Here is a 72,089-nt window from a genome sequence, read left to right as displayed (position 1 = left end):
AGTGGCGTGTTAGACAATCCGAAGGGTTTTGCAAGGTACCCGTAATGCCCCATATGGGTATTAAAAGCCGCCTTACACTCGTCTCCTTCCCAAATCCATGCAAGGTTGTAAGCCGCTCTCAAATCAATTTTTGAGAAAATCACTGCTTCTCATAGCTGATCGAATAAAACAGAGATGAGGGGTAAAGGATGAGAATTCTTAATCGTGATCTTATTCAAGGGTCTATAATTTATACAGGGACATAAATATCCATTCCTTTTGGCGACAAAGAAGAAACCTGCTGCTACTGGAGACCTAGAAGGGTGGATAAATCCCTTGGCTAAACTTTCCTGGATGTACTAGTCCATGGCTTGGGAGCCAGGAATGGATAAGGCATACAACCTTCCATTGGGTAATTTTGCATCTGGTGTGAGATTAATCTGGTAAGCAAACTCATGATGCAGCAGAATGGTGTCAGCCTCTTTTTTTAGAAAACACATCTTAGAAGGCATGATACAGTTCAGGGAGATTTTTGAGAGAGTCCTGGACTGAATGAATAGGAAGAGTGAGATAACTAGATTCACATTCCAACGAATGATCTCCCCAGATTTCCAGCCCACCACAAGGTTGTTTTCTCAACCAAGGCAAACTGAGAACTCTGGGTTCAAGAGGACAACGAATAATAAATAAAAAAATTCTCAGAATGAAGAATGCCAACAGAAAGAAGCAGAGGCGGGGTTCGAACAGAGATTTGCCCATGGGCTAAAGAGTTGCTGTCAAGTCCACACACAGAAACGGACTCTTCTACAGGTACTGCAGGTATATTTAAAGATGAGGCAAACAGGGTGTACAAAAAATTCTCTGCCATCCCACAGTTCAAAAAAGCTATAACTGAAACCTTCTTGTCCTCAAAGGTAAGTGCAACAGGGATTAGGATGGAATTTGAGGGTGTAATGGTATAAATACCAAAATTGAATCCCTCTAACCTCACTCAGGCTCTGTCTTTTACGTGTATTTTGGGGCAAACACCAACAAAATGGCCCTGTTCCCCACAATACATACAAACACCCTTGGACCATCTCCGTCTCTCAACAGGGGTTAACCGAGTACCACGAAGCTGCATGGGTTCGGATTGATCCTCCAGATCATCTGGACTGGAAGTGCAGGCAGGAAGCTCACCAAATTCCTTCTCATGTTTCCCTTCCAAGAAACAATGGTCAACCCGAATGGCCAGCTTCATAAGGGCATCTAAAGACTTGGCAGGTGAATACTGCACAAGTCTTTAATCTGCTCAGATAGACCGATGCGGAACTGGCATCTTCTGAATTCTGTGCAATATGATTCTGCAGTTCCACGGCCCTATCTTAGGGAGTAAAGATGAGCCTCGGCCGAGGCTGCTCGATCTGGGTCATCATATAAAAGACCCATAGCTGAAAAGAAAGTCAACTGAAGAAAGCACCTCAGACCCTGCAAGCAGAGTAAAGAGACCACAATCTTGACTTGCTGACTTTCTGTACCAGAAGATTCTGGTCTAAGACTGAAATACAACTTACAACTCTCACGGAAATTAAAGAATTGTTCTCTGTCTCCTGAAAACCAGTCAGGTAAATTAACTTTTGGCTCATCACACCAATGAGAGGCATACCTCTGTTTGATAGTCTGTTCTTGAGATGTCACCTTGACAGAAAGCTCCTGGAATTTCTGTGTAAGTGCCTGGATCTAATTTGACAAGACCTGAGCCAGATTCTGTGAAGAGGCATCCATCTTGACTCCACCAATGCTATCTGTTAAACCCTCCTCCTAAATCCTTTTTGGGCTGGTCATAAATGTTATGACTGTTGAATCTTCTTTCCAAGAAGAATGGGCTTGCATCAGATCTTCTGGGCAGTGACCCTTGTACACCTAAGGTTGAGAACTCACCAGCAAGAACTCACCAGTAGAGAGTCTGGCCAGGCCCAGGTACTTTTCAGGGGGCATGGCCTAATCATGTGGGGTGTTGCCCTGTACCCTTAGAAAAAAATACAAAAAAAGTAATATTTTCAGTGCCTCCTTGGTCACACTGCAGCCCAGCACACAGCAACAAATGCTGGGCTGAGGAGAAGAGCTGAAGCTGCTGCTGCCAGGTAAGGGGGGTGGGGAGACTTGGGCCTCCACTGGGACCATCCATCAGTGCTGGGGCAGGGTAAATAGTATGGCACTGAGAAAAAATACATGCATAATTAGTACAATATATAAACATGAAGGTGTGCCAGTAATAGTTAAAAGTACAATTTAAAAGGACTCACAGAGTTCCGTATAATTAAGAAAGGTCACTGACTGGTCACATCCATTTCTAAAATGTCACATGAGTCACCATGTTTACTTGTTTGCATACAATACACATTAGGGTTCTATAATTTATAACAATAGGTGAGAACAATGGGGCAGATGTATTTACCTGGAGAAGGCATAAGGAACTGATAAACGAATGATAAATGCAAGGTGATAAACACACCAGCCAATCAGCTCCCATATGTAAATTAACAGTTAGGAGCTGATTGGCTGGTGCATTATCACCTTGTACTTAACACTGCTTTATCACTGGTTTATCACTTCCTTATGCCTTCTGCAGGTTAATACATCTACCCCAATGCTTGCCAAAGCAGAAAGGTATATAAAGATTCTATTTATCCTTTGTTGAAACATTGGTGTATGTATTATTCTAACATCTATGTGTAATCCAATAGACCCCTAAGCACTGGAGATCAAGTGTGTCTTAATACAATCGCAAATGATTGTTTAGCATTCAGATCACAAGTTACTAACTGGTCACGTATGTTATCAAATTGTTATGAGTCACTATTTATTGATTGTTCAAACATCAATGCATGTCCAGTTCAAATATCAATGCATATGAAGGGACCACTATGGATTGAGGTTCAAATGTTTCTTGTTTATAATCATTAAAAAAATGGAAAATGACCATTTGTGCTGATATAAATACTAGAGATGAGCGGGTTCGGTTTCTCTGAATCCGAACCCGCCAGAACTTCATGTTTTTTTTCACGGGTCCGAGCGACTCGGATCTTCCCGCCTTGCTCGGTTAACCCGAGCGCGCCCGAACGTCATCATGACGCTGTCGGATTCTCGCGAGGCTCGGATTCTATCGCGAGACTCGGATTCTATATAAGGAGCCGCGCGTCACCGCCATTTTCACACGTGCATTGAGATTGATAGGGAGAGGACGTGGCTGGCGTCCTCTCCGTTTAGAATTAGAATAGATTAGAGAGACACTTGATTTACTAATTTTGGGGAGCATTAGGAGTACTCAGTAGTGTACAGTGCAGAGTTTTGCTGATAGTGACCAGTGACCACCACTTTTATTTATAATCCGTTCTCTGCCTGAAAAAAGCGATACACAGCACACAGTGACTCAGTCACATACCATATCTGTGTGCACTGCTCAGGCTCAGGCCAGTGTGCTGCATCATCTATATATATTATATATCTGTCTGACTGCTCAGCTCACACAGCTTATAATTGTGGGGGAGACTGGGGAGCACTACTGCAGTGCCAGTTATAGGTTATAGCAGGAGCCAGGAGTACATAATATTATATTAAAATTAAACAGTGCACACTTTTGCTGCAGGAGTGCCACTGCCAGTGTGACTAGTGACCAGTGACCTGACCACCAGTATATAATATTAGTAGTATACTATCTCTTTATCAACCAGTCTATATTAGCAGCAGACACAGTACAGTGCGGTAGTTCACGGCTGTGGCTACCTCTGTGTCGGCACTCGGCAGCCCGTCCATAATTGTATATACCAGTGACCTAACCGTGGTTTTTTTTTCTTTCTTTATACATACATACTAGTTACGAGTATACTATCTCTTTATCAACCAGTCTATATATTAGCAGCAGACACAGTACAGTGCGGTAGTTCACGGCTGTGGCTACCTCTGTGTCGGCACTCGGCAGCCCGTCCATAATTGTATATACCACCTAACCGTGGTTTTTTTTACTTTCTTTATACATACATACTAGTTACGAGTATACTATCTCTTTATCAACCAGTCTATATATTAGCAGCAGACACAGTACAGTGCGGTAGTTCACGGCTGTGGCTACCTCTGTGTCGGCACTCGGCAGCCCGTCCATAATTGTATATACCACCTAACCGTGGTTTTTTTTTCTTTCTTTATACATACATACTAGTTACGAGTATACTATCTCTTTATCAACCAGTCTATATATTAGCAGCAGACACAGTACAGTGCGGTAGTTCACGGCTGTGGCTACCTCTGTGTCGGCACTCGGCAGCCCGTCCATAATTGTATATACCACCTAACCGTGGTTTTTTTTTCTTTCTTTATACATACATACTAGTTACGAGTATACTATCTCTTTATCAACCAGTCTATATATTAGCAGCAGACACAGTACAGTGCGGTAGTTCACGGCTGTGGCTACCTCTGTGTCGGCACTCGGCAGCCCGTCCATAATTGTATATACCACCTAACCGTGGTTTTTTTTTCTTTCTTTATACATACATACTAGTTACGAGTATACTATCTCTTTATCAACCAGTCTATATATTAGCAGCAGACACAGTACAGTGCGGTAGTTCACGGCTGTGGCTACCTCTGTGTCGGCACTCGGCAGCCCGTCCATAATTGTATATACCACCTAACCGTGGTTTTTTTTTCTTTCTTTATACATACATACTAGTTACGAGTATACTATCTCTTTATCAACCAGTCTATATATTAGCAGCAGACACAGTACAGTGCGGTAGTTCACGGCTGTGGCTACCTCTGTGTCGGCACTCGGCAGCCCGTCCATAATTGTATATACCACCTAACCGTGGTTTTTTTTTCTTTCTTTATACATACATACTAGTTACGAGTATACTATCTCTTTATCAACCAGTCTATATATTAGCAGCAGACACAGTACAGTGCGGTAGTTCACGGCTGTGGCTACCTCTGTGTCGGCACTCGGCAGCCCGTCCATAATTGTATATACCACCTAACCGTGGTTTTTTTTTCTTTCTTTATACATACATACTAGTTACGAGTATACTATCTCTTTATCAACCAGTCTATATATTAGCAGCAGACACAGTACAGTGCGGTAGTTCACGGCTGTGGCTACCTCTGTGTTGGCACTCGGCAGCCCGTCCATAATTGTATATACCACCTAACCGTGGTTTTTTTTTCTTTCTTTATACATACATACTAGTTACGAGTATACTATCTCTTTATCAACCAGTCTATATATTAGCAGCAGACACAGTACAGTGCGGTAGTTCACGGCTGTGGCTACCTCTGTGTCGGCACTCGGCAGCCCGTCCATAATTGTATACTAGTATCCAATCCATCCATCTCCATTGTTTACCTGAGGTGCCTTTTAGTTGTGCCTATTAAAATATGGAGAACAAAAATGTTGAGGTTCCAAAATTAGGGAAAGATCAAGATCCACTTCCACCTCGTGCTGAAGCTGCTGCCACTAGTCATGGCCGAGACGATGAAATGCCAGCAACGTCGTCTGCCAAGGCCGATGCCCAATGGCATAGTACAGAGCATGTCAAAACCAAAACACCAAATATCAGTAAAAAAAGGACTCCAAAACCTAAAATAAAATTGTCGGAGGAGAAGCGTAAACTTGCCAATATGCCATTTACCACACGGAGTGGCAAGGAACGGCTGAGGCCCTGGCCTATGTTCATGGCTAGTGGTTCAGCTTCACATGAGGATGGAAGCACTCAGCCTCTCGCTAGAAAACTGAAAAGACTCAAGCTGGCAAAAGGCAAAGCACCGCAAAGAACTGTGCGTTCTTTGAAATCCCAAATCCACAAGGAGAGTCCAATTGTGTCGGTTGCGATGCCTGACCTTCCCAACACTGGACGTGAAGAGCATGCGCCTTCCACCATTTGCACGCCCCCTGCAAGTGCTGGAAGGAGCACCCGCAGTCCAGTTCCTGATAGTCAGATTGAAGATGTCAGTGTTGAAGTACACCAGGATGAGGAGGATATGGGTGTTGCTGGCGCTGGGGAGGAAATTGACCAGGAGGATTCTGATGGTGAGGTGGTTTGTTTAAGTCAGGCACCCGGGGAGACACCTGTTGTCCGTGGGAGGAATATGGCCGTTGACATGCCAGGTGAAAATACCAAAAAAATCAGCTCTTCGGTGTGGAGGTATTTCACCAGAAATGCGGACAACAGGTGTCAAGCCGTGTGTTCCCTTTGTCAAGCTGTAATAAGTAGGGGTAAGGACGTTAACCACCTCGGAACATCCTCCCTTATACGTCACCTGCAGCGCATTCATAATAAGTCAGTGACAAGTTCAAAAACTTTGGGTGACAGCGGAAGCAGTCCACTGACCAGTAAATCCCTTCCTCTTGTAACCAAGCTCACGCAAACCACCCCACCAACTCCCTCAGTGTCAATTTCCTCCTTCCCCAGGAATGCCAATAGTCCTGCAGGCCATGTCACTGGCAATTCTGACGAGTCCTCTCCTGCCTGGGATTCCTCCGATGCATCCTTGCGTGTAACGCCTACTGCTGCTGGCGCTGCTGTTGTTGCCGCTGGGAGTCGATGGTCATCCCAGAGGGGAAGTCGTAAGCCCACTTGTACTACTTCCAGTAAGCAATTGACTGTTCAACAGTCCTTTGCGAGGAAGATGAAATATCACAGCAGTCATCCTACTGCAAAGCGGATAACTGAGGCCTTGGCATCCTGGGTGGTGAGAAACGTGGTTCCGGTATCCATCATTACTGCAGAGCCAACTAGAGACTTGTTGGAGGTACTGTGTCCCCGGTACCAAATACCATCTAGGTTCCATTTCTCTAGGCAGGCGATACCGAAAATGTACACAGACCTCAGAAAAAGAGTCACCAGTGTCCTAAAAAATGCAGCTGTACCCAATGTCCACTTAACCACGGACATGTGGACAAGTGGAGCAGGGCAGGGTCAGGACTATATGACTGTGACAGCCCACTGGGTAGATGTATGGACTCCCGCCGCAAGAACAGCAGCGGCGGCACCAGTAGCAGCATCTCGCAAACGCCAACTCTTTCCTAGGCAGGCTACGCTTTGTATCACCGCTTTCCAGAATACGCACACAGCTGAAAACCTCTTACGGCAACTGAGGAAGATCATCGCGGAATGGCTTACCCCAATTGGACTCTCCTGTGGATTTGTGGCATCGGACAACGCCAGCAATATTGTGTGTGCATTAAATCTGGGCCAATTCCAGCACGTCCCATGTTTTGCACATACCTTGAATTTGGTGGTGCAGAATTTTTTAAAAAACGACAGGGGCGTGCAAGAGATGCTGTCGGTGGCCAGAAGAATTGCGGGACACTTTCGGCGTACAGGCACCACGTACAGAAGACTGGAGCACCACCAAAAACTACTGAACCTGCCCTGCCATCATCTGAAGCAAGAAGTGGTAACGAGGTGGAATTCAACCCTCTATATGCTTCAGAGGTTGGAGGAGCAGCAAAAGGCCATTCAAGCCTATACAATTGAGCACGATATAGTAGGTGGAATGCACCTGTCTCAAGTGCAGTGGAGAATGATTTCAACGTTGTGCAAGGTTCTGATGCCCTTTGAACTTGCCACACGTGAAGTCAGTTCAGACACTGCCAGCCTGAGTCAGGTCATTCCCTCATCAGGCTTTTGCAGAAGAAGCTGGAGGCATTGAAGAAGGAGCTAAAAGGGAGCGATTCCGCTAGGCATGTGGGACTTGTGGATGCAGCCCTTAATTCGCTTAACAAGGATTCACGGGTGGTCAATCTGTTGAAATCAGAGCACTACATTTTGGCCACCGTGCTCGGTCCTAGATTTAAAGCCTACCTTGGATCTCTCTTTCCGGCAGACACAGGTCTGCTGGGGTTGAAAGACCTGCTGGTGACAAAATTGTCAAGTCAAGCGGAACGCGACCTGTCAACATCTCCTCCTTCACATTCTCCCGCAACTGGGGGTGCGAGGAAAAGGCTCAGAATTCCGAGCCCACCCGCTGGCGGTGATGCAGGGCAGTCTGGAGCGACTGCTGATGCTGACATCTGGTCCGGACTGAAGGACCTGACAACGATTACGGACATGTCGTCTACTGTCACTGCATATGATTCTCTCAACATTGATAGAATGGTGGAGGATTATATGAGTGACCGCATCCAAGTAGGCACGTCACACAGTCCGTACTTATACTGGCAGGAAAAAGAGGCAATTTGGAGGCCCTTGCACAAACTGGCTTTATTCTACCTAAGTTGCCCTCCCACAAGTGTGTACTCCGAAAGAGTGTTTAGTGCCGCCGCTCACCTTGTCAGCAATCGGCGTACGAGGTTACATCCAGAAAATGTGGAGAAGATGATGTTCATTAAAATGAATTATAATCAATTCCTCCGCGGAGACATTGACCAGCAGCAATTGCCTCCACAAAGTACACAGGGAGCTGAGATGGTGGATTCCAGTGGGGACGAATTGATAATCTGTGAGGAGGGGGATGTACACGGTGATATATCGGAGGGTGAAGATGAGGTGGACATCTTGCCTCTGTAGAGCCAGTTTGTGCAAGGAGAGATTAATTGCTTCTTTTTTGGGGGGGGTCCAAACCAACCCGTCATATCAGTCACAGTCGTGTGGCAGACCCTGTCACTGAAATGATGGGTTGGTTAAAGTGTGCATGTCCTGTTTTGTTTATACAACATAAGGGTGGGTGGGAGGGCCCAAGGACAATTCCATCTTGCACCTCTTTTTTCTTTTCTTTTTCTTTGCATCATGTGCTGATTGGGGAGGGTTTTTTGGAAGGGACATCCTGCGTGACACTGCAGTGCCACTCCTAGATAGGCCCGGTGTTTGTGTCGGCCACTAGGGTCGCTAATCTTACTCACACAGTCAGCTACCTCATTGCGCCTCTTTTTTTCTTTGCGTCATGTGCTGTTTGGGGAGGGTTTTTTGGAAGGGACATCCTGCGTGACACTGCAGTGCCACTCCTAGATGGGCCCGGTGTTTGTGTCGGCCACTAGGGTCGCTAATCTTACTCACACAGTCAGCTACCTCATTGCGCCTCTTTTTTTCTTTGCGTCATGTGCTGTTTGGGGAGGTTTTTTGGAAGGGACATCCTGCGTGACACTGCAGTGCCACTCCTAGATGGGCCCGGTGTTTGTGTCGGCCACTAGGGTCGCTAATCTTACTCACACAGTCAGCTACCTCATTGCGCCTCTTTTTTTCTTTGCGTCATGTGCTGTTTGGGGAGGGTTTTTTGGAAGGGACATCCTGCGTGACACTGCAGTGCCACTCCTAGATGTGCCCGGTGTTTGTGTCGGCCACTAGGGTCGCTAATCTTACTCACACAGCTACCTCATTGCGCCTCTTTTTTTCTTTGCGTCATGTGCTGTTTGGGGAGGGTTTTTTGGAAGGGCCATCCTGCGTGACACTGCAGTGCCACTCCTAGATGGGCCCGGTGTTTGTGTCGGCCACTAGGGTCGCTAATCTTACTCACACAGCTACCTTATTGCGCCTCTTTTTTTCTTTGCGTCATGTGCTGTTTGGGGAGGGTTTTTTGGAAGGGACATCCTGCGTGACACTGCAGTGCCACTCCTAGATGGGCCCGGTGTTTGTGTCGGCCACTAGGGTCGCTAATCTTACTCACACAGTCAGCTACCTCATTGCGCCTCTTTTTTTCTTTGCGTCATGTGCTGTTTGGGGAGGGTTTTTTGGAAGGGCCATCCTGCGTGACACTGCAGTGCCACTCCTAGATGGGCCCGGTGTTTGTGTCGGCCACTAGGGTCGCTAATCTTACTCACACAGCTACCTCATTGCGCCTCTTTTTTTCTTTGCGTCATGTGCTGTTTGGGGAGGGTTTTTTGAAAGGGCCATCCTGCGTGACACTGCAGTGCCACTCCTAGATGGGCCCGGTGTTTGTGTCGGCCACTAGGGTCGCTAATCTTACTCACACAGCTACCTCATTGCGCCTCTTTTTTTCTTTGCGTCATGTGCTGTTTGGGGAGGGTTTTTTGGAAGGGACATCCTGCGTGACACTGCAGTGCCACTCCTAGATGGGCCCGGTGTTTGTGTCGGCCACTAGGGTCGCTTATCTTACTCACACAGCGACCTCGGTGCAAATTTTAGGACTAAAAATAATATTGTGAGGTGTGAGGTATTCAGAATAGACTGAAAATGAGTGTAAATTATGGTTTTTGAGGTTAATAATACTTTGGGATCAAAATGACCCCCAAATTCTATGATTTAAGCTGTTTTTTAGTGTTTTTGGAAAAAAACACCCGAATCCAAAACACACCCGAATCCGACAAAAAAAATTCGGTGAGGTTTTGCCAAAACGCGTTCGAACCCAAAACACGGCCGCGGAACCGAACCCAAAACCAAAACACAAAACCCGAAAAATTTCAGGCGCTCATCTCTAATAAATACCAAGTGTATTTTACGACTAAAAGAACACGTACAGTATATATTTTTAAATGATACCTTTATTTTATGTTCTGTATCTTTAAAAATAGTGGTGGTTTAAATACCATAACTCTACAATACCAATAACATTTTTTATTTACAAACACATGTACAAATATATGAATGTGTGGCATTGATATATAAAAAGCTTTAGAATTTTTTTTTTAAGATGTCACATGACATGAAAACATGAAAAAATGTTGGATATTTAAAAATAGATCTCTGACTTACACAATGCAGTTGTGAACCATCCATATTCTCATGTATAGTACATTAATGCTTTGTTGAGAATAAACAATCTTATCCATCTGATGTAGTCACAAAAATAAAGGTGATCTAAACTGGGAGGCTTACCGAACCAATAGGTAACGTGCACAAGTAGAACAGTGCTAATAGTGTCAATGTGCACTTTCCTCACCTGCTGGCTACGCCTCCCGGTAGAGGCACAACTAGAGAGGATGGAACCCGTGTGCAGTCTCAGTGTGTGGGCCCCCTCCATTCCAATAGACGACAGCACGGCTGTGAGCACTCTGAGCACTGAGACTCTACAGTGCATGCGAGGACTCTGAAAAAATGGCCGCAGCACCATTTTTCCAGAGTCCTGTGCATGCGCTGTAGACTCTGGCACTGTACCAGAGTCTCTGGTGCTCAGTGCGCTAGCAGCAGTGGTGCCAGCTACGGGAGAGGAGGAGGCCCGCACTCAGTCAGCGATGGATGCCGGAAAGGTGAGTATAGAAGAAATGGGTGCAGTGTGTGCGGTGTGGGCCCCATCTGGACCTAGGTGCCCATGTGCACCGCACACACTGCACGCATTATAGTTACACCACTGCCTCCCGGCCGCTGTCAATCAAAGCCTGAGCCGCTTGCTTTCTGGCTGTGTGCCAGAGGTGAAATGGTCCATTAGGTCAACATGGGTACGGGGCATTGCGCAGTCCATACCTACCTCATGGGTACCCTGGTCTTGTAAGCACCCACTTGGAATTGAAAAATATTTATTCTTGCTAACTTTACTTTTTATACTGCAATAAGTTTTATTACTTAAATACACTGTGAACAGGTTAATATTGGATACATTGTGAATGATAGTATATTCCCTATGCAAATTTATATGCTGATTTATACTCCTTACTGTATCAGATTTATTTAAATCTAAGTACTTGATATCAATGTGCAGTAGTGGATAATAGGAACACTCTGCATCTCTTATCATAATACACAGTAGGGCTACAATATCCTGCCGGATTATAACATCTCTGTTTAAGCTGAACATGTTACTTTGCATCAGATTTATCTAAATCAAAAACTTGATACCCATTTGCAGAACTCGATAATAGGAATAGTCTGTATCTCTAGTTATAATATACAGGAGAATTACAATAATCTGCCCTATGAACAGCACTTTTGTTCAGGCTGAGCATGTTACTATCAATATTGCATCTGTGCTAAATTGCTGATGAAATGCACTTTTTTATTCATATATTATCCCTGTATGCTATATAGGATATGTGTATAACCTTACAGACCTGTTTTGACAGGCCAGCTTCTATTCATTTTTGAACATATTAGCATCCATTATGCTTATTGATTAACCTGTGTTTGCTTACACTTGTATTAGACCCTTCTGAGTATATTCTCAAAACTATAATGGTGCGCTAACTCACTGTTTGCTATATAGAGCTTTCTCAGCATGATATAGAGGTTATTTGTACAAACTTACACCTGCTTTCTCAGGTCTTTATTTACCCTCACTTATCTCTATTTTTTCAGACTCATATTTGTCCCTTCCCTTATCTATTAATGTGCTCTCTCATCCAAAAATAGTTCTCTTGGAACTAGAGACATGAGGGTTATTAGCTCTCTTGGACAGCAGAAGCACTGTTTCCTTTTCACGGTACAGTACCAGTACTCTCTCATTCAGCAGATTACTACCATACTCCATCAGGTGTGTAGCAAGTGTGGCTCCAGTGGAGTGCGAGCTCCAGGCACAAAAGTTAGAGGGCGCCCGCCACCTCCCCCCTCCCTCTGCTATACTGTAAGCCGCTGTACAGACAACTGCAGAGCAAGAGGAGAAGCAGAGGGGCACACACTGACTTGGAGACTAGGTAGGGATCAGGGCAGCCCAGAGGCGACAGCAGGAGACACAGACAACCAGAACATGCCAGAGCTCTGCTGCCCTCTTTTTATGTCTCATTGTGTGCTTGTACCTGTGCAGCAGGGTTACTTCTGTCCAGCTACATAACTGTCTGCCCCGGCTGCTGCAGCTCCTCTTTCTGCCCTGATTGCTGCAGCACCTCTACTTGTCCCAGCTGCTGCTGCAGCACCTCTCTCTGCATTAGAAGCTGCAGTGTAACATATATAAGCAGCTCTATTGTGGCTCTACTGTGGTGTAATGTGAATAAACGGCTCTACTGTGGTGTAACGTGTATAAATGGCTCTACTGTGGTGTAACGTGTATAAACGGCTCTACTGTGGCGTAACATGTATAAGCGGCTCTGCTGTGTTGTGTAATGTGTATAAGCGGCTCTGCTGTATTGTGTAATGTGTATAAGGGGCACTACTGTGTGGCGTAACGTGTACAAGGGGCTCTCCCGTGTGGCGTAAAGTGTATAAGGGGTACTACTGTGTGGTGTAATGTGAATAACGGACACTGTGAGTTGTAATCTGAATTAGTACTATTTTGTCACCACGCCCCTTCCCGATGAAGCTACACCCCTATATATTTGTTGTTCGCCTTCGGCATGCACTGTCCCTATTTTAAAGACGGGGGATGCCCAAAGGAAACTTTTGCCCTGAGATCCACAAGGTCTAGAACCGGCCCTGTCACCAAATTAGGGTTATTAAATATTTTTTCTTTTCAAATGTGACATTTCAGAACAGGAGAGCGGGCGCCGAAACATACCTTGCTCCGGGCACTATGGCACCTAGCTACACCTCTGTACTCCATAGGATATGCCTAATCTCATCCGATCTTGGAAGCAAATCAATGGTAGGCTTGGTCAGTAGTTGGTTGGGAGACCACCAATGAATACCAGGTGCAGTAAACATATACGCTGAACAGCAGAAGAAAGCTACCCATCTTTGGAGGTCATTCCGAGTTGTTCGCTCGCAAGGCAATTTTAGCAGAGTTGCTCACGCTAAGCCGCCGCCTACTGGGAGTGAATCTTAGCATCTTAAAATTGCGAACGATGTATTCGCAATATTGCGATTACACACCTCGTAGCAGTTTCTGAGTAGCTCCAGACTTACTCGGCATCTGCGATCATTTCACTGCTTGTCGTTCCTGGTTTGACGTCACAAACACACCCAGCGTTCGCCCAGACACTCCTCCGTTTCTCCGGCCACTCCTGCGTTTTTTCCGGAAACGGTAGCGTTTTTTCCCACACGCCCATAAAACGGCCTGTTTCCGCCCAGTAACACCCATTTCCTGTCAATCACATTACGATCACCAGAACGATGAAAAAGCCGTGAGTAAAATTACTAAGTGCATAGCAAATTTACTTGGCGCAGTCGCAGTGCGAACATTGCGCATGCGCATTAAGCGGAAAATCGCTGCGATGCGAAGATTTTTACCGAGCGAACAACTCGGAATGAGGGCCTTTATTCTTAAATATACTCATCATTTTTTCTCCTTTTTCTACACACACAGCAGTTAATCTCTGTGTTCCCGTCAAAATTGGTCAAATACTCTTGTCTGTTGTACTATTGATTGTAAAGGGAATTATTATACAGAATCTAACTGATGTGAGCAGACCTTCCAATAACAGGGACGAAACACATCTGTGATTTCCCTTCTTGCGTCTTCTCCATGGTTGAGGAGATTGAATTTAGCTGCAGTGTAATTTTTACAACCATAGGCTGAGAATGTTTAGGTCAACATTCAGCTGAATAAAATGCCTTATGGTGACACTACTGCCAAACACTGAAGCAGAGGGTGATCAATAACCTATATAGGCAACAACTTATCATTTTTATGCTCTATCATATATAACTAACGCAGTTATAAGGACATTTTAATTAGAGATGAGCGGGTTCGGTTTCTCGGAAACCGACCCCCCCGAACTTCACCCTTTTTACACGGGTCCGAGGCAGGTTCGAACCTTCCCGCCTTGCTCGGCTAACCCGAGCGCGCCCGAACATCATCATCCCGCTGTCGGATTCTCGCGAGATTCGGATTCTATATAAGCAGCCGCGCGTCGCCGCCATTTTCACTCGTGCATTGGAGATGATAGGGAGAGGACGTGGCTGGCGTCCTCTCCGTTTATTGTTGAAGTTGATTGGTTTATTGCTTAATTGTGGGGAGGACTGGGGAGCAGCTGTTAGGAGGAGTACAGTGCAGAGTTTTGCTGATAAGTGACCACCAGTTTTTATCCGTTCTCTGCCTGAAAAAAACGCTCCATACCATATCTGTGCTCAGTGTGTGACATAATATATCTGTGCTGAGTGCTCGCACTGCTTAATTGTGGGGACTGGGGAGCAGCTATAGCAGGAGTACAGTGCAGAGTTTTGCTGACAGTGACCACCAGTATACGTTGTCTGCCTGAAAAACACTCCATATCTGTGCTCAGTGTGCTGCTTTATTGTGGGGACTGGGGACCACCAGTATAATTAATATTATATAGGAGGAGTACAGTGCAGAGTGCACTGCTGTACCTACCTCTGTGTCGTTATCCATTAAGTATACTATCCATCTACATTCTATACCTGTGGTGCATTTTAGTTTTGCAGTTTGCTGACACAGTGTCCACCAGTATACTATATATAGCAGTACAGTAGGCCACTGCTGTACCTACCTCTGTGTCGTCATCCATTAAGTATACTATCCATCTACATTCTATACCTGTGGTGCATTTTAGTTTTGCAGTTTGCTGACACAGTGTCCACCAGTATACTATATATAGCAATACGGTAGGCCACTGCTGTACCTACCTCTGTGTCGTCATCCATTAAGTATACTATCCATCTACATTCTATACCTGTGGTGCATTTTAGTTTTGCAGTTTGCTGACACAGTGACCACCAGTATACTATATATAGCAGTACGGTAGGCCACTGCTGTACCTACCTCTGTGTCGTCATCCATTAAGTATACTATCCATCTACATTCTATACCTGTGGTGCATTTTAGTTTTGCAGTTTGCTGACACAGTGTCCACCAGTATACTATATATAGCAGTACGGTAGGCCACTGCTGCACCTACCTCTGTGTCATCATCCATTAAGTATACTATCCATCTACATTCTATACCTGTGGTGCATTTTAGTTTTGCAGTTTGCTGACACAGTGTCCACCAGTATACTATATATAGCAGTACGGTAGGCCACTGCTGTACCTACCTCTGTGTCGTCATCCATTAAGTATACTATCCATCTACATTCTATACCTGTGGTGCATTTTAGTTTTGCAGTTTGCTGACACAGTGTCCACCAGTATACTATATATAGCAGTATGGTAGGACACTGCTGTACCTTCCTCTGTGTCGTCATCCATTAAGTATACTATTCATCTACATTCTATAGCTGTGGTGCATTTTAGTTTTGCAGTTTGCTGACACAGTGACCACCAGTATACTATATATAGCAGTACGGTAGGCCACTGTTGTACCTACCTCTGTGTCGTCATCCATTAAGTATACTATCCATCTACATTCTATACCTGTGGTGCATTTTAGTTTTGCAGTTTGCTGACACAGTGTCCACCAGTATACTATATATAGCAGTATGGTAGGCCACTGCTGTACCTTCCTCTGTGTCGTCATCCATTAAGTATACTATTCATCTACATTCTATACCTGTGGTGCATTTTAGTTTTGCAGTTTGCTGACACAGTGACCACCAGTATACTATATATAGCAGTACGGATAGGCCACTGCTGTACCAACCTCTGTGTCGTCATCCATTAAGTATACTATCCATCTACATTCTATACCTGTGGTGCATTTTAGTTTTGCAGTTTGCTGACACAGTGACCACCAGTATACTATATATAGCAGTACGGTAGGCCACTGCTGTACCTACCTCTGTGTCGTCATCCATTAAGTATACTATCCATCTACATTCTATACCTGTGGTGCATTTTAGTTTTGCAGTTTGCTGACAGTGTCCACCAGTATACTATATATAGCAGTACGGTAGGCCACTGCTGTACCTACCTCTGTGTCGTCATCCATTAAGTATACTATCCATCTACATTCTATACCTGTGGTGCATTTTAGTTTTGCAGTTTGCTGACACAGTGTCCACCAGTATACTATATATAGCAGTACGGTAGGCCACTGCTGTACCTACCTCTGTGTCGTCATCCATTAAGTATACTATCCATCTACATTCTATACCTGTGGTGCATTTTAGTTTTGCAGTTTGCTGACACAGTGACCACCAGTATACTATATATAGCAGTACGGTAGGCCACTGCTGTACCTACCTCTGTGTCGTCATCCATTAAGTATACTATCCATCTACATTCTATACCTGTGGTGCATTTTAGTTTTGCAGTTTGCTGACAGTGTCCACCAGTATACTATATATAGCAGTACGGTAGGCCACTGCTGTACCTACCTCTGTGTCGTCATCCATTAAGTATACTATCCATCTACATTCTATACCTGTGGTGCATTTTAGTTTTGCAGTTTGCTGACACAGTGACCACCAGTATACTATATATAGCAGTACGGTAGGCCACTGCTGTACCTACCTCTGTGTCGTCAAGTATACTATCCATCCTTACCTGTGGTGCATTTCAGTTCTGCGCAGTAAATATAGTTGTAGGCCATTGCTATTGATACTGGCATATAATTCCACACATTAAAAAATGGAGAACAAAAATGTGGAGGTTAAAATAGGGAAAGATCAAGATCCACTTCCACCTCGTGCTGAAGCTGCTGCCACTAGTCATGGCCGAGACGATGAAATGCCATCAACGTCGTCTGCCAAGGCCGATGCCCAATGTCATAGTAGAGAGCATGTAAAATCCAAAACACAAAAGTTCAGTAAAATGACCCAAAAATCTAAATTAAAAGCGTCTGAGGAGAAGCGTAAATTTGCCAATATGCCATTTACGACACGGAGTGGCAAGGAACGGCTGAGGCCCTGGCCTATGTTCATGGCTAGTGGTTCAGCTTCACATGAGGATGGAAGCACTCATCCTCTCGCTAGAAAAAAGATAAGACTTAAGCTGGCAAAAGCACAGCAAAGAACTGTGCGTTCTTCTAAATCACAAATCCCCAAGGAGAGTCCAATTGTGTCGGTTGCGATGCCTGACCTTCCCAACACTGGACGGGAAGAGGTGGCGCCTTCCACCATTTGCACGCCCCCTGCAAGTGCTGGAAGGAGCACCCGCAATCCAGTTCCTGATAGTCAAATTGAAGATGTCACTGTTGAAGTACACCAGGATGAGGATATGGGTGTTGCTGGCGCTGGGGAGGAAATTGACAAGGAGGATTCTGATGGTGAGGTGGTTTGTTTAAGTTAGGCACCCGGGGAGACACCTGTTGTCCATGGGAGGAATATGGCCATTGACATGCCTGGTCAAAATACAAAAAAAATCAGCTCTTCGGTGTGGAATTATTTCAACACAAATGCGGACAACAGGTGTCAAGCCGTGTGTTGCCTTTATCAAGCTGTAATAAGTAGGGGTAAGGACGTTAACCACCTCGGAACATCCTCCCTTATACGTCACCTGCAACGCATTCATCATAAGTCAGTGACAAGTTCAAAAACTTTGGGTGACAGCGGAAGCAGTCCACTGACCACTAAATCCCTTCCTCTTGTAACCAAGCTCCTGCAAACCACACCACCAACTCCCTCAGTGTCAATTTCCTCCTTACCCAGGAAAGCCAATAGTCCTGCAGGCCATGTCACTGTCAAGTCTGACGAGTCCTCTCCTGCCTGGGATTCCTCCGATGCATCCTTGAGTGTAACGCCTACTGCTGCTGGCGCTGCTGTTGTTACTGCTGGGAGTCGATCGTCATCCAAGAGGGGAAGTCGGAAGACCACTTGTACTACTTCCAGTAAGCAATTGACTGTCCAACAGTCCTTTGCGAGGAAGATGAAATATCACAGCAGTCATCCTGCTGCAAAGCAGATAACTCAGGCCTTGACAGCCTGGGCGGTGAGAAACGTGGTTCCGGTATCCATCGTTAATTCAGAGGCAACTATAGACTTGATTGAGGTACTGTGTCCCCGGTACCAAATACCATCTAGGTTCCATTTCTCTAGGCAGGCGATACCGAAAATGTACACAGACCTCAGAAAAAGACTCACCAGTGTCCTAAAAAATGCAGTTGTACCCAATGTCCACTTAACCACGGACATGTGGACAAGTGGAGCAGGGCAGACTCAGGACTATATGACTGTGACAGCCCACTGGGTAGATGTATTGCCTCCTGCAGCAAGAACAGCAGCGGCGGCACCAGTAGCAGCATCTCGCAAAAGCCAAGTCGTTCCTAGGCAGGCTACGCTTTGTATCATCGCTTTCCATAAGAGGCACACAGCTGACAACCTCTTACGGGAACTGAGGAAGATCATCGCAGAATGGCTTACCCCAATTGGACTCTCCTGGGGATTTGTGACATCGGACAACGCCACCAATATTGTGCGTGCATTACATCTGGGCAAATTCCAGCACGTCCCATGTTTTGCACATACATTGAATTTGGTGGTGCAGAATTATTTAAAAAACGATAGGGGCGTGCAAGAGATGCTGTCGGTGGCCCGAAGAATTGCGGGCCACTTTCGGCATTCAGGCACCGCGTACTGAAGACTGGAGCACCACCAAACATTCCTGAACCTGCCCTGCCATCATCTGAAGCAAGAGGTGGTAACGAGGTGGAATTCAACCCTCTATATGCTTCAGAGGATGGAGGAGCAGCAAAAGGCCATTCAAGCCTATACATCTGCCCACGATATAGGCAAAGGAGGGGGAATGCACCTGACTCAAGCGCAGTGGAGATTGATTTCAACGTTGTGCAAGGTTCTGCAACCCTTTGAACTTGCCACACGTGAAGTCAGTTCAGACACTGCCAGCCTGTGTCAGGTCATTCCCCTCATCAGACTTTTGCAGAAGAAGCTGGAGACATTGAAGGAGGAGCTAAAACAGAGCGATTCCGCTAGGCATGTGGGACTTATGGATGGAGCCCTTAATTCGCTTAACCAGGATTCACGGGTGGTCAATCTGTTGAAATCAGAGCACTACATTTTGGCCACTGTGCTCGATCCTAGATTTAAAACCTACATTGTATCTCTCTTTCCGGCAGACACAAGTCTGCAGAGGTTCAAAGACCTGCTGGTGAGAAAATTGTCTAGTCAAGCGGAACGTGACCCGTCAACATCTCCTCCTTCACATTCTCCCGCAACTGCGGGTGCGAGGAAAAGGCTAAGAATTCCTAGTCCACCCGCTGGCGGTGATGCAGGGCAGTCTGGAGCGAGTGCTGACATCTGGTCCAGACTGAAGGACCTGCCAATGATTACTGACATGTCGTCTACTGTCAGTGCATATGATTCTCTCACCATGGAAAGAATGGTGGAGGATTATATGAGTGACCGCATCCAAGTAGGCACGTCAGACAGTCCGTACGTATACTGGCAGGAAAAAGAGGCAATTTGGAGGCCCTTGCACAAACTGGCTTTATTCTACCTAAGTTGCCCTCCCTCCAGTGTGTACTCCGAAAGAGTGTTTAGTGCAGCCACTCACCTTGTCAGCAATCGGCGTACAAGGTTACTTCCAGAAAATGTGGAGAAGATGATGTTCATCAAAATGAATTATAATCAATTCCTCCGTGGAGACATTCACCAGCAGCAATTGCCTCCAGAAAGTACACGGGGACCTGAGATGGTGGATTCCAGTGGGGACGAATTAATAATCTGTGAGGAGGGGGATGTACACAGTGAAAGGGGTGAGGAATCAGAGGATGATGATGAGGTGGACATCTTGCCTCTGTAGAGCCAGTTTGTGCAAGGAGAGATTGATTGCTTCTTTTTTGGTGGGGGCACAAACCAACCAGTCATTTCAGTCACAGTCGTGTGGCAGACCCTGTCGCTGAAATGATGGGTTCGTTAAAGTGTGCATGTCCTGTTTATACAACATAAGGGTGGGTGGGAGGGCCCAAGGACAATTCCATCTTGCACCTCTTTTTTCTTTCATTTTTCTTTGCATCATGTGCTGTTTGGGGACAATTTTTTGGAAGTGCCATCCTGTCTTGATTGACACTGCAGTGCCACTCCTAGATGGGCCAGGTGTTTGTGTCGGCCACTTGTGTCGCTTAGCTTAGTCAAACAGCCACCTTGGTGCGCCTCTTTTTTTCTTTGCATCATGTGCTGTTTGGGGACAATTTTTTGGAAGTGCCATCCTGTCTTGATTGACACTGCAGTGCCACTCCTAGATGGGCCAGGTGTTTGTGTCGGCCACTTGTGTCGCTTAGCTTAGTCACACAGCGACCTTGGTGCGCCTCTTTTTTTCTTTGCATCATGTGCTGTTTGGGGACATTTTTTTGGAAGTGCCATCCTGTCTTGATTGACACTGCAGTGCCACTCCTAGATGGGCCAGGTGTTTGTGTCGGCCACTTGTGTCGCTTAGCTTAGTCAAACAGCCACCTTGGTGCGCCTCTTTTTTTCTTTGCATCATGTGCTGTTTGGGGACAATTTTTTGGAAGTGCCATCCTGTCTTGATTGACACTGCAGTGCCACTCCTAGATGGGCCAGGTGTTTGTGTCGGACACTTGTGTCGCTAAGCTCAGTCAAACAGCCACCTTGGTGCGCCTCTTTTTTTCTTTGCATAATATGCTGTTTGGGGACAATTTTTGGGAAGTTCCATCCTGCCTGATACTGCAGTGCCACTCCTAGATGGGCTAGGTGTTTGTGTCGGCCACTTGTGTCGCTTAGCTTAGTCACACAGCGACCTTGGTGCGCCTCTTTTTTTCTTTACATCATGTGCTGTTTGGGGACAATTTTTTGGAAGTGCCATCCTGTCTTGATTGACACTGCAGTGCCACTCCTAGATGGGCCAGGTGTTTGTGTCGGCCACTTGTGTCGCTTAGCTTAGTCACACAGCCACCTTGGTGCGCCTCTTTTTTTCTTTGCATCATGTGCTGTTTGGGGACAATTTTTTGGAAGTGCCATCCTGTCTTGATTGACACTGCAGTGCCACTCCTAGATGGGCCAGGTGTTTGTGTCGGCCACTTGTGTCGCTTAGCTTAGTCAAACAGCCACCTTCGTGCGCCTCTTTTTTTCTTTGCATCATGTGCTGTTTGGGGACAATTTTTTGGAAGTGCCATCCTGTCTTGATTGACACTGCAGTGCCACTCCTAGATGGGCCAGGTCTTTGTGTCGGCCACTTGTGTCGCTTAGCTTAGTCACACAGCGACCTTGGTGCGCCTCTTTTTTTCTTTGCATCATGTGCTGTTTGGGGACAATTTTTTGGAAGTGCCATCCTGCCTGACACTGCAGTGCCACTCCTAGATGGGCCAGGTGTTTGTGTCGGCCACTTGTGGCGCTTAGCTTAGCCATCCAGCGACCTCGGTGCAAATTGTAGGACTAAAAATAATATTGTGAGGTGTTCAGAATAGACTGGAAATGAGTGGAAATTATGGTAATTGAGGTTAATAATACTATGGGATCAAAATGACCCCCAAATTCTATGATTTAAGCTGTTTTTTAGGGTTTTTTGAAAAAAACACCCGAATCCAAAACACACCCGAATCCGACTAAAAAATTTCGGTGAGGTTTTGCCAAAACGCGTCCGAATCCAAAACACAGCCGCGGAACCGATCCAAAACCAAAACACAAAACCCGAAAAATGTCCGGTGCACATCACTACTTTTATTAGGATACCCCCATGGGATAAACAAACCTGTCTAAAATGTATCTATGAAACACAGGTTTAACCCATTATATTGAATTTCTCTTGATGATTTTCACTAAGGCTTGAAATCATATAATCTGTATTTACTATGTTCAATCATTCTTTTGTCACATTAATTTTATTCTATATATAATTAAAAGCTAAGTTTTATCGTCGATTCAATTTTATAAGAGTGCCCCAACACTAGTCTTTCTTTTTTTCTTATTTTCATCTGCATTTCCTACTGACTCTGGGAGCACCACCACATTGTGTATATTTCAGTTACTGTCGCTAACAAATATCCTCATTGAGGTCCTGTCGGAACACTAACCTAGTGCAGAACTACCCATCCTTTGTAATAATTGTGTGCCGTTCTTGGAAGTGTCTACTGCACTGCTGTTGGCCGTGCCTCCCACCGCTGAGACCCAGCAGGCATACCTGAACAGTTACTTCCAGCGGGCAATATGATTGCTGACAGCTCCAGGTGGTTCATCTCACAATTGATCAGTTAGTGAGTGCTCCCAGGATGAAAAGTCCTTTTAAAGATGATTGAATGGTTGTCCCCGTAACGCGTTTTGCGCCTTAAGAATTGGCCTTAAATTACAACCAAATCACCTGTTTTCTACTTTTTTCATTAAATTTATTTGTAATTAAATCAAATTCATAATCTTTTTACATTATGTTCCCTTTTTTTTTTAAAATGCACAAATCAGCCATTTTTCACCTTTTTAAAGGTAAAGTAATTTCCTTATGTCCACTTGTCCAGTAAGAGTTTTCTATATGATTCTGCTAACGAAGTTGTCACTTTTTGGGGGTTTAGGAAGGTCTTACCACTTTTTTATGCTATTTGCTTTTTGGACAATATTTGCAAAAGTAGTGTGAATTGGTATTTCTAATTGAACTTGTGAGAATCCGAAGTGTGTGAATTTATTGGCGAAGTGTGAGAGTTTAATGCCTTTTGCAAACTCGCACCTAATTGAAGTCCCCTTTAGCGTTTAACCAACCTCATAAAATACAGGTCTCAGGCAATAAAGTGACATAGAGGAACTGCTGAACCACTACACCAATGCAAATACCCTTCTCCCTAAGGGCCAGATGTACTAAGCCTTGAAAAGTCATACATTTCATGGTGATAAAGTACCAGCCAACCAGCTCCGGACTGCCTTTTTGAAACTGATCCTGTAACATGGCAGTTAGGAGATGATTGGCTGGTACTTTATCACCGTGAACTGTATCACTTTTCAAGTCTTAGTACATCTCCCCCTATTACACTAACCTCTAAACTAACCCTAATACTCTAGCCAAACCGCTATACTGTACCAATCCGAATACCCTATCCCTAATACTTAACCCTACTGTCTAAACTAATCCTAATACCCTAACAGCTATACCAACACTAATTCCCTATCCATAATATTAGGGTTATAGTCAAGGGTTAGGGTATTAGGTATAGGGTATTAGGATTAATGTTTAGTGTACATTCCCCTTGCCAGGTTATTGCTACATTCACAGCCCAGCCAAGTTTGTAGGGCAGCAAAGAGAGCAGGAGGAAGAATGCCAGCTGGGCAGAATGAGACTAACGTGGCACATGGGGGCAGCAAACTGAGCCAGAACACAGGACACCAGTTACACTGCAGACCAGAGGACAACTGGCTGAACATCACCTAAGTGGGCCTTAGCAGACAGTAGAGCTCACAATCGCATTATTTTACGTTCGTGACATATCATATTTTATGACCAATTTTCTTTTCATTTTTCAGGAGGGATAAGAAGATTTGACTTACTCGATAAGAAGACAAATTTACACTGCAAAGCTATATAAGTAACACTAACTACAATTAAATCTTCATAAATAGAGTCCAATAATAATAATAATAATAATAATAATGATAACATGCAAATTGCCTATAAATCTTGCCACCTCTATGCTGGAGCACAAGTAACTAGGACACACTATAGCTTATACTGTAGTAGAATATATTTCATGAATAATATCCAGTGCCTCCCTGTCATGCATTAATATTATTAACACAGTATTAATACAGTATATAAGATCCAACTATGGTACAGTATATACTGTAATTCCCAATGCACCTCTATCTCCATGCCTTTAAGCCCCAGTAGTACCAGCAATATTAACATAGATTAGTAAGTATAATAATAATAATATTATAGGACAGTGGTTTCACCTGCATCTCTCAAGTATCCCCAACTGGCAATGTTTTCTGGATTTCTTTAAACATGTTGAGTCAGTAATTATCCCACCTGTTTCCACAGACAGAAATCCTAAAAAAATGTGACCTGCTGTGGGTACTTGAGAGCTGGAGGTGAGAACTACTGGTACAAAATAATGCCCAGTTGTCACGAACCGGTCAGTCACCACTGTGGGTTCCGGGGTCCATCAGTTGCCAGCGTGGTTGCTTGTGGTGCTGTACGGCCGTGTGGGGATGCAGCGGGGTCAGTGGCAGAGGTGATGCAGGTTCTGGCAGTCGTGAGTTCGGGGACCTAATGGCCGGAGGCGCCTCTGTGTGTCTGCAGTATAGGAGGTGGCCATGTTGGAGACCAAATACAGCACCTGTGAGCACCTGTGGGTAAGTGTTAGCCAATCCCGTGCTTGTGCTGCCTATAAGTAGGCTGGGATTATTTCACTCTTGGCTAGTGCTTTGTTGTAGCTACTCTGCACCCTATACCTGTGGATTTCTGTGTAATTCCAGTGGTCCTGATATCGCCTCTTCTCCCAGAGATCTGCCTGCAGCCTTCACTGCAAGTTATCCACCAGCTCCCTGCTGTGCTGTCAGTCAATCGCTCTCCAAGTGGCAACAAGTGGATTCCCGGAGTCCCGTGAGAGGTTACCCTGTTCGTTCAGTGACTGCCTGCTATAATCACACAGCCTGTGGAAGTTTCTACTTAATCCTGGTCCTCGTTTACTCAGCTCTCAGTTAACCCATTCTTCACCGTTTTCTTCTGCTGCATTTCTGCACAGTGTTTCAAGTATAATCTTCACAACCTGCAAGTACTTCTTTCAGTATTGTATCTACGTTTTTGCATCATTCAAAGACAATTCTTCACAGTTCTCCAGTTCAGCCTTTAAGTGTCAGTAACAACTCTTCACAGTTATTCATCTTTGTCTACAATATCCAGTTAACACTTCTTTTCAGTTTGGCACCAATCATTGCTTCCTATTGGACAATTCTTCAATAATCTTCAGGCACGTTTTATCTTACTCATATGAACATTTCTTCAATGCATCTTTAATACAGATCCTGCTTATCTTTATGCCATTCATTGCAGTACATCAGTTTATATATGGTGTCTAATAATAGTCATTGAACTCCTTACTGGAATTGTAGCTTTCTAACAAATATATGAAACGGAACTTTCTTCGTCCTCCCTGTTTTCACCATACTCCGGCACCAACAATTCGGTTGGTCCAAGGTTAACGGATTCGCAAAATCAGTCAGTCCTGACACCAGTGATCCCATCACTACTACTACTAATATACTGTAGAATAATAGAGTATTATGATAGTATCATACAATATGGAGCAGCGTTTCTCTATCTCCTTGCCCTTTAGTATGCAGTAAGGAAATCACATGTATAAACAATAACATTATTAATAATAAAATAATAATATATAATAATGTCCAGCGCTCCTCACAACTAAAGGCGCTACTGCCACAGTAATGATAGTACTAATACTAACATACAATAATGCAGTGTATAAGAATAATATTTATATAATAACAATAGTCACCTTCCTGTCCTTGAGCCCAACAATAGCTCCTCCTCCATGTGGGTAAGCCTGGCTTCTTTGCCCCCAGCTCTGTCCTCATCTTCCTGCTCTTCATCCAGTACCTCGACTGTCCTCTCCCGGTCACTGTGGGTTGTCTTTTTGTGGTACTGCTCTAGGCCAGAGTTGCGCTGGATGATGAATCTCATCCTGTGCTGGGCTTGGGGTGGGACAACACAATGCACGGGTAGGGGAGCGTTATCTGCAAGACAGGCTAGTCTCACCAGGCACAGGGTCAGATTAAGGGAGGGGCAAATGGGGCAGATGTCCCGGGGCCCCACGCATTATGGGCCCCCACACAGCATATTCTGAAGGAGTCCCCTTTGCCAGCTCATCAGCTGAGGATGTCATAAATGCAGAGTGAGTCTCATGGGATAGAGATGTAAAGCTGGCCATGTTGGTTGGTGGTGCGGTGGCGCACTGTGACTGTACATGCTGCAGCATACAGGTAAAATGCTGTGGTTCAGTGCGTGTGCACACTCATGAATTGCCATCACTAGTACTAGTGGGGGCCTCCACAAATTAATTGCCCCTGAGCCCCCACCAGCCTTAATCAAGCCCTGGTCAGGCATATGGTCTCCGGTCCTGTGCTAAGGAGGAAGAGGTGGATGCAGGCTGGTCAGCTATGATGGTGACTGTAGACAACTAAAAATCAGCCTATGTAATGGAGGTAAGGCTTGAATTTGTGGGGCCATTGGGACTAGCCGGGCGCCTAGGTTGCCTTTTTGGTAAAACCATCCGTGATCCCAGGCACTACACTACAGACACTATATACTAAAGATATGATATTAGGTAACCCCAGGCACTACACCATTGGCATTTGTATAATGGGTGCAGTGTATGTGGTGCACATATGACCCTGGGTCAGGGGGCTCCACACCGCACCCATGTTTCAATACTTACCTTTCTGGAGTTCCCGGGGTGTGCACGCATATATGGGCCCGCTCCTCTCTACAATGCCATAGACTGTGGCATAATGCCAGTCTGATGCACATGCGCAAGTCTCTGGAAACATTAAGCCCGCCATTTTCCGGCGACCAAACACTATTGCACGTGTGCGGCGGCCATTTACAAAGTGATTTTTTTTTTTGCCATGGCTGTAGTGCTGACTCAGAACAATCACAACAGATAGGTCAAAACCAAAATTATCAGTAGATGGGGAGTCCCTTAGATACTGTCAAGTTGGTGGTGCACCCAGAGTCAGTGGGTATATCAAGATTACACAAACGAGAGAGAAAAGAAGACTCCTGTTTGGGTGCACTCTTATAGCAAAAGAAAATGATACAAAATTAGTAGGACATTAAAATTTCACTTTTATTAATTATTCATTAAAATGAAAAGGTCAGGGTGTATCTAAAACAGACAGACAAAACAGATACAAGTATTAAAAAGTACTGTCCATAGGTCATATGTATTTAGGGAGCACAGGACCACCCTGTACAGGTACAGTCTATATGTCATGATCCCTTGGGCCTTTGACTTAATTTAGAAAGAAATAATTAGTCTTTCAAATATAGACCTGCTAATAGGTCAATTGACTTGGACTCTTGGTACTTTTTTGCGATATTGCTAAATTTCATAAAAATATTGGTTCTAAGGAAGCCCTGTTGTTTTAAGGTAATCTTAGTGCATGGTATCTGTGGGATACCATGCTAAACCCAAGAACTGAGAGAGTTAACACCTCTAAGATGGTACCGAGTCAAGTTAAGATGGAAAGATAGGAAAGTGGTGATTCTACTGTCAGCGTTAGGCACAGAGTATTGTATCCAATATAGCTCTACTAAACTTGGTATTCCCAGGTGGTCTCGCATCCAAGTACTAACCAAGCCCAACACTGCTTAGCTTCCAAGATCGGATGGTATTGGGCATATAAAGCGTAGACAAGTACTGATGAGAGTGCACCTATTGAGTAGCATTTTATAGAGAGCTTATTCAGAGAAGAAAAGGGCAGCAAAAGATGGATCTGCTGCTGGCGTTAGACATAGATGCGCAGCATAAACCTGGATCCCTGTCTCACACTCTCTGAATCAACAGTGAGAGTCCATATATAAATACATGAGAGACAGATTAATGTTACATAATAGCAGCATGAAACAAAAATCATGCAGATGTATGGATAAGTGTGTGGTCTCAATTGTATTTGGACTGTTGTTTTATAGTACTTGAAATCAATCTATTGAATTAATGAGCCTGGTATAAGATTTATGAGAGTGGGTCTGGTACCTGTAAACAAATTAATCAGATTAATGAGCCAGGGTTCACTGAATAATGAATAATTAATTAAAGTGAAAGTTAATGTTCTACTATATTTGTATCATCTTCTTTTGCTACAAGAGTGCACCCAAACAGGAGTCTTCTTTTCTCTCTCGTTTGTGTAATCACACTGTATATGCCCAATCTTGTCTGATCTTGGAAGCCATAAAGTGTAGGGCCAGGTCAGTACCTGGTGGGAGACCCCCAGGAAATACCTAGTGTAGTAGGTCTGGGCTAAAGGAACCATTCCAGTCTAACGTTGACAGCAGATTCACTACTAATCTTTTTTCCTTTTTGCCACTCTTGGCATCACTTGCTGAGGTACTAAGTGATACATCTACTAAGACGGGCACAAGCTTCTAAAGTTTTCTCTACCGTCTATTTTATGTATTGACATTTCAACTTCTAGGTGGCCACAACATGAGATCTACTTAATTATCTAACGGATTTATACCCAAACCCTTCCATGTACTATTTTTATGCTCTGTTTGCTATGGTGCACTTTTCAGGACTTAGAATTTAGGACTTATATACTCTTCCTGCTGCCTACTACCCAATTTGGGAGTAAATTTGTGAATCACTGATAATTTATTACATATTATCGTACAAAGTTAACACTAGCCTTAGTGTTTAAGCTCTTCTTTTCTTACGGGATCCTTATTTTAAATATCATTAATAAATGTTATGTTTTAAGCCTATATAATATTTCTTCTACCCGTCTCTTAAGTGTGCCAAAAAAGGGTTTTCTTCATTTCTTTGTACATTGATAACCAGTAAGTAATTACTAAACCATTGGTGCACCACCAACAGCTTTAAAAAGACGTAAGTCTCATTGAATATACAAATGTTGGTATCTATCTTCCATCATTTATACTTTACCTGTGCGGAAGCTCATCTATTTAGCAAATACACTATACCAGGTAACCCCGGGCACTTAACTACAGATACTGTATGAGATAACCCCAGGCACTACACTAGATTCTGTACACTATAGATACTATACGAGGTAACCCCAGGCACTACACTACAGATACTATACACTACAGATACAATAAAAGGTGACCCTAGGATAAGTTTTACACCCCTTGCTGGGCTTATACTGGATACACAGTGGAAATGTTACCTGCAGACTGTAATCAGGTATTTACCTCTCCACTGCTGCATTTTTTAAGTCATTCCTCTTTTTCTTGGACAGGCCCAGCCCTAGGTTCAAGGAAGCCAACTCCAGGTAGCACAGCCTTTTGTCTTCTGAGTTTTATGAATATTATTATCCTGACTAATGTCCTTCAGCAGCAACCCCCAACCCCTCCTGAGTTTTATAAATATTATTATCCTAACCAATGTCATTCAGCATCCACCTCCCACCTCCTCCCCCCAAGTGGATCATATAGCCTTCCTAGAACCTTTGCTATTCATCTGAACAAATTTGTAATGTGGAACACTTAACCTCATGTATCAAATTCTATTTCCCTATAGATTGTAGGCTACAAGCAAAGCTCTCTTAATTCTGGTCAGACAGCAGGCTTGAGACGGATTACAAAGTCCTGGCCTGGGTTAAATACAGAAGCTTTTTTGTATTTGACACTTATCTCGAAAAAGGCACTGCAGAGCGCCGAAATGCATTAATTAAAGTGTCTGTTTTATGAGGTATCCTACTATGTGTCCACCTGCACGGGTCTTTACTATTACCCGGGTTCCATTTTAGTTGGCCCGTGTTTCAGCTGAACCACAGTGTGTTTATACCTCAGTTTTTTAAATAATATTTTTTTATTGCTTTCACCATTTGGATTGAGTATATCTACCTATACGTGGAAGACCCAAAGATAGCTTTATGTGCACAGTACCCAGTTGTTTGAAGTAAGCATATGTGTGAGCATCTTTATCGTCCATCATGTGTGGGGTGCCCTTTAAGAAAGGAAGTGGGATTCCCAACATTTTTGGATTGGACTAATACACCTAACCTCATATGACATCTCACATGGGATGTTATTAATTGACGATATCATACTATTGTATGTTTCCTGTTTTTCTTTTTGCATGGAATCTTGTAATAGAAAGTGAGGATATATCCATTCACCTGCTATTATGCCCATTCAGTTTGCTGGAATAACTTACAGCACAAGTAAGACTGTTCTGTGTTCTAGCCAAACTCTTCTTAACTACTAGTCTCGGCAGAAAAGTAAACCCATGTCTTACTATATTTTGAGTAGAAAAAAACACAGCTTAGAAAAAAATAGCATGAAGTCTACATAAGAACACAGTGCCAAAACTACTAACTGCCCATTAAGCGGATGTCTGAGAAACGTGTCTGCTGCATGCTTTAACAGTCATTATGGGCTTTATAAACAAAGTATATAGATGTGACAAATTGTGATCCTCTAAGTGCAGATTATGCTGTACCTGCAGCATGTGCATTTGTTCAGAGAGCCTTTGGTTATTAAGATTTTAGTAACTGACGAAGTGTGTTCCTAATGGAAAGACAGGAAGTATGGCTAAATGTAGCACATCATATATTTCTTGTGACTTTAGGAGGTGATGAAGTGTTCATCCAATGTGATATATACTGCACTAAATCTCATTATTGGAATCAGTTCTTCCAGATGTGAGAAGTAAGTGTAACGAGAGATGATACAGATGGTGCGTCCTAGATCGAATATGTCTGAAGCTTGATGTATGTCTGCTCATTCAGTGGATGTATTGCTGGATGAAAATGTCAATGCTTCTTCCTGGTCAGCAATCCCAAAGCTAGTTTATGGCATTCTTAGCTAAGAATTTTCTTTGTCCTCCTCATAGAAAAATTGACTAAAATGTGAAAAAACCATAGTGATATGTAGTTTTAGTCTATCAAAATCACAAAGGTGATATCATTAATTGCAAGGCACAACACATATTTTTTTTATATCAAGACTAATTCAACACATTTATAGACATTTGCATTTATTCCCTAGTTTAAATTTAGTAAACAGTACAGATAATGGGATGATGATGATGATGATGATGATGATGATGATGATGATGATGATGATATTATTAGCCTATATTTATATGGCACTGACAAATTTGGCTCTTCACTTTAGCCACAATATTTTTATCAAGGTAAATTGGCCAAGGCTCATAGTGGATCTTGTGATTTGCACACACCAGGGCCAGCTTAGGCATAGGAATGGTAATGTCTTGACCAATGGAGGAAATACAATCACCAGGAGGAAACATATGCAGATTTTTGTAGAACATACAATCTGTATGCAGAGAACCGACTAGGTACAGTACAATGAAAACCCAACATTATGCTACACACTATCGGCCTAATTCAGAAATGTATGCACACCCAATGACCTGCATACATTGCCAGTGGTGGAGCACTTGTATATTCGTAGGACCCGCATGCACAGGAGTAAAGACTGCATGCTTCAAAAATTATGGAAGTTAGAACAGTGAGAGAGATTACAGATGTATGTTATGGCTAGGATGAACACAGGAGACTGCAATCAACTGATTTGTGACAGGTTAGGGTCAAGTGGATACAGTGTCGAACTGAGGCATGAAGGGCCAACTAGGGGAATGCAGTGGTAAGGGTCCATGTTTAGGTTTGGCCAGTCTCCAGAGGGGTGTGGCCAGCCACCACATTGGTTTGCCTAACCATTTGAGAGTGCATGGGCTAGGCCCCTTAAATATATATAGTAAATACTGCTAGTGCATGCATAATAATGTACCAGATTAATAACAACAATGCACTGTATAGAATACACCTTATACCTGTGCAGAATAAGGGAACATACTGTACTATGTATAATTAGAGTGCACAGTCTGGAATCTGATCCCTAGAGGAGGAGATGGCCCCCAGGCAGTGCGCAGTATATATAGTAGGAGTACAGTGCATAATTTTGCTGACCACCAGTATATAATATATAGCAGTATGGTACAGTAGTCCACTGCTCTACCTACCTCTGTGTCGTCAAGTATACTATCCATCCATACCTGTGGTGCATTTTAGTTGTGCGCAGTATATATAGTAGTAGTACAGTGCATAATTTTGCTGACCACCAGTATATAATATATAGCAGTACAGTACAGTAGACCACTGCTCTACCTACCTCTGTGTCATCAAGTATACTATCCATCCATACCTGTGGTGCATTTTAGTTGTGCGCAGTATATATAGTAGGAGTACAGTGTATAATTTTGCTGACCACCAGTATATAATATATAGCAGTACGGTACAGTACTCCACTGCTCTACCTACCTCTGTGTCGTCAAGTATACTATCCATCCACGGAGTGGCAAGGAACGGCTGAGGCCCTGTCCTATGTTCATGGCTAGTGGTTCAGCTTCACATGAGGATGGAAGCACTCATCCTCTCGCTAGAAAAATGAAAAGTCTTAAGCTGGCAAAAGCACAGCAAAGAACTGTGCGTTTTTCTAAATCACAAATCCCTAAGGAGAGTCCAATTGTGTCAGTTGCCATGCCTAACCTTCCCAACACTGGACGGTAAGAGGTGGCACCTTCCACCATTTGCAAGCCCCCTGCAAGTGCTGGAAGGAGCACCCGCAGTCCAGTTCCTGATAGTCAAATTGAAGATGTCACTGTTGAAGTACACCAGGATGAGGATATGGGTGTTGCTGGCGCTGAGGAGGAAATTGACAAGGAGGATTCTGATGGTGAGGTGGTTTGTTTAAGTCAGGCACCCGGGGAGACACCTGTTGTCCGTGGGACGAATATGGCCATTGACATGCCTGGTCAAATTACAAAAAAAAATCACCTCTTCGGTGTGGAATTATTTTAACAGAAATGCGGACAACCGGTGTCAAGCCGTGTGTTGCCTTTGTCAAGCTGTAATAAGTAGGGGTAAGGACGTTAACCACTTAGGAACATCCTCCCTTATACGTCACCTGGAGCGCATTCATCAGAAGTCATTGACAAGTTCCAAAACTTTGGGTGACAGCGGAAGCAGTCCACTGACAACTAAATCCCTTCCTCTTGTAACCAAGCTCCTGCAAACCACACCACAAACTCCCTCAGTGTCAATTTCCTCCTTAGACAGAAAAGCCAATAGTCCTGCAGGCCATGTCACTGTCAAGTCTGACAAGTCCTCTCCTGCCTGGGATTCCTCCGATGCATCCTTGAGTGTAACGCCTATTGCTGCTGGCGCTGCTGTTGTTGCTGCTGGGAGTCGATCGTCATCCCAGAGGGGAAGTCAGAAGACCACTTGTACTACTTCCAGTAAGCAATTGACTGTCCAACAGTCCTTTGCTAGGAAGATGAAATATCACAGCAGTCATCCTGCTGCAAAGCGGATAACTCAGGTCTTGGCAGCTTCGGTGGTGTTAAACGTGTGTCCGGTATCCGGCGTTAATTTACAGGGAACTAGAGAATTGCTTGAGGTAGTGTGTACCCGGTACCAAATACCATCTAGGTTTCATTTCTCTAGGCAGGCGATACCGAGAATGTACACAGATCTCAGAAAAAGAGTCACCAGTGTACTAAAAAATGCAGTTGTACCCAATGTCCACTTAACCACGGACATGTGGACAAGTGGAGCAGGGCAGACTCAGGACTATATGACTGTGACAGCCCACTGGGTAGATGTATTGCCTCCCACAGCAAGAACAGCAGCGACGGCACCAGTAGCAGCATCTCGCAAACGCCAACTCGTTCCTAGGCAGGCTACGCTTTGTATCACCGCTTTCGATAAGAGGCACACAGCTGACAACCTCTTACGGAAACTGAGGAACATCATCGCAGAATGGCTTACCCCAATTGGACTCTCCTGGGGATTTGTGACATCGGACAACGCCACCAATATTGTGCGTGCATTACATGTGGGCAAATTCCAGCACGTCCCATGTTTTGCACATAAATTGAATTTGGTGGTGCAGAATTATTTAAAAAATGACAGGGGCGTGCAAGAGATGCTGTCGGTGGCCCGAAGAATTGCGGGCCACTTTCGGCATTCAGCCACCGCGTGCCGAAGACTGGAGCACCAGCAAACACTCCTGAACCTGACCCACCATCATCTGAAGCAAGAGGTGGTAACGAGGTGGAATTCAACCCTCTATATGCTTCAGAGGATGGAGGAGCAGCAAAAGGCCATTCAAGCCTATACAGCTACCTACGATATAGGCAACGGAGGGGGAATGCACCTGACTCAAGCGCAGTGGAGAATGATTTCAATGTTGTGCAAGGTTCTGCAACCCTTTGAACTTGCCACACGTGAAGTCAGTTCAGACACTGCCAGCCTGAGTCAGGTCATTCCCCTCATCAGGCTTTTGCAGAAGAAGCTGGAGAGATTGACAGAGGAGCTAAAACGGAGCGATTCCGCTAGGCATGTGGGACTTGTGGATGGAGCCCTTAATTCGCTTAACCAGGATTCACGGGTGGTCAATCTGTTGAAATCAGAGCACTACATTTTGGCCACCGTGCTCGATCCTAGATTTAAAACCTACGTTGTATCTCTCTTTCTGGCAGACACAAGTCTGCAGTGGTTCAAAGACCTGCTGGTGAGAACATTGTCTAGTCAAGCGGAACGTGACCCGTCAACAGCTCATCCTTCACATTCTCCCGCAACTGGGGCTGCGAGGAAAAGGCTAAGAATTCCGAGCCCACCCGCTGGCGGTGATGCAGGGCAGTCTGGAGCGAGTGCTGACATCTGGTCTGGACTGAAGGACCTGCCAACGATTACTGACATGTCATCTACTGTCACTGCATATGATTCTATCACCATTGAAAGAATGGTGGAGGATTATATGAGTGACCGCATCCAAGTAGGCACGTCAGACAGTCCGTACGTATACAGGCAGGAAAAAGAGGCAATTTGGAGGCCCTTGCACACACTGGCTTTATTTTACCTAAGTTGCCCCCCTTCCAGTGTGTACTCCGAAAGAGTGTTTAGTGCAGCCGGTCACCTTGTCAGCAATCGGCGTACGAGGTTACTTCCAGAAAATGTGGAGAAGATGATGTTCATCAAAATTAATTATAATCAATTCCTCCGTGGAGACATTCACCAGCAGCAATTGCCTCCAGAAAGTACACAGGGACCTGAGATGGTGGATTCCAGTGGGGACGAATTAATAATCTGTGAGGAGGAGGATGTACACAGTGAAAGGGGTGAGGAATCGGACGATGAGGAGGAGGTGGACATCTTGCCTCTGTAGAGCCAGTTTGTGCAAGGAGAGATTGATTGCTTCTTTTTTGGTGGGTGCCCAAACCAACCAGTCATTTCAGTCACAGTCGTGTGGCAGACCCTGTCGCTGAAATGATGGGTTTGTTAAAGTGTGCATGTCCTGTTTATACAACATAAGGGTGGGTGGGAGGGCCCAAGGACAATTCCATCTTGCACCTCTTTTTTCTTTAATTTATCTTTGCATCATGTGCTGTTTGGGGACTATTTTTTAAATCTGCCATCCTGTCTGACACTGCAGTGCCACTCCTAGATGGGTCAGGTGTTTGTGTTGGCCACTTGGGTCGCTTAGCTTAGTCATCCAGCGACCTCGGTGCAAATTTTAGGACTAAAAATAATATTGTGAGGTGTGAGGTGATCAGAATAGACTGGAAATGAGTGGAAATTATGGTTATTGAGGTTAATAAAACTATGGGATCAAAATGACCCCCAAATTCTATGATTTAAGCTGTTTTTGAGGGGGTTTTGTAAAAAAACACCCGAATCCAAAACACACCCGAATCCGACAAAAATTTTCAGGGAGGTTTTGCCAAAACGCGTCCGAATCCAAAACAGGGCAGCGGAACCGAATCCAAAACCAAAACACAAAACACAAAAAATTTCCGGTGCACATCTCTAGTTTAAACCCAAATTATGAGTTCATTTGTGGACAATGGGGGTAATTCCAAGTTGATCGCAGCAGGAATTTTGTTGGCAGTTGGGCAAAACCATGTGCACTGCAGGGGAGGTAGATATAACATGTGTAGAGAGAGTAAGATTTGGGTGGGTTATTTTGTTTCTGTGCAGGGTAAATACTGGCTGCTTTATTTTTACACTGCAATTTAGATTGCAGATTGAACACACCACACCCAAATCTAACTCTCTCTGCACATGTTATATCTGCCCCCCCCCCCTCCCTTGCAGTGCACATGGTTTTGCCCAACTGCTAACTAAATTCCAGCTGCGGTCAACTGGGAATTACCCCCATAATCTCTGACTCTGGACTATTGTTTGTCTGGGGGACTTTAATAGTATAAAGTGAAATTCCTATTTTGTAACAGATATGCTGCAACTCTTGGCAGAGCCGGATTTAGACCTCGTGGGGCCCTAGGCAAGATACCGTTTTCCCTACCTCATAGCACTATATTTTTGTTCCTTGCATTTTTGCCGCCACTCCCTGTTAACTCCTCCAAATGGTCCCTTCCTTTCAATCTGAATTGGAATTCTCTTTACGAGTAGCATTGTAAAAGTAACTTGGCACATTTCAAGTTAACTGACAAACCACATACAGTGCATGAAACTATTTTGAGTGTCCAAACATTTCTAATACTAACAAAGCTTCACGACATTGTTACTAGTCCTTAGTACAGGGATATGCAGTGGGTGATGGGGAGAGAGAGAGAGGGTGATAGGTAGAGAGAGAGGGTGACAAGCAAGGGGTCACGGAGAAGCAGTGGGTGATGGAGAGGGTAACAGGGAGAGAGTGAAAGGGAGAAGCCATGAATAACAGGGAGACAGTAACAGGGAGAAGCAGCGGGTGACAGGGAGTGGGTTAAAGGGAGAGTTAGAGGGTGACTGAGAGGGTGATAAGCAGTGGGTGTCAGGGAGAGGCAGAGGGTGACAGGGTGATGGGGAGAAATGCCTGTCACTTTATATCTATGTTTAAGAATGTTATTGTATGTAATTTTATGTTTTCCCTTTTTTTAAGAACTATACCCCTGATGAAGTCCCGTATGTGGACGAAATGCATAGCAGACCCTCCAGTACAACTGTATTCTTCACATATGCCATGCATGTGCTTTTGCTACATTGATGGGCAGTGCAATTATCCCTAATGGGTCTTTATAGTGGTACCTTGCACTATCCTGGTATCAAAGTAGCAATACATAATTTCTGGTAAGTGGAATTAATTATATTATCAAATACTGCTATAGTGAGGTGTGGAATTATTGGTTGACAATCATCACGTCAACATGAGAATGTTGACAGGGTCAAAATGTCAACACATAGCATGTCGGCCTACTTAGCATGTCAACATTTATCATGCCTACGTGGATTAAATGTCGACATATTGAACTGTCGACAAACCACCCCTAGGGGGTCTACTTAGAGCTGGCCCTAAGCAATTTGATTCCCTAAAACATAGCTCATCTAGGAAACAGAGTGGCACTGCAGTGGTAGACTGGATGACATTTTAATAAACTATATGACCCTATAGAAAGAAACCGAGAATGCTTTCATTAATCAAGAACTAGATCAGAGGGAAGGATTGTTTTGGAAGGTAATTTTAATTCTTTAGTTCCAAAAATGTTAATCAAGGGGGGAATTGGGGACGGTAATGATTGAACATTGTTCTTTCATCACCTTTTCTCTTTTGAGTAGCTGTAAAAGAAAGAAAGAAGGATTAGCTTATAACTTGATGGACGATAAGAACAATTTGGCTCATCAATGGACACTAGGGTTTTTGTTGTTAGCAATCCACCTACCAGTATGCTTTTGGATTGTGGGATAAAACTGGAGCAGCCGAAAAAGAAACCCATGCAAACATGGGGAGAATATACAAACTCCACATAGTTAGGGCCACGGTGAAAATAAAACCTAGGACCTCAGAGCTGTGAGACAGTAATGCAAACCATTAAACCATCCATACTGCCCTGGTTCCTGTAAAATAAATAAGGAATGACTGATTTGTTATTTATTTAGTTAGTTAGTTAGTTAGTTAGTTAGTTAGTTAGTTAGTTACATAGTTACATAGTATCTGAGGTTGAAAAAAGACAATTTGTCCATCGAGTTCAACCTATTTGTGGTCTCCTGAGCAGGTTTATTTGGTCTAAAGTTTTGACTGATGCTGATGTCAGCCGTTGCATTGTACCCTCTTGTAAGAGATTATTTCTAATAAATATTTAAAATGCCAGCGCTAATATATGCTGCCGACGCAAGGCGCATCTTATTACCGTATACAATAAAAGTGTACTGTACGTTGCAAACGCTACCTCCCTTAAAAGAAAACAAGTACTCACACACATTGTCTGATTGAGGTCCAACGCTCATTGTATATATTTGATATTAAAAGGATATGTGTACAATTTATCACATGTACAGTATATATATGGTTACCGAGTACATTTTCATAGGAAGCAATTGTTACAAAAGAATTCATACAGTCACGGCCAGCATACAATTACCATCTCCCTCAATGCACACTTCGCTCCATTTCCTCCATCTTTGGATCTGCCTCAACACCAGCTAACAGCAACTGAACAGAACAGCATCTCAAACAGCACCCAGCAAACAACAGAAACTCTTGTGCCCAGGATCAGCTATACACTGTGTATGTTGGGGAGAACATGTCTTCTGTTATTGGTCCAGGGGAGGGAACTTTCTCATTCATAACGAGTCATTGGTCAGTTCATATGCAAGCCTTGAAGATGACATCATAGGGGCTGGCCTCTGGTTTCCTGTCCATCTGCTTTCCTTGGAATGTCCTTTTGTTCCAATAAGAGTGACTTCATATTCCTACATTTAATCATAACTACTCATTGCAATGTGCTACAATCTAACCATCAGTATCAAATTAACATAAACATTCCTCCGATCATTTTGACACCAAGCACGACATGTCCATCTTGCTTCGCTCCAACAATACACATACATGACGTTATACTCTATTATATAATTTAAAACCTTATAATGTCTGGTGCTTGACATGCTTAATTTATGTGCTGTATGAAATATGTGTTGACTATATCTTTGTGGCATGTCTGTGTAAGTGTGTATGTTACCATATATTGCGGTGCACGCTGTGCATATTCGCAAGCATAGCGACTCATAATGTGTGGAGTTTGTATGCTTTCTCTATGTAAAATTTTTGACTTCTACACTCTTTTTGTAGTATCTATAGTGCGTGACTATGCACCATAACCATGGATATCCTTATCCATTAGGAATTTATCTAACCCATTCTTAAATGTGTTGACTGCGACCGCCATTACAACTACCTCAGGCAGCGAGTTCCAAACACGTATTGTCCTTACCGTGAAGAAGCTTTTGCGCCGTGATGTGCGGAAACTCCTCTCCTCTAACCTAAGCAAGTGTCCCCGAGTCTTCTGTGTTGACCTAACCAAAAACAGGTCCAGGGCCAGCTCTGTGTATTGTCCCCTTATATATTTGTAGATGTTGATCATGTCCCCTCTCAGTCTCCTCATTTCCAGTGTAAACATGCCTAGCCTTGCAAGCCTTTCCTCGTATTCCAGCATCTCCATGCCCTTAATTAGTTTGGTCGCCCTCCTCTGAACCTTTTCAAGCTCCATGGTATCCTTTTTGTTGTATGGTGCTCAGAATTGTACACAGTATTCAAGGTGTGGCCTCACTAGTGATTTATATAACGGGCAGAGGCGGAACTAGCGCCAGTGCAGGCAGTGCCTTGCACTGGGGCCCGCAACTGTCAAGGGGCCCGCAGCCAGAACAGCATGTAATGAGTCAAACTGACTCATCACATGCTGCCTGGCTGCCGCTGTGTTCCGCCGCCGCCGAGGAGATGATGCGCGCACCGGCTACAGGGAGGGATGGAGGTGGGAGCCGCAGCAGCGCTGTCTAATTGGTATAAGCGCTGCTGCTGCTGGCCCTCTCCTTTACCATAGGCTGCCCTCCGCCTCTGTGAATGCTGGGATGCGCATCACATCCCAGCATTCACAGCGGCGGAGGGCAGTCTATGGTAAAGGAGAGGTCCAGCAGCAGCAGCGCTTCTACCAATGACATAGCGCTGCTGCGGCTCCCTCCTCCTCCCCTCCTCCTTCTTCTCCCCTGCCAGAACAGAAGCTGCACGAGGAGCCTGAGCCAGCGGAAATGGTAAGTATACCTATTCTATCTATCTATCTATCTATCTATCTATCCTGTTTGCCGTAATGTGCAAAACATGGGACGCTGTCTGCCGTAACGTATAATAAATGGGACGCTGTCTGCCGTAATATGCAAAAAATGGGACGCTGTCTGCCGTAATGTGTAATAAATGGGACGCTGTCTGCCGTAATGTGCAAAACATGGGACACTGTCTGCCGTAATGTGTAATAAATGGGACGCTGTCTGCCGTAATGTGCAAAACATGGGACGCTGTCTGCCGTAATGTATAATAAATGGGACGCAGTCTGCCGTAATATGCAAAAAATGGGACGCTGTCTGCCGTAATGTGTAAAAATGGACGCTGTCTGTTCTAATGTGTAAAAAAGGGACGCTGTGTGCCGTAATGTGTAAAAAGGGGACGCTGTCTGCCGTAATGTGTAAAAAATGGGACGCTGTCTGCCGTAATGTGTAATAAATGGGACGCTGTCTGCCGTAATATGCAAAAAATGGGACGCTGTGTGCCGTAATGTGTAATAAATGGGACGCTGTCTGCCGTTTTGTGCAAAAAATGGGACGCTGTCTGCCGTAATGTGTAAAAAGGGATGCTGTCTGCTGTAATGTGTAAAAAAGGGGACTCTGTCTGTCGTAATGTGTAAAAAAGGGGACGCTGTCTGCCGTAATGTGTAAAAAGGGGACGCTGTCTGCCGTAATGTGTAAAAAAGGGACGCTGTCTGCAGTAATGTGTAATAAATGGGACGCTGTCTGCCGTAATGTGTAATAAATGGGACGCTGTCTGCCGTAATGTGCAAAAAATGGGACGCTGTCTGCCGTAATGTGTAAAAATGGACGCTGTCTGTTGTAATGTGTAAAAAAGGGACGATGTCTGCCGTAATGTGTTAAAAAGGGGTCGCTGTCTGCCGTAATGTGTAAAAAGGGGGGCGCTGTCTGCCATAATGTGTAAAAAAGGGGAAGCTGTCCGCCATAATGTGTAAAAGGGTCTCTACCTGGTGTAGTGGTACTACCATGCGGCGTAATTTGAATAATGGAGACTACTGTGCACCGTTATATGAATTGGTATTATTTTGTGGCCACACCCCCTTCCACACGAAGCCACGCCCCTATTTTTTGGGCGCGCCTGCGGCACGCACTGCCCCTGTTTTACATAGAGGGGCGGGGCTCCGATGCCATTTCTTGCACACAGCACTAAAATGACTAATTACGGCACTGTTGCTAGGTATCCATTTCTCCGGCCCTGAGCAGGTCCCCCTCAGCAGGTCCTCTCCAGGGGTGAGGCGGTGGACTTAGATGGGGGGCCCAAAGCATTTTGTCGCACATGGACCCACCGCTCGCTAGTTCCGCCACTGATAACGGGAGTATAACACTCTCGTCCCTAGCATCAATTCCCCGTTTTATGCATGTCAATATCTTATTAGCCTTCTTTGCTGCAATCCTACATTGGGTACTGCTGCTTAGTTTGCTATCTATGAGAACACCTAAATCCTTTTCCAGTACAGAATCCCCTAATTTTACCTCATTTAGTATGCAGGTGTTATTTTTGTTCTTGCTACCACAGTGCATTACCTTACACTTGTCTGTATTGAAGCGCATTCTCCATTTGGCTGCCCATGCTTCTAATTTAACTAAGTCATTCTGAAGAGACTCAGCATCCTCCTCCGTATTTATAGGCCTACACAATTTGGTATCATCTGCAAAAATTGACACCATACTCTCTAGACCTTCTGTTAGGTCATTAATGAAAATGTTGAACAATAGCGGTCCTAGTACCAAGCCTTGATGCACACCACTTAGTACTTTAGTCCAATTGGAAAAGGACCCATTAACCACAATGTGCTGCACCCTATTATCTAACCAATTTTTGACCCAAGTGCATATTGTGCTCCCTAGCCCTATTTCCTGTAGCTTGTAGATAAGTTGCATGTGTGGTACTGTGTCGAAAGCTTTGGCAAAGTCTAGAAAGATTACATCCACCTCCTTACCCTGATCGAGGTTTGCACTTACCGTTTTGTAAAAGCCAAGTAAGTTGGTTTGACAGGATCTGTCCTTCACAAATCCATGTTGATTCCTTTTAATGACCTTATTGGCTTCAAGGAACGTCTGAATACTATCCCTTAGAATACCTTCCAATACTTTCCCAACTATAGATGTAAAACTAACTGGTCTATAATTACCCAGTTCAGCTTTACTTCCCTTTTTGAATATGGGCAATACTTCCGCTATACGCCATCTTTAAAGATCAAAAATAGCGGTTTTGCAAGTTCAGAGTGAAGCTCCATTAGAACCCTTGGGTGAATTCCATCAGGACCCGGTGACTTATTAATCTTTAGATGTTTTAATCGGTAACAAATTTCCTCCTCACTTAAATAAGTACCTATCAGTGGGATATTCTCATTATTGAGATTGTGATTTAGTCCCTGAATTGGGTCATCTCTTGTAAATACTGTTGAAAAAAACTAATTTCGTGTGTCCGCTATGTCATTATCATTTATGATTAAGACTCCCAACTTGTCTTTTAAAGGGCCTATATTCACCTTATTTAATCTCTTGCTATTTATATATTTAAAGAATTTTGGGGGATTCTATTTACTTTCTTTTGCTACTAGTTTTTCAGTTTCTACTTTAGCCGCTCTTATTTCTTTTTTGCATATTTTGTTACAGTCCTGAAATGACTCCGCATTCCCATCAGATTTGTATTTTTTAAATGCTCGCCTTTTCTTGCCCATAAGTACCTTTATCTTTTTGTTAAGCCACATTGGTTTATGATTTTTAATCTTTTTTTTTGCTGCTCGTAGGGATAAATTTGAGAGTATTTTTTAGCTAGTAGTGATTTTAATACATTCCATTTCTCCGTAGTATTTAATCCTAGAAACAAACCTTCCCATTCAATAACCCTTAAAGCTTCCCTCATCATTTCAAAGTTAGCTTTTGCAAAAGTTTAGAGTCCTAGTTGAGCCAGTATTGGACTGTTTATGAAAACTGATATTGAATGTGACCATATTGTGGTCACTGTTTCCTATGGGTTCCACTACTGTAATACCTGATACCAATTCCCCATTGTTTGTTAATACCAGGTCTAATACCATTGTACCTGGTAGGTTCTTCAATTAGTTGAAATAAGTAGTTAACATTTAGTGTGTTTAAAAACATATTACCCCTAGCAGTGTCACATGAATCGTTATTCCAGTTAATCTCTGGATAGTTAAAATCTCCCATCACTACTATGTCACCTACTCCTGCTGACTTTCAATTTGCTTCAGTAACAATTCCTCATCAGATACATTAATACCAGGTGGCCTGTAGCATACACCCAATACTAACTTTTTTATTCCTTTTTCCTTGCATGCAATTTCTACACATAACGTCTCGGCAGTGTCTACAGTCCCCTCCTGAATATCTTCCCGTATATCAGGTTTTAAAAATGGTTTTACGTAAAGACACACCCCTCCACCCCTTATATCTAGTCTGTCTCTCCTAAACAGCATATAGCCCTCTAGATTGACTGTCCAATCATGAGATTCATCCCACCAAGTTTCAGTAATGCCTATAATATCATACTGTCTGCTTGCTGCAAGTATTTCTAGTTCCCCCTTTTTACCAGTTAGGCTTCTAGCGTTCACATACATACAACTAAGATAAGTATTTCCCCTTGCATTAGAGACATCATTCACCTTATGTAGCAACGATGACCCATATTCGTTATTAGATAGTGCTTTGCTAAAACCTCTTTTAGTACACCTGTTAATACCCTTACTGGCTACTCTTACCCTCCCACCAACTTTACCCCCATTTCATTTACAACTGCCATCCCCACTGTTCTCACTGCACGACCTGTAGTTTCTAGCTAATCCCTCCCCCCGGGCTCCTAGTTTAAAATCTCCTCCAACCTTCTAACCATCCTACCCCCCAGCACCGCTGCCCCCTCCTCATTCAGGTGCAATCCATCATGACAAAAAAGATGGCGCCTGAGTGAGAAGTCTGCCCAGTGTTCCAAGAACACAAACCCTTGTTTCCTGCACAATCCCTAAGCCACACATTTACCTCCCTAATCTCCCTCTACCTCCCTGGACTAGCGCATGGCATGGGTAATATTTCAGAGAATATTACCTTAGATGTCCTTGCCTTAAGTTTCTTGCCTAAGTCTCTATAGTCTTTCTTAAGGACGTCCCACCTTCCGCTAACTTTGTCATTGGTGCCAACATGCACCAAAACCGCCAGGACCTTCCCAGCCCCTCCCAACAATCTATCTAACCGGTCCGCGATGTGCCGCACCCGAGCACCCGGGAGACAACAGACTATACGGCAATCACGGTCCCGGTAGCAGATTGCCCTATCTGCCTTCCTGATGATAGAATCCCCTACTACCACAATCTGACTAGGTACCTCACTATCTTTTATCCCAACTGCGCCAGAGGGACCGCTCCTCTGGATGCTAGAGGGAACAATCTCCTCCGGCACCGTCATTTCCTCACTATCATCCTCCGAATCCTCGTCCAGTCATGCAAATTTATTCGGGTTTGATAGTTCAGAGATGTCGAGCCTCCCTCTCTTTTTCTCCCTTCTAACTGTGATCCAGCTGTCTATCTGATTGTCCTCTTCTACCGGTGACCCTTCCCACAGCTCCTCCACTGTTCTATCTAATTCTCGCTTGAGATTGTGAATCTCCCTCAGTCGCATAACAGTTTGCTCTAGATCAGTTACCTGGGCTTCCAGGGCAACCGTTCGCTCAAACCTCGTGCAGATGTAATCACACTGGGACGGTTGCTCTAGGTGCGCATACATCATGCACAACACGCACTGAGTGAGCTCCCCAATCACAGCCCCACCCATCTTGTTTGTAAGGCCTAACTCCCTGCTACCTTCAGGAGAAAATGAAGATGCAAAACAATGTAATCCAAATAATGGAATGCAATACAATAGCCTAGCTGTGACTAGAAGAATATACAACAGTAGACAGTAATTGAATAGAATAAAAAAAAAAAAACCACTTATTTATACCATACTGAAGTTGGCCTTATACTTATCTATCCTTGTGCGCCCCTTGATCCTCCTCTTTTATGCAGCAGTAGTCCCCGGCGAACCCAGTGGCATCAGCAGCAGCAACGGCAGCTGGCTCCGTCCTCTCCTCTGATGGCTGCAGCAGCAAACTCCGTCCCCTTGTGCAGTTCTTGCAGCAGCCTCACCGGCCAGTACCTAGTACACACACACACACACACACACACAAAACAAAACAAAACAAAAAACAAAACAGGCAGCCCCACGCACCCACGCAAAACTCAGCCCCTCCCTCACAGATTCAAGAATCTCAGCCCCTCACACACACTCAAAATCTCAGCCCCTCACACACACAAGATCTAAGCCCCTCACACACACACACACACACAAAGTCTTAGCCCCTCACACACACAAGATCTAAGCCCCTCACACACGCACATGCACACACAAAGTCTTATCCCCTCACACACCCACTCACAAGGTCTCAGCCCCTAAGTCACTCAATATACAGCCCCACTCAACTTTTCCGGTCCCGGTCCGGTCACCCCTCTCCGGCACCTCCGCACTCCGGTCCCCCTTATATGGCACCACCGCTTTCCGCACTCCCCTCCTCCCGCTTTCCCGACTTCACGTGCACGTCCGACCGACTTCCGGTTTCGGCTCACAGCAGCTCACAGCGCCTCCTCCTCCTCCGTTCACACAGCACAGCGCTGTTTAGAGGAGGTACAGGATACTTAGCACTACAGGATACTCAGTTAGTTAGTTAGTTAATTTAATTGTTTGATTGACTAAGAAAATTTAGAGGTAGTAGGAGGAGTAGTAGTATGGCCAGCAGGTCACCAATGCAACTAACTTTAATTGTATTCCTGCTACAAAATTCCATCTCTATTCCATTTCACCAGAAAGTTAATTCCTTTCCTGTACCTGGATGTTGAAAAAAAACCTAGTTCCTTGCCTACAAAATGCAATTTTATCCACTATCCACTTAAACACAGATATGTGGGCAAGCGGTAATGGTCAAACTAAAGATTACATGACTGTGACAGACCACTGGGTGGGTGTATCACCATCAGCAGAAGTGGCAGTATCTAACACACAATGCCAGCTCATTCACAGGCAAGTTACTCTTTCTCTGTACCACCAGCTTCAATAAGAACCATACTAGTGTCAACCTGATAGTAAAACTGAGGGATTTCATGGCAAGATGGTTTACCCCGCTAAGATTCTACTGAGGATTTGTTATTACCGGTAATGCATGTAACATTGTGAGAGCTTTGCAACTAGGTGAATTTGAACACGTCCCATGATTTGCTCACACAATAAACTTGGTGGTTCAGTATTTGTTTTTTAAATTACAGAGGCGTGCAGGAGATGCTATCTGTGGCCTGAAAAATTCATTCAGCAAACTGCATATAGAAGATTGCAGCGACTGCAAGAACAGTCCCATGTGCCATGCTGCCAGCTGAAGCAAGAGGTAGTGTCCAGGTGGAATTGCAACCTTAATAAGCAACAAGCCATCAAAACCTATACAAGAAGAAGCTATAACAAAGGGAGAGGAGGTTGACTATACCTTACTCCAGCACACTGGAGAATACTTTCTGTTTTATGCAAGCTACTGAAAAAAAAAACATTTGAAGTTGCAGCTAATGAGATGTGAAAAAAAAGACTACAAATTCTATGAGGAAGACCTTAGCCACCCAATGCAACAAAGTACAGAGACCTCTGTAACGGTGGATTACAGTGTTGGCAGTTTTATATTTTTCAGCAGTAAACTTTCCATTTATTAGAGGTGATGATTGTCTATACAAAATAGACCTTCCACAATGCACTCCAAAAATACAGCCCAATATGAATAGAAAATTGGTGCAAGATGGAATTGTCCTTGGTACCTCCCACCCACTTTTATATTGGATATTAAAAACTAGGATATGCACAGTTTAACTAACTAAGCACTTAAGTGACAGGGACTTCAACTTTTGTGGCTGAAGTGCTTTTTTTTCTGCCTCCACAAATCAATTTTTTGGAAAGTCTACAGTACCTCCAATCAATAATTAGGAGGTTGACAATGAAGGTGTTAATTACATTATAATCTTGTCAAATACATTTTGACTAGTAATGATTCCTGCACTATAAAAATAATAAACAATGATTTGCTATCTGCCTGTACTGTAAATCTAGCATGTCCAATATTAAGACTAAGGGGACTGGAGTGGGTAGATAGATCAGCTCAGGTCAGCACTGGACTGGATTGACACAGCACAGCAGCAGCCACTGGAAAGGATGGACACAGCAGCCACTTAAGTAGATGGACATAGCACAGCAGCTACTGGACACAACACAGCTACTTGAGTGGATGGACACAGGGATTGGATGAGCACAGCAGCAGCCACTGGACACAGGAAGTGGATGGACAAAGCACAGCAGCCACTGAAAACAGCACAGACTCTTGAGTGTATGGACACAGCAAGTGGATGGACACAGTAGAAGCCACTGGACACAGGAAGTGGATGGACACAGCAGAATAACCACTGGACACAATACAGATACTTGAGTGGATGGACACAGCAGCAGCCACTGGACACAGGGAGTGGATGGTCACAGCATAGCAGCCACTGGACATAGCACAGCTACTTGTGAGTATGGACACAGGGAGTGAATAGGCACAGCAGCAGCCACTGGACACAAGGAGTGGATGGACACAGCACAGCAGTCACTGGACACAGCACAGCCAATTGAGTGGATGAACACAGGGAGTGAATGGGCACAGCAGCAGCCACTGGACACAGGGAGTGGATGGACACAGCACAGCAGTCACTGGACACAGCACAGCCACTTGAGTGGATGAACACAGCACAACAGCCAATGGAAACTGCCCAGCAGCTTGGACTGGACTTAATGTTGAATGGCGCCTGAATCATTGCTGCAGAGACTTATATAGAATCCAAAACCAGCGAGAATCTGACCCACGGGATGTTGACGTTTTGCCTCGATCTTTGATCCCAGAAATTTGGGTGGACTCAGATCTCAGAGAACCGAGCACACTCATCTCTAGTATAAATGAATAAATAAAAATGCTGAGTTTAGGTTTAATAAAAATTTTTTTTATAAAACTTACTTTTTATGGCCAGCTGGCTTTTTGGCTGTGCTTCCACCACTGCAGCTCCGTAACTGGAAGGGAGTCAGTGTCTCCACAAAGACCCATAGGAGGAGCAGCTGCTGAGGCTGGTCATGTGCAGCTGTTCTCCCGTGACAATTTTTGTTGCTGCCCTTACTGACTGCTCCGTGGCCACTCCCACTGCTGACGGCTCCTAGCTATATAAACTGTCCAATTAGAGATGAGCTAAGAGCTCCGATCACGGTAGCCAGCCCAAAGTAGCAAAGCCACCATCCAGTCAAATGACCAAGCTGCAAACTTCCATCCTAGGCAGGCCTGAAAGCCCTATGGTATTCCAAATGCCCTAGGCATTTGCTTGGTTTGCATATGCCTGTGGCTGGTTCTAGGTCTACTGTCTTCTTATCTTCTACTGGAGGCAGTGGTGGCTCCAGCATCTTCTTCTGGGTCCAGCGGCCATGTTAAATTCACTTCCAGTGCGGGCTCCCAATGCTGCAGTATACTGGTGAGAATTTCCCTATCCCTAACCCCTGATGATAACCCTGTGCCTAGTGCCTAATCATAATGACCCCACACCCCAACCTCCCCCCACAGCCTAACCCTAGCCTCTCCCCACAGTCTCATACTAACCCTAGAGCGCCTAGACCTAACTGTCTCCATCCTGAAGCTGTCAACATTCTGCATGGTGACATTTCAGATGTCAACAGTTTGAGGATGTCAACCTGGTGCCTGCCTACAGTTTGAACCATATGAACGTTGACATAGTTACTGTTGATCATTTCACTGGATATGACTGCTGTGAGCTGATGGAAATGAAACTGATACTCTATTTTTTTTTCATTATAATGGTCCCTGAGTTTGATTTAAAATTGACCTGTACTCTAAAATCACTCCATACACCTTAACCACCCTTGATCTATCAGTTAAACAACCAGAGAGTCATAAAGATCCAAAGATAAGTTATTGTATGCATACCTTCCAATATAAAATGGGACCTCCGTGCATTCCAACAAGAGGGCGTGGCTATGGCTGAAGGGGTTGCATGGCATTTAGGGTTAGGGCAGCGGTGATCAATCTTCTCCACACCCGTCGGACACTGCAGCCCGCTAGTGGGACATAAGGGCAGAATGTGGGATTTTCCCACTGTAATCAAAACAGTCTAGAAGTATGTGTATGTGTTATCCATACTCAGATGCTGGAAAAACTCCTAGAAGTGCATTATACAAACTATACTATTGCCTTTATAGAACATGGGGATTTTATTTTTTTGTACAGCTCTCAAATTCACCTTGGTAAGCTTAATTGACTTTACAACTCAAGTCACTGTTTTGGCTGGCTGTGTAACTACAACTGTGACATGTTATGAGATCTAGGTTAGCTGTCCCTGGATACCAGTACACTTTGTATGTATTTCTGTCAAAAGCTTTTTGGACACATTACCCAGCCACCTGAACATACTTCTCACAGCCTCATTTAATAGCAGTTATTAAATAATGTTTGCTTCCAGAAACCAGCTAAAGATTTTTGCATTCAATATAGAAGTTAACCTCTCTGCTAACCATTTGTAGTCCAACCTACTTCAGTACTTCAGTCACTTAAACTGTCAACTGTTTCAGATTATTTAAAATGTATTTCCCTTACTGTAGTTCTATCAGCACTGCAGGTTTGTGATTGTAATCAGTGCCAGATTAACAATGGAGGTGGATGGAGCTACAGCTCCAGGCCTCCACATAACAATAGGCCCATCACCCTGGCAACAGCTGCATGGCTGGCTAAATAATCAATCATATATCATAAGTATTAAAATTGTTTTTGTAGTTTCTCACAAAATTATGCAATGATTTCATGTTTATATATTTAGGGAGACATTTGTGCTCATAGTATATATAGGGTGTACTCACCCACATGGCTCCGTCAGCACCTCCTTCCGTTCTCAGTATAGGCCCTTAAAAATGTTCAGCTCCAGGCCCATGTGGCCCTTAATCCGCCCCTGCAATTGATTATGATGCAGCATATAAGAGTGTAATAAGATCACAACTGTATATGATACATGCAGAATTTGCTTGAAACACACTATGCTCTTGGTGTATTTTTTACAGTAAAATAGTTTTATAAGTGAATATGTAATGCGTTTAATCATAGGAATGTTTTAAGCAATCAAACACTTGCCATTTAGTTAGCACATTATTTAACAAATGCAAACTAAAAATTTTATGTAAAAGTTGGATTTGTGTAACAGTGCCGTTAAGTAACCTCAGTTGTATTAATTCACAGCATAACCTAATTATGCAACAACTCGCTGCTCCTTCACAAGGTGACTTATGTGTACATGTGCTACTCATGTGCACCCAGGACACAAGCAGCTTATTGTACATTCTTTACAAGTTTCAGATTTAGAAGCCTGAGATGAAAAACGTTTATTTAACTGGAGCTTAATGTGGCTTAAATTATTGTGCATACTTCAGAGATGTAACACGGAGAGTAATCTCATTTCAAAACTGCTAAAGCTCGATCACGTTCAGTTATTGTTTATTCTCAATTCCAAACAATTTACATTGCAGTAAAACTAGAAATAACAATCTACAAAAATATTCAGTCAAATTAGTTTTCATTTTTCCAACCTATTATCTGTTTTTAATATCTCTATTCATTTTCATAATAGTTCAATAAAGGAAAACAGAAGTGAGAATGGAGGGAGTGGTTGTAGGGAGAATACAAGAACACTCCTGAGCAAGCAATATAAATCTTAAATACTCATCATGTAAATAATTACTAGAATCATTGATTGACCAGTGAGATTCATTCATTGGTCCCATATCAGTAAAAATTTGTGTAATTGGGTAAATTGTATAATTGGGTAAATTGTATAACCAGGTTACAAAAGGGTAACATTTTTTCATGATTATGTGATCATTAGATTCCAACCAAAGCAATCTGTACTAGATGTAACTGTAAATATTATTGTACCACACCCTATGGCAGGCATTCTCATCCTTGGTCTTTAAGGCACAGTCCAGGTTTTAGCGACATCCATGCTTGAGCACAGGTGACTTAATTAGAACCTCGGTTATTTTGATTTAACTATCTGTGCTGAAGACTGGATATCACTAAAACCTGAACTATTAGTGAGTCTTGAGGACCAAAGTTGGGAATGCTTGCCCAGGGGGATGTTAATTGAGTAACACCAATTTCAGTGTTAACCCTGCTACTGCTTATTGCTTTAAAAAAATATAACCTAATTTTAGGGTGCTATTATACTAGGAGCACTGCGCTGTGTGTTCAGGCACAGTGTTTTAAAAAATATAACGTCATTCTAGGGTGCTATTGAAGTGAACCTGCACCTTTTTCTCCCAACAAAGTCTATCACTGCAATTATACTATATGATATTTTTTTTTATTTGTCCAAAATATAGTATACTCATTACTGTGTTAGATACCACTGCACCCCAAGAAGACCTTTTTGTTTTGACGAATTCCAGATATATAAAAAAAATTAAAAACAATTTTTTTTTTTCCTGTTCCTGTTACGCTCCTGGTGCTCAGAACAAGAGAGATGTTGTGTAGTGAGTCTAGAGCACCAGAACGTGACGCTGAAATAAGGTAAGGTATGGAAATAGCCCCTAGCAGCCTAACTCCATTTGTTTCACCCATGTGGTCAGTTCACGCCTGCGTGACTATGGTTTCTTGGGCCCACGGCAGCCGCGTTTGAAGGGCGGATTAGGTCTGCCCAACTCCGAAGCCCCCAGGTCTTAGTGTGAGACAAGGCGTGAACAGAGACATGATAATAACAAGGGGACCTCTAACTAAAGCAAACAGAAGGCTATTGGCTACTAACAACCCTAAAATTACATATATGTGCGGCACGCCACCAAATGAAAAGAACAACAAAAGATACCACTGTCCACACCCCACACGGCACCGTCGTGTACCGGGGAGGACAGTGAGAGCGGAAACCTCTGCAAAAACACCAGTACAAAACAAATGCAAGGACTAAGCGGCCTAGGCCGCAACACGCGGCAGAAGCCGCTACTCACGAAACCGGGAGAGAACCCCAATGAGTGAGAACCCCAAGATGACTGCAACAGGTTCACTCGGACTGGAAGGATTCCCAGGACCGGCTTAAGAACTCCAGGACTCAGGACCACAGGGAGCAGGATCGACCAGATAACAGCAGACTAGGAACTAACTTTGTAAGGCAGGAACAGCATACAGGAAGCTATCACCGGCGAGGCTGCAATGTGCTGGCTCCCATAAAAAGGCCCTGCTGGCCAATGACAAGAGGGCCAGCAAGACCAGCCCCCAGACCCTAATTAATAGTTGTCGTGCAGCTGCCCTTCTGCACGAACAACTAATCAAGTTTTATCTGGCAACGGGGAATGCGTTCTGCCAATGGCGTCCCCGTTGCCATGGACCCGGCGGCTGTGGACGCCCGGCGTCCTAGCGTTGCCAGGGACCCGGCGGCTACAGTACGCATGGCGTCCTGGCGTTGCTGGGTGCCGGGCGGGCAGCGAGGGAGGTGCGGCTCGGAAGCAGTCTGAGTGGCGCCGCGGACCGCCGCACCTAACAGTTCCTGTTTTTCTAATTGAATGTAAAAATTATATTGTATATTTAATAAGTGTGTGTTCAAACAAATAACGCAGCGTATATTACTGTTCTGTGTGTGGTGTAGCCCCCCATCATCTACACCCCAAAACAATTCTCACTAAAAAACTAATTTCTTAGCTGGTGTCAAAAATAAAATAATCATGGATCAGTCGATAGAAGAGCAGGGGCAGCAAATACTAGTGCTGTGGCTGCTGCTGCCAGGAAATTAAATGACCTTTTCCAAGAGACCCACTGTTGATAAGGATGAGTCAACTCAGTGCACCAAAGTGTAACAACATTATTATGACATCTGGTCATGCCTAAAATAATTTTCCAAAATTACTGACACCTCTACCATAACTCTATCTGATACAGTAACTACTGCAGAGTGGTGGAGGATTATTTTAATGACAGTGTACAAATTAGCATGTCCGTTTGAATACTAGGATGAAAAAAGGCAATCCGGAGCTCCTTATAAAGCAGCTTTGCTTTATTTTCAGGTAAACTGCACACCCTCCAGTGTGTACTCAGAAAAAGTGTTTAGCACAGCCTGGAACTTGTGAGCAATCAGCGTAGGAGGTTACTTCAATCCTTTACCTTACTTCCACTACATACTCCTACATTTTCCTGTATTGCCCTTGGGTCTCTTCTTGAATAATGAAAGCATTATTTTTATGGGGTTGTTTAGTTTATTATACTGCCACCCTGTCTGCCACTGCTGTGCAGCAATGTTTCATAGATGTGCTATATTCTTTAAAACTTCCATGCATTTGTGCCGCTGCTCTGTTGCTTAGTTTAGACCAGAGGTTCTCAAAATAGGTCCTCGGGGGCACACACAGTGCATGTTTTGCAGGTAACCCAGCAGGTGCACAGGTGTATTAATTACTCACTGACACATTTTAAAAGGTCCACAGGTGGAGCTAATTATTTCACTTGCGATTCTGTAAGGAGACCTGCAAAACATGCACTGTGTGTGCCCCCGAGGACCGAGTTTGAGAACCTCTGGTTTAGACAGTCAACCTTTAGCCAATATTTGTGAACAATATTGTGAGCTATGAGGTAGTCAAACTGACTGGAAATAAATGGAAATTAATGTTATTGAGGTTAATAATACTGTAGGAACAAAATTAAGCCCAAAATACTGTGATGAATTAATAATCAAAAGACAGGGGTCCACGCACGTCTCTAATTACACATCTCATAGATCCAAGCACACTTGCACTTACCCAATATGTGGGAATCTGGACCAGCTGCTCAGATCTCCCCAGTAATTGTAGACTTCAAATCAAGGCAAAGTGTCATCGGCCGGTGTCAGATATCTTGTCAGTTTTGGATTTTATATTAGACCCCTGCAGTGGTGATTCTGGCACCAGTTCCACAATGTTGTGTGCTCTGCTTGGTTGTGCTACAGACTCATGTCCAGTGTCCATCCACTCCAGTGCTGACGATGCACCTGTCCAATGTTCATCAGCTCCAGTACTGCTGATGCACCTGTCCAGTGTCCATCTGTTACAGTGCTGACAACACATGTGTCCAGTGTCCATCAGCTCCAGTGCTGCCAACGCACCTGTCCAGTGTCCATCTGGTCCAGAACTGCTGATGCACCTGTCCTGTCCAGTGTCTATTGGCTGCAGTGCTGATTACACACCTGTCCAGTGCCCATCCACTCCAGTGTTAAAAAAAAGTTTAAAAAAGTTAAAAAAGTAAAATTTCAAAAACAGTTTCAACAATGTTCAAAAAAGTTTTAAAAAGATTTAAAAAGTAGAAAAAAATTGTTTAAAAAAGTCAAAAGTTAAAAGTAAAAAAGTTTTTAAAAAATGTGTTTTTTTCGCTGTACCCCACTGTGCATCCATTACATACAAGTTCTGTGACTGCACAGGCTGTACCCCACTGTGTATCCATAACATATGAGTACTGTGAATCCGTAGGCCATTCCATACTGTGTATCCATAACATACAAGAACTGTGGACTCTTCAGGTCATAACCCACTGTACATCAATAACGCACAAGTACTGTGGACTCCACAGGCCATACCCCACTGTGTTTCCATAATGAACAAGTACTGTGAGTCCACAGGCTTTACCCCACTGTGTATCCATAAAGTACAAATATTGTGAATCTGTAGGCCATATCCCACTGTGAATACATAACATACAAGTACTGTGGAGTAAACAGGCTGTACACCACTGTGTAGCATTAATGTACAAGTTCAATTGTTTGTACTATTTCTTCATGTATGCTGATATGGATAGCGATCTGTTGCGAGAAAAGCAAGAACCATATACTAGTGCTGCAGCTGCTGCCACCAGTCATGGTGACACTAGTCCTTCAACAACATTTACAAAAGCCCATGTCCAAGGTCATAGAGGGTTTAAGTCAGTGTTATTTACCCTGTACTTGTCCTATATTCTCTTCAACTGTAAGTCACTATTGTCCCGTTTTGATTTTTCATTTATGTACTCTGTAATTGGGTGCTGCGAATCCCTTGTGGCGTGACATAAATGAAGGATAATAATAATGAGTCAGGGCATGAACATGATAAAAACAAAACAATATACAATTGGAAAGAAAAAAAAACACCTCCAATAAAGGGGAGGTTTGTTGTAGAAAAACATAACATTCACCACACAAAGTGGCAAGGAAAGGCTTAGACCTTGGTCATTATTTATGAGTGGTAGTTCTGCAATTGTCAGTGTGGCATTTTCTTCTGCCTCTCATGATGATGTAAGTCCTTCTCACTCAGAGTCTAGAAGAGGTGTAAAAAAATTAAAATCACTAAGTAAGTAGAACAAACTGTGTTCAGAAATGTCACAAATCCATTAGTACTATGTGTGAGTCTGACCTTTCTGATACTGTACCCATAAAGAAGCCTCCTTCCACCACTTCTGTACCCTCTGCAAATGTAGGAATGAGCAGCACAAATCAACATGCTGACATAGAATTTGAGGATGCTGCTGTGGAAGTGCAAGAGGATGAGGGTAATGTGAGGATGTTGATGATGAGGATGGTTTTTGTGTAAGTCAGGCACCAGTAGAAGCAGTACTTGTCCGTGATAAGAAAGCCATGGTCATGCCTGGGCATAAAACAAAAAAATTCACCTCTTATGTGTGGAATTATTTTTACCCAAATTGTGACAATACTTGTCTAGCCATCTGTACTGTTTGTAAAGTCACAGTAAGTAGAGGTAGGAACTGTACCGATCTAGGAACCTGCTTCTTATTGCATCATTTGCAGTGAGTTCATGGAAAGATTTGGGGAAAATCAGAAACTTATGCTAAAAAAATAACAAGTAGTTCAGCATCAGCTAGCTCTATTCTCTCTGCTAGAGCACAGTACTTGCGACCTTCACCGCCTACACCTTGATCATCAATATCCTCACTAATAATCAGAGGTAGTCCTACATTCAGGATAAGGTTAAATGACTCCTCCCATATCCAGGATTGCTTAAAGGAATCCTTCAGTACAAGGCCTACTCCTGCTGCTGCTGTTGGGGCTGGATCTTCTTTCCAGTAGGGGTCCAAGAAGACTACTAGTAGTTTCAAACAAAAATAGACTGTTTAACAATCCTTTGAGAGAGGAAGCAGGTATGACAGCTGTGACTAAGTTGCACAGCAGATCACTGATGCTGTGGTGGCTATGCTTGTGTTAGAGCTGTGTCCAATATCCACCATTAATGCAGTGGGTTTTATACAGTTAACTGAGGTCCTGTGTCCCCACCTCAAAAATTCCATCTTGATTTAATTTTACTAGACAAGCAATTCCTCAGCGGTACCAGCCTGTTGGCCTATAAAATTTCAGTGTACCCACTGTCCAATTAACCACAGATATGTGGACAAGAAGAACTGGGCAAACTAAAGATTACATGACTGTGACAGCCCTCTGGGTGGATGAATCACCTTCAGCAGCAGGAACAGCAACTAACAAACATTGCCAGCTCATTCAGAGGCAGGAGACTCTCTGTATCACCAGCTTCACTTTCAACCTTTTAGAAAAGCTAAGGGATGTTATAGCAAAATGGCTTACCCGCTTGGATTTTCCTTAGAATTTGTGATCTCTGATAATGTCTAAAATGTGTGCTGACCATTTTTGCTGGTTTTGGTTCTAATTCTAATTCGTCATACAGTTTTAGCTTTGGTTTTGACTAAACGCTGCGATTGATTTTGGTTTTGTATGTTTTGTTTTAAATGACAAAAAAATTGAAATCACATAATTTGGGCCTTTTTTGTTCCCAATGTATTATGTTTGATATAAAAAAAGGACATGCACAGTTTTATAAACCAAGCACTTCAGAATCAGAGACTGACATTTTTGTGGCTGAAATGCTTTGTTTATTTGGGCCCCGCAATACAAGCTACCAATGGGCTTAAGGCAGCTAAGCTAACAACTTTGCAGTGACAAGATGTTATTTCCACTATAATTCTCATCCTCACCCTCATTAGTGTTTACACCATCCTCACACAGTATTAATTCATCCCCACTGTAATCCACTATTACAGAAGTCTCTGTACTTTGATGTAAATGCCAATAAAGGTCTTCCTCATGGAATTTCCAGTTCATTTTGATGAGCATCATGTTTTCACATTTTGAGGAAGTAGACTCTTCTGAAGACCCCTTCAAGGTTTTTGGCTGTGCTGAAAATTCTTTCTGAGTACATACTGGAGGAAGGGCAACGTAAATAATGCAAAGCCAGTTTGTACTAGGGCCTCCAAATGGCCTTCTTTTGACTTCCAGTAGTTTAAAGGTACTCTGTGGCATGCCTGTTTGTACACTTACATTAAAAATCCTCCACTATTCTTTGGATGGTGAAATTATTAGATGGAGTACAGTGTGCCAGAACAGTACAATCAATAGAACAATATATTTATTTTTCACTTCACAGTTCAGCTCAAACTGTGGCAATTCATAGGGCTCCCTTTATTTGTATAGAGCGTGAATAATAAATGCACAGGGTTAAAGTGTGCCAGAACAGTACAAACAATAGAACAATATATTTATTATTCATTTTGTAGCTCAAATCAAACTGTGGCAATTCAAGGACCCTCCTTTTATTTTCACATGAACAATACTCCACAGGGGTACAGTGCACACAGTTTGCAAAAACTTAAAATAATCAATTTTTTACTTTTTAACTTTTTTAAAAATGTTTACTGTTTTCGCAATTGAGTGGCAACAATACACATTGCAGTGATGCTTATATACAAATGCACAGCCACTTAAATGGACACAGCACAGCCACTTGTATGGAGCCCAGAGTCAACATAGCACAGCCATTTATATGCACAGCATAGCCACTATGAATCTGGAGTAAAGAATAGTTATATAAGAACTGCGCTGATTAACCACACAACCTGGCAAACTGGTAGCTGCTATGAACTGTAAGTGAGTGTACTACAGGACACCACTTATAAGAGAGAAGTATAGGTATCAGAATGTAGGTAGTTCAGCGCTCACCTTTGCTTGCATTGGCTAAACATAACTATATGAAAAACACATTTGTGTGCTGGATTCTATTTTAGGCAATAAATATAAGTAAACAAAATTAATTCACAATATCCGTATTTTATTAATAAATAAATATTTTTTTTTGTTTTTTTTTAAAAAGAGAGGAAATTAATGTATATATACCGGTATATCACTTACAAACATTAAACATATAGGACTAGACACACAAACAGGACAATTCCCTGTGGGTACACTGAATAGCGTTTTACCCCACTAAGGTGAAGACTGGTCTTTCTTGAATAACGTTTTGACAATCTCTAAAACCCCACTTGGGTATGAGAGTTCCTCCAAAGTTTTTCCTGAATGGATAACGTTTTGATAGTCTTTAAAACCCCACTTGGGTATAAAGGTTTCCTCCAAAGTGGGTTATGTTTCAACAGTCTCTGTATGATAAACGCTGATGTTACTGGTATGGATGTACTATGAAGCAGTCTTTGTAGGGGTTAATGGTAGTATATTTAAATGGAAAATATTCCTACCGTTTCTATCGGTGAAGTTCTGAAGCACTTCCCCCACCTGTAGGTAATGTTGTTCACCCTCTGGTTGACAACTTCCGCGATGCGGCGGTGATGCTGTTTGCAAGCAGACACCCGTCCGTGCGGCTCCGTTCTTCCTTGTTTCCAGACGCTGTACGGAGCGGGATCGACTTCTCCATGATCGACGCGTTTCGCCTGATAGGCTTCGTCAGGATTGTAGTGAAGTCGATTTCCAGCCCAGCGCTGCTTAAATCGCTCCTGTGCTCTGCTCACTTCCGCCCTTAGTTCAAATGGCCAAGGCGGCTTCCTTGCCCTCATACAGTGCTGATTGTTTGAAGAAGTGGTACTTAAAACCACACATGACGTTACACATAAGGACAGACACACTTATAACATAAAAACTATTGATTTATTATATATAAAAAAGTTCATAATTTACATGTAATAGTCTTAATCACTCCTGAGGTCTTACTCCCTTCCGCCCTCAGTTCAAATGGTCAAGGTGGCTTCCTTGCCCTCATACAGTGCTGATTGTTTGAAGAAGTGGTACTTAAAACCATACATAACGTTACATATAAGGACAGACACACATATAACATAAAAACTATTGATTTAATATATATTAAAAAGGTTCATGATTTACATGTAATAGTCTTAATCACTCCTGAGGTCTTGCTTACTTCCGCCCTCAGTTACAATGGTCAAGGCGGCTTCCTTGCCCTTAAACAGTGCTGATTAAAAAATGGTGCTTAAAACCATACATAACGTTGCACATGAAGACAGACACACATATAACATAAAAACTTCTGTTCTATTGTGTTTGGAACCTACTACTGCACTATATGTTTTATATTGCAGTTTATATAAGGGGGATAATTGATATTAAAAACTGACTACAGTACTTTAATGTTCAAATCACTTCAGGAAAGGTATGATCTCCATATCTATATTAAGTCCTCTGGGAGTCAAGGTGCCGAGTTCATATATCATCCTCGTTTCCTCTCTTGACAGGATATCTTCAATGTTGCACCCTCTCCATGGTTTTTTGATTTGTTTCAATCCAATGAACTGCAATTTACTCTGGTCCGAATTATGTTCTTCTTTGAAATGCATAGGTATACTATGATTGTCACGTCCATTTTTAATATTGCACAGATGTTCTTGAACGCGTATGTGGAGTTTTCTTTTTGTTTTTCCAATATACTGGAGCCCACATGGGCACCACAGCATATATATGACTCCAGTCGTTTGACAGCTGATTCTCTCCTTGATTTTAAATAATCTGTTGTTAGAAAAGGACTGGATTTCTTAAATAACCTTAACGGAGTTATGTCTAGTCTTTTTACAGGCTGTACACAGGGCCGGCTCTAATATGTTCGAATAGAGCGGCCGCGCAGGGCGCCACCCTTAATGGGCGCCGCGCGCTGGCGCCGCCATATTCGAAGCTGGTGCCGGCCCTGTGTGTGCAGCGTTGTCTTGTCCGTGTGTGCGCTATGCGCGCTGCGCGGCGCCGGTGTCTAACGTCAGACGCCAGCGCCGCGCATAGCGCACACAAGTGGCCGCCCGCCCACCCGCATCCGGACCCTCACTCGGACCCTCAATCTCCCGCCCACCAGCACTCCCGCCAGCACTCCTCCTCCCCCTCTCAGCGCCTCAGGTATTTGGTGGGGGGGGTCGCACATTTATGGATCGCACTGTGGGGGCATTTATCTGGCACTGTGGGGGGCATTTCTGGCACTGTGGGGGGCATATCTGGCTCACTGGGGGCATATCTGGCACTGTGGAGGCATATCTGGCACTGTGGGGGCATTTATCTGGCACTGTGGGGGCATTTATCTGGCACTGTGGGGCCATTTCTGGCAATGTGGGGGCATTTCTGGCACCGTGGGGGCATATCTGGCACACTGGGGGCATATCTGGCTCTGTGGGGGCATTTCTGGCACTGTGGGGGGCATTTCTGGCACTGTGGGGGGCATATCTGGCACTGTGGGGGCATTTATCTGGCAATGTGGGGGCATTTATCTGACACTGTGGGGGCATTTATCTGACACCGTGGGGGTATTTCTGGCACCGTGGGGGCATTTCTGGCACCGTGGGGGGCATATCTGGCACTGTGGGGGGCATATCTGGCACTGTGGGGGGCATTTCTGGCACTGTGGGGGGCATTTCTGGCACTGTCGGGGGCATATCTGGCACTGTGGGGGCATTTATCTGGCACTGTGGGGGCATTTATCTGGCACTGTGGGGGGCATTCATTTATCTGGCACTGTGGGGGGCATTCATTTATCTGGCACTGCGGGGGGGGGGCATTTATCTGTGCACTGTGAGGGGGCATTAATGTATCTGGCACTGTGGGGGCATATCTGCACTGTGGGGGCATTTATGTATCTGCACTGTGGGGGCATGTATGTATCTGGCACTGTGGGGGCATTTCTGTATCTGGCACTGGGGGGGCATATCGGCACTGTGGGGGTATTTATGTATCTGGCACTGTGGGGGTATATCTGCACTGTGGGGGCACTTATTTATCTGGCACTGGGGGCATTTATTTATCTGGCACTGTGGGGGGCATTTATTTATCTGGCACTGTGGGGGCATATCTGGCACTGGGGGCATTAATGTATCTGGCACTGTGGGGGCATATCTGGCACTGGGGGCATTAATGTATCTGACACTGTGGGGGGCAATAATGCATCTGGCACTGTGTGGGCACTTATGCATCTGGCACTGGGGGCATTTATGCATCTGGCAATGTGTGGGCATTTATGTATCTGGCACTGGGGGCATTTATGCATCTGGCCCTGTGGGGGCATATCTGGCACTGTGGGGGCAATTTTATATATGGCACTGTGGGGACATATCTGGCACTGTGTGGGCATTTTTATATCTGGCACTGTGGGGGCACTTATGTATCTGGCACTGTGGGGGCATTTATGTATCTGGCACTGTGGGGGGCATATCTGCACTGTGGAGGCATTTATGTATCTGGCACTTTGGGGGCATTTATGTATCTGAACTGTGGGTGCATATCTGGCACTGTGTGGCCATTTATGTAGCTGGCACTGCTGGGGGGCATGTCACGTGTAGCTGGCACTGCTGGGGGGGGCATGTCGCGTGTAGCTGGCACTGCTGGGGAGCATGTCGCATGTAGCTGGCACTGCTGGGGGGCATGTCACGTGTAGCTGGCACTGCTGGGGGGCATGTCACGTGTAGCTGGCACTGCTGGGGGGCATGTCACGTGTAGCTGGCACTGCTGGGGGGCATGTCATGTAGTGTTCCCGCTGGGCGTCTGTGGCTAGGCAATGTGTCTCAGTGCTCTCCCTGGTGCAATGCGTCTCAGTGCTGTGCCTGGCGCAAAGTGTATAGGAGGTTCTACCTGGTGCAGTGTGTATTAGCTGCACTACTGTGTGGTGTAATGCAAATTGCCACTATTATGTGGCCACGTACCTTCCCCACGAAGTAACTCCCCTTAATTTTTGCTGCGCGCCTTCGGCGCGCACTGTCCATTCTTTGACATATAGGTATGGGAACAACAAGCAGTATGTACATCATTTTGCCCTCCTAACTTAAAAATGTGCCCTCCCTGTGATCAGCAGCATGCCCTAAAAAGTGAACACTATCATGTGTAGCTGGCACTGCTGGGGGGCATGTCATGTGTAGCTGGCACTGCTGCGGGGCATGTCATGTGTAGCTGGCTAGCTGGCACTGCTGCGGGGCATGTCATGTGTAGCTGGCACTGCTGCGGGGCATGTCATGTGTAGCTGGCACTGCTGCGGGGCATGTCATGTGTAGCTGGCACTGCTGCGGGGCATGTCATGTGTAGCTGGCACTGCTGCGGGGCATGTCATGTGTAGCTGGCACTGCTGGGGGGCATGTCATGTCTATCTGGCACTGCACATTATGTGTATCTGGCACTATACTGGAGACATTGTGTGTAAGGAACACTACTGTGGCTATGTGTAAGGCTGCTAATTGTGTGAAAATATGTTTATAGTTTGATGATATGAAGTTATGAGGCCACGCCCACTTTTCCAGAGGCCACACCCACTTTTCACGCGCATTGGGGGGGGGCTTTTACATTTTCTCGCTCAGGGTGCTAGTAGGCCTGGAGCCGGCCCTGGCTGTACAGATGCCACATCTAGAGAAACCTTGACCTTTCTGGGTTTGCTGAATAACTGTAGTTGTGAACTGACTTTTTACCAAGGACGTCTTCAGGGTAGGTGCCCATCTGAAGATTAGATGCGGGTGTGCAGGTAGAATATCTTGAAGATCTTCGTCTGTTCTAAGTATGTGCCAATGTTGTTTGATACTGTTTTCTAATAATTTACTTTGCGCAGAGTATTCTGATATGAATAATACATCATTTTGTTCTTTGTCTTCTTTTACTTTATACTTCAATAAATCACTCCTATCAAGATTGCTGATCCGTTCTCTCTCTCTCTCAAGGTGCACTTGATTGTATTCTTTGTCCTTGAAGTTTTCCAGCATACTCTTGGCTTGTTCCTCAAAGTCTACGTTTCTGGAGCAATTTCTTCTTATTGTCCTTAGTTGTCCGCCTGGGATATTTGATATCCATTGTTTGTGGTGGTTGCTCCGTGCATTCAAATAGCTATTGCAATCTGTTGGTTTAGTGAATGTTTTTGTCTCCAATTTATTATTGCTCAGGAAGATTGTAAGGTCCAGGAAATTTATGGAGTCTCTGCTAATATTATATGTGAATTCCAAATTTACAGTATTCTCATTTAATTGATTGAGAAATGTTTCAAGCTCCTCCTGTGTACCTTTCCAGATGATAATAATATCATCAATGCACCTGGCCCAAAGTTTAAGTTGTTTCTCTAAAGCGGCATTCGTCCAAATTCTACTTTGTTCCCAATCAGCTAGGAACAGATTTGCATATGAGGGCGCAAATTTGCTGCCCATGGCCGTCCCCTTTATCTGGACGTAGAAATCATCCCCAAATTGAAAGTAATTATGTTGCAATATAAATTGCATGGATTTCCCCAAGAACTGTATCTGTTCTTTTCTTAGGGTAGTATCCTCCTCTAATCTTCTCATCACATTTCTGCAACCATCTTCATGTTGTATACATGTGTATAAAGATTTGATGTCACAGGTTGCCATAATCATGTCTTCTTCCCACTCTATCTCTTTTATCATATTAATTACATGTAGAGTGTCTTTTATGTAGCCTCTCTGTTTCGTTACTACTGGTTGTAGATATGTATCCACATATCCTGAAAGATTGGATGTTAGAGATCCTATGCCCGCAATTATTGGTCTTCCAGGTGGATTCACTAGGTCTTTGTGAATCTTAGGTAGATGGTAAAACACCGGCGTGATGGGATTTTTTTGGTTAAGGTAATCATATTCTTTTTTATTGAGTATACCATTATCGATGCCTTCCCTCAACAGAGATTGTAGCTTGATCATATAGTTAGCGACAGGGTTGGTTTTCAATCTTTGGTACGTTGTCCTATCTCCTAACTGATTCCTTGCTTCACTTTCATACATCGTTTTGTCCATAATTATCACTCCTCCACCCTTATCCGCAGCTTTTATAACTATGTCTGGATTCTTACTTAGGGATTTGATAGCTTCTTTTTCTTCTCTGGTAACGTTACATTTCTTCATCTGAATTTTTTCTGTCATTCTTTCTATATCTATTTCAACTAACCTTTGGAACGTTTTGATTGAATGGCTTTTTAGATGCTGTGGAAAGAATGTAGAGGGTTCTTTTAGTCCTGAATGGACAAACCCGTCCTCTTGTTGATCCACTAGTTTTGGTTTCATTTGATTTTTGTGGAACTTTTTCAAAGTTAGTTTCCTGACAAACTTCTGCAGGTCAATGTAGGTATTGAATTTGTTCAGTTTGTTGGTAGGGGCAAACTTTAACCCTTTCTGTAAAACCCTTACTTCAATATTGCTAAGCTTGTGTGAGCTTAGGTTGAAGACGCCTTCTGTTGACGTTTTTTGGCATTTCTCTTTTTCTTGTTGATCTTTCTTTCATATTTTTCGTTTGATCTTGATCCCTCCCCGCTTTCCTCGCTTGTACCTGAACTTGCTAATCTTCTCTTCCTCTTCCCTTTGTCCTGTTGTGGATGTGGCTGTTTGGGTATGGCTCCTTGTTTCATCAGAACGTGATCTTTGTATACCATGTCTAAAAAAGCATCCATGTATTCGTCAGCATCTTCATAATCTTCTTCATCTTCTCCTTCTCCTGGCCTTTTTTTGCTTTTTGAAAGTTCTAATTTCTCTGTCAATCTATTCATAAGGGTATTGGCTGACATATTCACGTAATTTTCCTGATCTTGTGCACCTTGATTGAAACTTCGTCTCAATGTTTGTTCATCAGGATATTTAGATGATTTCGGTCTGCGATCCGTTCCCAGCTCCTTATTTCTGGTATTCTGATAACCTTCCATTGTATCTTCCATTCTCCTTCTATGGGTTAATTGATTGGGCTGTCTTCTTTCCATTTTAGGATTATGTCATTCTTTCCTTTCCATAGACCTCTGATGCTGCATGACTGCTCCTGCTTGTCTTCTATACTGTGTAGGTCCCTCTTGATAATATTCCTTTCTCCTTGGCTCGTATATTCTTTCATGCCCATTCTTCCTTATGCGTAGATATTTTCCATTGGTTTGTTCATTACTATAGGTGACCATATTGTATTCTCTCTTCCAATTCCTATAATCTACATCATAATCCTCCAAATCCCGGTTGAATATCCATTTCTTTTGTTCTATGACATCTTCTATTATCCTGCTTTTATTCCTTGTTAGGTCATCTATTTTTTTGAAGTCCTCAAGCTTTTCTAGAGGTTGAAGTAATTTCTTAATTTTCCCTATATCTACTTCAATCTATCTTAATGACAACTCTCTATCCTCTATAATCAATCTCATGAGGTTATTGGAGCAGGCGTCAAGTGTGGCATTCCATCTTTCAATAAATTTACTGTCATTTGACAAAAAAGTTTTTTTTTTAGGATGCGAAGACCCCTTGGTATCATCTTCTGGTCTAAATATTTACTTAGCGTAGTGCTCTCCCACCATTGTTTAACTTCTTTAATCTCCAATTTTTCCAATGTCAGGTATAAAGTGCAAAAATTCTCATCTGATACTGGTGCCGATTTAGATCTTTCATGGCTCCTCAATGTATTAAATGTTTCTAATTGTTTATATCTTTCTTCTCTATTATATGCCATATTAGGTCCCTATTTAGAGATTAGAAAATGTAGTTTAAGAGGTTGTGGGTAGAAAAAAGCTGCTGTTCTTAGGTAGTGTGAGGTGCAATAAAGAATAGTTATATAAGAACTGCGCTGATTAACCACACAACCTGGCAAACTGGTAGCTGCTATGAACTGTAAGTGAGTGTACTACAGGACACCACTTATAAGAGAGACGTATATGTATCAGAATGTAGGTAGTTCAGCGCTCACCTTTGCTTGCATTGGCTAAACATAACTATATGAAAAACACATTTGTGTGCTGGTGTTAGGCGCCGAGGGTCCGCTCGTCAGTGCGGCCGGCGCCTAGCAACGGGGACGCCACTGTCGGATCGTGTTCCCCGTTGCTGGGTCTAAGTTTATATCATCACTGGTTTCCTGGCTGTGTAGCATGCAGCTGCACGGCATGTTGTAATTATCACTCATCTGTTTCCCTGGCCATGCAGCTTGTCAGCTGCATGGCATTTAATCCAATCAGCCTCCAAACAGCTGATTGGAAGACTCTCTGTTAAAAGCACTCCCAGGACTCCTCACAGACGCCGGTGATAGCTTCCTGTTTGCCTGATTCTGCTGCAGAGAGAGTTCCCAGTCCCGGTCTGTTCGTTTGTTCCTGTTCTCAGTGATCCTGTACTCGGAAGTTACCATCTGTTCCTGGAGTCTGATCGAGCACCTTTAACATCTGGTGGCGTTCGTGAGTCGCGGCGCAGCCGTGTGTTGCGGCTTGTCCGCTACTATTTATTATTGTGTTTATTTTGAGTTCTGGAGCTTTGCGGAGGATTCCGCTTCCACAAGATCCACTCTGGTGTCCAGCGGTGCCGGATAGGAGTGTCGGATCCGTGGATCTTTGGTTGTCCTTTTCCCTGGCGGCTAGTCCGCACATACCTTTTGATTTTGTTTAGTTAGCTTGTAACCCCTGGCTTGGTTGCTTAGTCAGAGGGCCCCTTGTTATCACCCTGTCTTGGACTTCCCCTTGTCTCCCATTAAGACCTGCGGGGGCATCGGGGTTGGGCAGACATAATCCGCCCTTCGAACGCGGCTGCCATGGGCTCAAGCAACCATAGTCTCGCAGGGGATTTCTGATAACATGGGCGAGACAACGGAGTTAGGGCGCCAGGGGTTACTAGGCTCTCCAGCTCCCACAACCTGTATTTCATTCCTGTACTCAGATCTCTGCCATAAGATCTTCTCCAGTCTGGAGTACAGGAATCGTAACAGCTGGATTCTATTTTAGGCAATAAATATAAGTAAACAAAATTAATTCACAATATCCGTATTTTATTAATAAATAAATAATGTTTTTTTTTATTTATTTTTAAAAGACAGGAAATTAATGTATATATACCGGTATATCACTTACAAACATTAAACATATAGGACTAGACACACAAACAGGACAATTCCCTGTGGGTACACTGAATAGCGTTTTACCCCACTAAGGTGAAGAATGGTCTTTCTTGAATAACGTTTTGACAATCTCTAAAACCCCACTTGGGTATGAGAGTTCCTCCAAAGTTTTTCCTGAATGGATAACGTTTTGATAGTCTTTAAAACCCCACTTGGGTATAAAGGTTTCCTCCAAAGTGGGTTATGTTTCAACAGTTTCTGTATGATAAACGCTGATGTTACTGGTATGGATGTACTATGAAGCAGTCTTTGTAGGGGTTAATGGTTGTATATCTAAATGGAAAATATTCCTACCGTTTCTATCGGTGAAGTTCTGAAGCACTTCCCCCACCTGTAGGTAATGTTGTTCACCCTCTGGTTGACAACTTCCGCGATGCGGCGGTGATGCTGTCTGCCGGCAGACACCCGTCCGTGCAGCTCCGTTCTTCCTTGTTTCCGGACGCTGTAAGGTGCGGGATCGACTTCTCCACAATCGACGCGTTTCGCCTGATAGGCTTTGTCAGGATTGTAGTGAAGTCGATTTCCAGCCCAGCGCTGCTTAAATCGCTCCTGTGGTCTGCTCACTTCCGCCCTTAGTTCAAATGGCCAAGGCGGCTTCCTTGCCCTCATACAGTGCTGATTGTTTGAAGAAGTGGTACTTAAAACCACACATAACGTTACACATAAGGACAGACACACTTATAACATAAAAACTATTGATTTATTATATATAAAAAAGTTCATAATTTACATGTAATAGTCTTAATCACTCCTGAGGTCTTACTCCCTTCCGCCCTCAGTTCAAATGGTCAAGGCAGCTTCCTTGCCCTCATACAGTGCTAATTGTTTGAAGAAGTGGTACTTAAAACCATACATAACGTTACATATAAGGACAGACACACATATAACATAAAAACTATTGATTTAATATATATTAAAAAGGTTCATGATTTACATGTAATATTCTTAATCACTCCTGAGGTCTTGCTTACTTCCACCCTCAGTTACAATGGTCAAGGTGGCTTCCTTGCCCTTAAACAGTGCTGATTAAAAAATGGTGCTTAAAACCATACATAACTTCTGTTCTATTGTGTTTGGAACCTACTACTGCACTATATGTTTTATATTGCAGTTTATATAAGGGGGATAATTGATATTAAAAACTGACTACAGTACTTTAATGTTCAAATCACTTCAGGAAAGGTATGATCTCCATATCTCTTTAAGTCCTCTGGGAGTCAAGGTGCTGAGTTCATATATCATCCTCGTTTCCTCTCTTCACAGGATATCTTCAATGTTGCCCCCTCTCCATGGTCTTTTGATTTGTTTCAATCCAATGAACTGCTATTTACTGTGGTCCGAATTATGTACTTCTTTGAAATGCATAGGTATACTATGATTGTCACGTCCATTTTTGATATTGCACAGATGTTCTTGAACGCGTATGTGGAGTTTTCTTTTTGTTTTTCCAATATACTGGAGGCCACATGGGCACCACAGCATATATATGACTCCAGTCGTTTGACAGCTGATTCTCTCCTTGATTTTAAATAATCTGTTGTTAGAAAAGGACTGGATTTCTTGAATAACCTTAACGGAGTTATGTCTAGTCTTTTTACAGGCTGTACAGACGCCACATCTAGAGAAACCTTGACCCTTCTGGGTTTGCTGAATAACTGTAGTTGTGAACTGACTTTTTACCAAGGACGTCTTCAGGGTAGGTGCCCTTCTGAAGATTAGATGCGGGTGTGCAGGTAGAATATCTTGAAGGTCTTCGTCTGTTCTAAGTATGTGCCAATGTTGTTTGATACTGTTTTCTAATAATTTACTTTGCGCGGAGTATTCTGATATGAATAATACATCATTTTGTTCTTTGTCTTCTTTTACTTTATACTTCAATAAATCACTCCTATCAAGATTGCTGATCTGTTCTCTCTCTCTCTCTCTCTCTCAAGGTGCACTTGATTGTATTCTTTGTCCTTGAAGTTTTCCAGCATACTCTTGGCTTGTTCCTCAAAGTCTATGTTTCTGGAGACAGCGCAACCACTTGTATACACAGTACAGCTACTATGAGTCTGGACACAGCACAGCAACTCTTATGCTATGGCACAGCCAGGGCATTTTAACAGAGGAGGATTTGTGCCAGAGTCTACTGCGCATGCTACAGAAAACATGGCACTTGCCATGTTCCAGAGACTAATTACTACTGCGCATGTGCGGTGGCAATTTTGCCTGGGATTTTTACCACAGCTGCAGACCTAATGCAGGACTCTGGAAAGGTAAGTAATAAAACATGGGCGCAGTGTGCGCACACATTGCACCCATTATAGAGACACTAATGGATACAGCCACTTATATGAGTCTGGAGTCCACAGCACAGCCACTTGTATGCACAGCACAGCCATTGAATCTGGACACCGCACAGTCACTTGTATACTATGGCACAGCCACTTGTACACTATATCACAGCCACTTGTACATGTACTTATATGAGTCTGGAGTCCACAGCACATCCACTTTTATACACAGCACAATAACTATGAGTCATGAAACAGCACAGCCACTTAAATACACAGCAATGCCAGTATGAGTCTGGACAGCACAGCCAATTTAACCATGTAACAAGCACAGAACACAGCAGCATGACTGGAGTCAAATGGCCGCAGTGCCCTAATATAGAATAAAAAACTTGCAAGAATCTGACACCAGGTGTTTGATGTTTTACCTCAATTTGGAATCTTAGCTTGACAAGAAACTTATCAGCAGCTCGGATTGACTTGGATCCTGGAAGTTTGGGCAGGTTCAGACTTCCTAAAATCCGAATGGCTCATCTCTAATAACACCACAAATATTGTGAAAGCATTACAGCTGTCTGAATTCAGACAGAGTATTAAAGAAATGACAGAAGCATGCAGGAGATTCTGAGCAGGATGTAATGAAGTCCGAGTTTGGCTGCCGTGCGGGATGCTGGCCGAACTCAGAGGGTTTTTTTTAAATGGGGCAATCATGTACAAGGCATGGTTTAGCCTTGTACATGATTGCTCCTTTAAGAAAACTCTTAAAGTCCAAACTTGGACTTTATTACTTCCTGGAAAATATAATGTTGAGACATTTTGGCATTCAGCAGCTGCATGCAAAAGAATGAAACGCTTGCAAGAACAGTTCAATTTACCCTGCCATCCACTGAAGCAAGAAGTAGTAACAAGGTAGAATGCCACTCTTTTGTATGCTTCAGCGGATGGAGAAGCAGCAAAAAGCCATCCAAAGTTACCCAACAAACCATGACATTGGTTTGACAGTGGAGAATACTTTCCATGTTGTGCAAGGTGCTGAAACTATTCAGAGTAGTCACCTGTGAAATGAGTTCAGACACTGCCAGCTTGAGTCAGGTGATTCCCCTAATTAGACTTTTGGAAAAGCAGCTTGTGAAATTGAAGTAGGAGATGAAAAAAAGTGATTCCACTAAGTATTTTACACTTGTAGTTCGAGTCCTTTATGCGCTTCACAAGGATACAAGGGTTGTCAATATCTTGAAATCGGATCACTACATTTTGGCAACCATGCTTGATCCTAGGTTAAAGTCATGCGTCAAGTCTTTCTTACCAATTGGCCCAGATCTTAAGAGATGAAAAGAGCTCCTGGTGAGAAAGTTGTCAGCTCAAGTGGCACATGTCACTATGACATCTCCTCTTTCAGTTTCTCTGGCAACTGCTGTTGCCAGGAAAAAACTAAACTTTTCCAAGAGAACCAGTGGTGATGCCCAGGAATCAATACAACATTTTGACATCTGGTTGGGTCTGAAAGTATTGGCCAAAATTAGTGACACCTCTACCGTAACTCCATCTACCGTCACAATTCAAAGAATGGTGGAAGATTATGTAAATGACAGCATGCAAATAGGAATGTCACAGAGTTCTTTTGAGTAGTGGAAGGAAAAAAAGGCAATTTGGAGGCCCTTATACAAACTCACTTTGCAGTACTTAAACTGTACACCCTCCAGTGTGTACTTAGAAAGAGTTTTCAGAACAGTTGGGAACATTGCCAATTATATCAAAGTACAGAGACGTCTGTAATGGTGGATGCCATAGGGGAGGAATTGATATTGTGTGAGGATAATGTACACATTGATGAGGTAGAGGATGAAGATAGTAATGATGATGACATCATCTTGCCACTGCAAAGTTTTTAGCTTAGCTGCCTTAAGCCCCTTGGCAGCTTGTTTTGTGGGGGCCCAATACAAACCAAGCATTTTAGCCACAGAAGTGGCAATCCCTGTCACTGAAGTGCTTGGTTTGATAAACTATGCATGTCTTTTTTAATATTAAATATAAGGGTGGGTGGGAGGGCACAAGGACTTTTCCATATTGCACCACTTTAATTTCTGCCCCTGCTGTATGGCAATATTTCATAGATGTGATATAATTGTTTGTGCCGCTGTACTGTCGCTTAGTAACCAGCCAGCTGCAGCATTTGGCCTAAACTGGATTGA

This window comes from Pseudophryne corroboree, chromosome 2, assembly GCF_028390025.1.
Source record: "Pseudophryne corroboree isolate aPseCor3 chromosome 2, aPseCor3.hap2, whole genome shotgun sequence".
Classification (NCBI taxonomy): Eukaryota; Metazoa; Chordata; class Amphibia; order Anura; family Myobatrachidae; genus Pseudophryne; species Pseudophryne corroboree.
This window is presented reverse-complemented; position numbering follows the sequence as displayed.